The 63,661-nt window shown below is 34.5% G+C and overlaps 6 protein-coding genes, 1 long non-coding RNA gene and 2 other non-coding genes across 10 annotated transcripts; 4 read left to right on the top strand and 5 right to left on the bottom strand.

Annotated features, from left to right (window-relative positions):
- The first annotated feature begins 5,303 nt into the window (after positions 1–5,303).
- On the top strand, positions 5,304–9,254 carry LOC114179141. 2 transcript variants are annotated; one of them, XR_003603433.1, is made up of 4 exons: positions 5,304–5,529; positions 5,817–6,571; positions 7,062–7,229; positions 8,564–8,698. XR_003603433.1 is itself a non-coding variant. In XM_028065372.1 (3 exons), the coding sequence occupies exons 2-3, from the start codon at positions 5,853–5,855 to the stop codon at positions 8,781–8,783; spliced, it is 939 nt and encodes a 312-aa protein (XP_027921173.1). In that variant the 5' UTR covers positions 5,308–5,529; positions 5,817–5,852; the 3' UTR covers positions 8,784–9,254. The 2 variants fall into 2 exon arrangements, 1 of the variants encoding a protein (XP_027921173.1); XM_028065372.1 differs by lacking the exon at positions 7,062–7,229 and having other exon boundaries at positions 5,308–5,529; positions 8,564–9,254.
- Positions 9,255–9,787: 533 nt separating this feature from the next.
- Positions 9,788–9,857, top strand: TRNAE-CUC. The gene has a single exon. It is a non-coding gene; the product is annotated as a tRNA-Glu (tRNA).
- Positions 9,858–10,366: 509 nt separating this feature from the next.
- Positions 10,367–10,439, bottom strand: TRNAE-CUC. Its single transcript has one exon. It is a non-coding gene; the product is annotated as a tRNA-Glu (tRNA).
- A 157-nt stretch (positions 10,440–10,596) lies between these two features.
- Positions 10,597–13,600, top strand: LOC114176683 (pentatricopeptide repeat-containing protein DOT4, chloroplastic-like). The gene has a single exon (XM_028061795.1). It carries the CDS (start codon positions 10,714–10,716, stop codon positions 13,348–13,350), a length of 2,637 nt encoding a protein of 878 aa, XP_027917596.1. The 5' UTR covers positions 10,597–10,713; the 3' UTR covers positions 13,351–13,600.
- A 3,270-nt stretch (positions 13,601–16,870) lies between these two features.
- LOC114176491 lies at positions 16,871–18,647 on the bottom strand. Its single transcript, XR_003603007.1, has 3 exons — positions 18,556–18,647; positions 18,368–18,439; positions 16,871–17,078 (listed from the first exon to the last, which is right to left on the bottom strand). It is a non-coding gene; the product is annotated as an uncharacterized LOC114176491 (long non-coding RNA).
- A 2,151-nt stretch (positions 18,648–20,798) lies between these two features.
- Positions 20,799–22,523, bottom strand: LOC114179442 (receptor-like protein 51). The gene has a single exon (XM_028065784.1). The coding sequence runs from the start codon at positions 22,337–22,339 to the stop codon at positions 21,113–21,115; it is 1,227 nt and encodes a 408-aa protein (XP_027921585.1). The 5' UTR covers positions 22,340–22,523; the 3' UTR covers positions 20,799–21,112.
- Positions 22,524–25,628: 3,105 nt separating this feature from the next.
- LOC114178750 lies at positions 25,629–27,110 on the top strand. Its single transcript, XM_028064819.1, has one exon. The coding sequence runs from the start codon at positions 25,629–25,631 to the stop codon at positions 27,108–27,110; it is 1,482 nt and encodes a 493-aa protein (XP_027920620.1).
- Positions 27,111–34,856: 7,746 nt separating this feature from the next.
- LOC114178730 (cellulose synthase A catalytic subunit 8 [UDP-forming]-like) lies at positions 34,857–54,518 on the bottom strand. Its single transcript, XM_028064787.1, has 25 exons — positions 54,176–54,518; positions 53,865–53,964; positions 53,379–53,440; positions 52,997–53,056; positions 49,894–49,953; positions 48,570–48,626; positions 48,208–48,250; positions 46,388–46,465; positions 45,409–45,733; positions 45,171–45,327; positions 44,977–45,065; positions 40,479–40,497; positions 40,241–40,436; positions 39,683–39,774; positions 39,506–39,557; positions 39,273–39,420; positions 38,594–38,863; positions 37,985–38,330; positions 37,747–37,884; positions 37,420–37,545; positions 37,128–37,340; positions 36,747–36,972; positions 36,467–36,666; positions 36,027–36,380; positions 34,857–35,872 (listed from the first exon to the last, which is right to left on the bottom strand). The coding sequence occupies exons 1-25, from the start codon at positions 54,296–54,298 to the stop codon at positions 35,285–35,287; spliced, it is 4,122 nt and encodes a 1,373-aa protein (XP_027920588.1). The 5' UTR covers positions 54,299–54,518; the 3' UTR covers positions 34,857–35,284.
- Positions 54,519–55,415: 897 nt separating this feature from the next.
- On the bottom strand, positions 55,416–57,283 carry LOC114177791 (WAT1-related protein At3g30340-like). Its single transcript, XM_028063324.1, has 6 exons — positions 57,030–57,283; positions 56,832–56,894; positions 56,619–56,735; positions 56,074–56,500; positions 55,778–55,929; positions 55,416–55,674 (listed from the first exon to the last, which is right to left on the bottom strand). The coding sequence occupies exons 1-6, from the start codon at positions 57,209–57,211 to the stop codon at positions 55,539–55,541; spliced, it is 1,077 nt and encodes a 358-aa protein (XP_027919125.1). The 5' UTR covers positions 57,212–57,283; the 3' UTR covers positions 55,416–55,538.
- Between the last annotated feature and the right edge of the window lie 6,378 nt (positions 57,284–63,661).

The raw sequence follows: 63,661 nt of genomic DNA, 5'->3' as shown, positions 1-63,661 counted from the left end.
GTATTTATGATATAAGTTGATTTGAAAATATTGATGTGAAATAAATATGAATATCAAATCAAGAGACTAAAGAAAAGTTCACTTTTATTGATGCAGAGAACTCTATAAATAAAGATATTCAATAACAAGAGTTGACAGAGATTATTCAAATTAAATTTATAGTATAATTTTCATACATAAGAAAGTTTTATATGATTTTCCCGAAGACAAACTACTTTATTATTTAATTTAAAAACTAAATACAATTATTGTAACATCCCATTTATTTAATAAAGCTAAATAAACAATATGTCACATGGTATAGCATAAGAAGTGAGAATAAAAGAGTATACTGACGTAAGCAAATTCTCAGAGAAAGCAATACACGGGCCTTAGCCCTAAATGAGAAGCCCAAAAGTAGAGGTCAATCCCAAAGCTAAGCAGCGGAACCATCACCTCCCTGTTGACCACGGGTGTTCCTCGCATCTGCTCACATCAACAAGTTGATGATTATCGCAAAAGAGAGTACCACACAACAGAACACACAACAATAGCAGAAGGGTAAGCTAGAGCCAAAAGTGGTTTTATCATACAATCAGATATACTTCCACAGTCAATTATACACACGTCATCCAATCATGTTACGACTCCTCAAATCAATACACTAAGACTCGACTCGACTCATCTGGATACATATAATATGGTCGGATTCAACGGATGCTTGCACTTGTGGTGGATACCTCTGCTCACCCCCGAGCTATGTGTTACAAGTGTTACAAATGTTGCAATGAATCAATTCCCTCACACACAAGGTTAGCCCTTAATGAATTTCAGGCCTCCTACTACTCTCACCACATGAGTCAGTCCGCTCTAAGTGAGACTAACTGACTCCTTAGAGTGTCAGGATGCAATCCTTACCAAATTATATAGATGGGACACCACCATGGACACCCACTAACAGGGGCCATGGAATTATGTCCCGACCACTGAAGCACTACCCTGGATTCTCACCTAGAGATCCCAAGGATTTACGTACTGACCACATACTATACATATCCAATCAATCATGTAATATTCACCACACATGTCAATATCATATCAACCTTTGTAATCATCCCTCATTCGTATCTCATATTTAGTCAACCACAACTCATCCTTCCCAAAGCCATGAAAATAGAATCGTACATCATGCCAATACCATGCCAAGGAACATCATTCATTTTCCATGAATCCCTCCATATTTCATATCCACTCCATAACCAACTCATCATGTTAAATTCTGTGAACCAATCCCATACAAACATCATGCTCACATCATGCCAAAACTCGTGAATCATAATTTCCATCTCATTCATACATGGTCACTCAATTCATACAGTTTATACCCAAGGTAAAGCATAACAAGCCAAACATACAATTAAGGCCCCAACAACATAAAAGGTACAGTTGCATAAAGAAATCTCGTGCCAGTCTCGCTCAAGCCATAGGGTCTCGCTTAAGCGAGACTGTCATTAGGGAACCTTGCGAGGCTTGCGGATTCTCGCTTAAGCGAGTCGCTACTCGCTTGGGCGAGCATGTCCCTCGCCCAAAAGAAAGACTTCCTCGCCTGAGCTACGCCTACAACACAAACCTCAAACCCCCACTCGTCCTCGCTTAGGCGAGCCTCTCTCGCCTGAACGAGATGGTGTCTTGCCCAAACGAAAGCTCTCCGCCTGGGCGAGAGCTCGAGCGCGAGTCTGGGTCTGTCTCTGCAAGTCTCGCCTAAGCGAGGCCTGGTCGCCTGGGCGAGAGTGTCGGGTCTCGCCACTGTTCATCCTGCAACAGCCATATATTCACATCTAAACAATGATGCCAACCATACCATACATTCATAGCAACATATAAGCTCGAAAATCATGAAACACAAGCAAGATAACAACCATCACACCAAACAAGAGGGTTCTAGCTTCCCTTACCTGGACGAATGCTAGCGGAAGGTACAAGCACACATTAGAGGATTACTACAGATCCAAGAACTGATTTGCATGCTGGAATACTGACACTAGAACAAAAAACGAATTACTAAAAGAACTCTAGTTGGAACTGCAACAACAGAGCTAGAAAAGAGGAAGTATTAGTTGGGGATTGACTTATGTGTAATAAATGGAGTTCTCCTAGCTCAACGAAGAATGAGAGCCAAACCCTACCAGAACTCTATTGGAGGGAGAAGAGAGAGTGAGACTGTTGTTTTTCTGATAGGTGCAGAGAATGAAAGGAATAAGGCTGATTTAGGAGTTTTGGGTACCCTATGGACCAATCCTTAGACCCAAAAATTAAGACCCTGCCCTTTAACATAATACCAGAAAAGTGGATCTTACAATTATACAAAATCATTTCAAACATACGAATAAATATGTAAATATATATAGATATATAAAAGAAAATATTTATAAATAAAAAATACAGTTTATTATATTAGAAGGTCTAAACAATTAATTAAATCAAACATTAATGAAGGACAGTGTTGTCCGCGTATATCAGAATTTAAAAAAGAACTGATTATAAAAAATACTTCTACACCTTTTTCTAAGGTTGAAACATGCCGTCAATCAATATCATAAAGATGCGGACTTCTTGCATCAAAATGTAGTGAATCTCTCTCTTCTGGTAAACATATAAAATGATGAATCTTTAACTTAGTAAAGAAATATCCAAATTCTCTAAATTTGTGGAAGAGTATTGAGAATTCTTATAGAACACACTTTAACACGTCCATTTTGAAATTTGGTATTTCTTTTAAGATTTTTTTAGAATAAAAGATTAAGAAAGTAAATATATATATATATATATATATATATATATATCAGTTGTTTTTTTATTTCAATTTTTGACTGATATGAGACTATTTAATGATTTGAAACATATCATTATTTTTCCTAATAATTACAGTATGTAAGTATAAATGCTGCTAATTTTTTTCTTAAGATTCTGACTTATGGGAACTTGGTTAAGGTATTTTTGTTTAAATAGAGATACTTAATTTTCTCCATTTTCTCAGAAACGCATATCTTGAAACTAACTTGATTCTTGGCTTTACTAATATTCATTTGTTAATTCAAATATCGGTTTATGAAAATCATGTGAGAAGAAATAGCAAGCAAGAGGGGAATATGTTATTGTTTATTCTCTTCCCTTTTAACACTCAAATTGTGGTTAATTAAGCATACCTCACAAATTTTGACAAGAGTTCCATGTTAAAGAAACAGCATCCCATGAACAACACTTTAATCACTTTTCTACTTCTTTAATAATTGACTAAACGATGTTGTCAGTTATCACATGCTTTGTGGTGCTCTAGGACTTTTTTTAATAAGAAGCACACTTCTGGGTTCATAATAAAATAGACTCATACCTGCATCGTATCTTTTTCATTGTTCCAACTAATATGGTAAAATATATTCTCCATAATATATATATATATATATATATATATATATATATATATATATATATATATATATATATATATATATATATATATATTTAAGAATATTTTCTTAACTAACTAAATATAAATAAATGATAATTCCTTCCAGTTATTTAATATGAAACAAATTTACCTGTACTAAACGCTCTTTTTCCAGAGTTATCCTATCATTTTTTTTAACTCCCTAGTAGTTTAGCTTACGTTATTTACTTTTCATATATAATACTCATAATTACTTCTCAATTTTCTCTTCCAGTTTTATTGAAAAATAATAAAATGATATCAATACCCTCTAAATAAAAACAATTACAGTTTTACTTTATGAAATTTTACTAACGTGACTGCCGTTTTCAGTTTTTAATTAGATATTACTTTTTTATTTCTAGCACCTCTAAATAAATCATTATTATTTGTATTTACAACACAGGAATAATACGTTTATTGAGTGAATGAGGTATGAATAAAACTATATTGTGAAAAAAAAAAATCTTAAATTGTAGGATTTTACTGAAAAATATACTTAGCTTTTTATCTATTTGTGTAAATTATGCCGAGCTGTACCGCAAACTGAATATTATCATACATGTCATACTTTTGATGACATGACTAATAATGCAGTTTTTTTTTTCTTTTTGATCAGTATAATGGTTTTATGTGGATATTTTAAAAACAGATAAAAGTTTACTTTTTTTTTTCTATATGTAAAAGAAAAATTTGGTACAAAGTCATTATAGTTTTCCAAATTCCCCTGGTTAGTTACAAAAATACCAATTTCCTTGTGGTTTATAATTTATCTATTCATAGTTGGTTTGTTGACTGAAACGTCAAAATTTTAATGAATTAAAATTTAGTTACAAAGTCTCAGTTGCACTGACAAATCATTGGTATCATACAAACATTTAAAAATTTATTTATTTATTGATAAAGATAATATTCTATGTTATAATTTTTTAATAAGACAACTGATGTAATAGAGAAAATGAAAAAATAACTGTAAAAATATTATAAAAACAGAACAACTTGTCTGAAAGTGTGCACACCCTTCACTATCTTGCATAAAATTCCAAAACCAATAAAAAAATGAAAAAAACGAAAATTATTCCACTGGATTGCTAATTTAAATTATATTTTCATTAGTTATAACATTTTATGTTTTATATAATATCACATTGTTTTGTAGAATTTCAATATTAAAACGTAAAATGGGAAATCTTTAAAGGCATTTAATTCAAGATGTTTTTAATACTCCTTGTATTCCTTCTGTTTAAACTGACATTATATTAAAATCAATGTCATAAATTTGTAAATGATTTTTTTTTTCACTTTTTTAAGTGTATTTAGTTTAGATTAAGGAAATAAAGGGAATAAAAATGGAGAATGAATGAGGTAAAAAATTAACTTGTTCTTCGGTAAAATAGAAATGTGAGAGGAATAGATTTTTGTTTTTGGAAAGTTGCGTGATTTAATTAATTTGATAAAAAAGAAAAAAGAAAGAAAAGAAAGAAAAGAGTCAATTCTATTATGTTTTTTCCTTGTATTTTCTTTTCCTAAATCAAAGAATCCATAATCATTTCTCTCTCTCCATGCTTTCTATCCTCTGTAAAGAGTTTAAAAATTATTTTATCTTTCAAGTTTGATATTGTAAGTTTTCATAGTTAATTTCAAATAAATATTTAATGTTTAAAAAATGAAATTAATTAAATATTATAATGACAAAATCAATTATGATTATTTTTGCAAGTTTTTGAGTGTGCTGCTAATGCATGTCGCTAAAGTAAAAGGGTTTAGTGTAAAAGCAGGGAATAAAGACAAAAACCTCAATTTCTTATCCTTTGCTTTACACACTAATCCATTCCATCAAATGATTCAAACGCACTCAATCTATTTTCCAATTTCGATACCATTTTCCCAGTTACTTTCTTCACCTAACCCTGCTACTACTTTTCATACATATAAATAATCATAATTTTGTCCATTCTTCCAACTCCAGCCACAACCAGAGGCATAGCCTAGAGCTTTAACGCGCTGTGTCTGCATTCAAACATACCCAGTTTCTTTTTTTATTCTTAAATCCAATGTTTGAGGTAAACCCTCCTCTTTCTGTCTCATTTCGGTGAAACATCCTACTGCTGATGATCCAAGTTTCATTTTTTACCATTTCTTTTGCGTGTGTTTATGTTTTTGTAACGATGTTTGAAGGTTGTGTCTCACAACATTAAATGGTCGTTTAGATGTGTATTGTCCGTGTTTACTTTGGTCACATTGTTCATCCTCTGTAAATATCAGATATTTCTATTTACTTTTGCTTTTCCTGGTGGGGTTTATCACTGTGGGAGACATGCTTTTTATACTGTCACGAGTTTCTTTTCAGGTTTGGAAGTATTGAGTGGAAGAATTTGGTGTTGGGATGATGGATCTGGCCAAAAGCAAAGGCAGTGGTGAAGTTTTGGATCATAATGATGAAAGGGTGGGTGAGGATTTCAACCAATTGGTGGAAGGAAATGCAATTGATGCAGGAGGTGGGCATAACTTAGGTGAAAGCGTTAGTGTAAGTGGGGAAGATGTGACTACAGAAAATATGTGTAAGGGTCTTGGTTTGAATGTGGAGCTAAAGGATGGGCTGCAAGAAGATAATGATCAGAACCTGGGTGGCCCTCAAGAAATTAATGATACATTACATGGGGTTGATCAAGGAACCAGTTATAGTTCAAGAAATTTGATTAGTGGGGAAGTACCCGAGACTTGTGTTGTAATAGATCCTTCCGCTCAGATTGATTGTGTCAGTGGAGAAAATAGGACATTGGAAGCAAAACCTAATGATTCAGGTTTGAGCAAGGTATCCAAGAAAGTGACAAAAGGGGTTTCTGACATCGATAAAAATTCATGTGTGATTGATATAAACCGTGGCAGCTGCGACGGTTTTAGTGAGAATCTGGAAGGTGAATTGATTTGTAGGATTTGCCATCTGGCCTCTGGGCAACCATTAGAAGCAGAAGCTGTTGGCACTGTAAGTAGTGCTACTACTACTAATACAGATTTGATTCAGCTTGGTTGTGCTTGTAAAGATGAATTAGGCATTGCTCATAGTCATTGTGCTGAGGCATGGTTCAAGATTAAAGGAAACAGGTAACTACTGCTTTTGTTAGTACTTGTTTATTTCTATTGTGCATATCAACATCTTCGTTTTTTGTTTTGTTTTGTTTTGTTTTGTGTGTTAATGCCTGCAAAATGGAACATCTTCTGCTGTGTTACCCGTTTATTTTGAATTCAAAATGGCATAGGGATTCCTGAGAATTTCTACGTTTCTGATTATTTAGTATCTGTAACCTACTTGGTACAATTTCTCAAAAAGAAACCGACTTGGGATGTGCATTTCTTCAATAATTTGTAATTTTATTTCTTTTTTGTTGATTTTTTCTGTCACGTCTTGTCTTGTTAAATCTTTGAAACTCTGCGGCATACTTTTGCATATAGATTTAGTGTTACTGTTATCATTATTATTGCAATTCTATTTTCTTATTATATAAATTTAATTCGAAAGTTTTCTTAAATTTGAGTCTGAACTTTTGAAACCGGCTTCATTGCTTATCATTTGTCAGTTGGTTATTGCATGTAGCTCGTTGCTGTTTCACCTTTTTGCTGGTAACATCGCAAACTGGAGAACCATATCATCCTTATTATGCACCTTGACACATGGAGTTTTTAGTAGTAATTGACTTAGATGAAGGGTGAGTTGGGCTTGGGCAAATGCTTCCACAAACACTCAGTTGCTTTTCCTTCTGAGGTATTAGCTAATAGCTTGGCTTCTGTTGGTTGCGAGCTGTGGTTAATTGACATCCCAAATTCCAAATAATGGCACCAGGTCTTAGTTTGGTATAGTTGCATATATTTTTCATGTTGATGTCTGGTCCAGAAAATGCTTTTGTTCTCCATGAAGTTTCTTTGAATCCTCTGTTTCTGTTTTCAGCTATATGTGCGGAATGAACTAGGAAAAAATAAGCTTATACTTTCATCTCCTATAAAAGAATAATATATTGCAACGTACCTCCTATTCCTTTCTGTTTTCCTCCATGGTTCCACCCCTTCCTATAGAAAGAAAAAAAAATTGTATACATAGAAGATTGTAGGCCAGAAAGATTGTCTTTCGTCTGTAACGATTTCCATGATGAGTCAGAATGTTGCCATATTTCACATTTGAAATAATTGTTATTCTTCTTAGAGAAGAAACTCTGGGGGTATGGTACCAATGTGACTTTCACCATTTTCACTAATTAGTGACCTGTCCACTTATAAACCCTTCTCTTGCTTGCTTTTCTTTAGTTCCAGCATCAATCTGTAATTTATGCGTTTTTCCGGATCCACATCTAATTAGTGGAAAATTCAAGATAATTCCTTTGGTGCTGTTGCAAGTATAATAGTGAACCCAAGAGGCCATAGTGCAAGAACTGATTAGTGGAACCTAGATTCTTTTGGTGTTCTTTTTTTGGTCGAAGGTGGAGAAGGTTCTGCCCTTGCATATTAATCAGTCTAATCTAACAAAGTAATATGAGAAGCTCTCTCCACTTGCCTTCTATCTATAGGTTTGTCAAGGTTGCTATTACTGTTTCAAAATTGTTTACTTCAAAATTCAAATTATGAAATGTTTGTTCAGATGTAAGCTCAATTCAAATTTGTGCGGTTCTCGTTTCAACTGCTCCTGTTGAACGATCTGAAAATACCATTGGTTTGGGTAACATAACTTAAATGTGTTTGAAATTACTCGTGCATGTACCTCTGTCTTTTTAAGTCCTTAAGAATTTGAAAGCCATTGAACCCTAACTCATCCGAGTCAATACTTTTTTTCCCATTCACATCTTGTGTATATACTCGCAGCTTATTCTTTTTAAAGTCTGAAAATCTTTGTTGCTTATTGAACTGAGACAGAAGAGTTTACGCGTGCTTTTTGCAAACATTTACATTTTTTTTTATCTGAAAATTGCAAACATTTACATGGTTATAAGAATGTTATCATCGATCATGGTTAATCTTATTTAAATGCAAACTAGTCCGAGGTTCCTGAGGTTCCTATTGTTCTATGTTAGTTCTTTCACGATCTCTAATAACCTTTCGTGATCACAGGTTGTGTGAAATATGTGGTGAGACAGCAAAAAATGTATCGGACGTTGCTGATCATGTGTTGATGGAAGAATGGAATGATACTAGATTCATGGGCACTGATGATACCTCATCCAGAAGGTTTGGTGGATGCTGGCGTGGACAACCATTTTGTAACTTCTTAATGGCATGCCTGGTTATAGCTTTTGTTCTACCATGGTTCTTTCGTGTAAATATGTTCTAGTGGAGGAAGCCAACCCCACTCTTCTTGCCTATATGATGAGTGTATGTCATTGAAGTTCATGGCATATTCTTTCTCAGATGGGGTGGCAATGCATAACCATGACCAACTTCACATTTTCAGGGTATGTACCTTGAAATTTGTTGTAAAGAAACTTGCCAACTAGGCAAGTTATGGCCAAATTGTTTCCTTATTGCAGCATTCTTTGGATTGCAGTGCGTGTGGTGTACTGAAATATATATATATAACAGCGGCATCAATTTTATGAGGGAGAAAAGCAAAGAAGATATTTACTTGTGGCATAGATGTTATATGTTAGACACACTAAATTATTCGCTGTAAAACAAGCAAACAGAAGAAGCCTCTCCTTGATTTCTCTTCTCTTTTTTACCTTCGCACACTCTTTTCTTTCTTTACTATATCTGTTGGCTTGTCTGCTAATATAAAGTTCAAAGAATCCAATATCATCCGTCATCAGTGTGTTTATGTGTTCTTTTTGTTTGCAAGTGTTCTAGCTTCTAATCCAAGTAACTTTGCTTTTGTCAGCATTTTTTAAAGTTAATCAAAAGCAATATACTCGAACTCTTGCCTTAATTTTGAAGGTACATATGGTCATGATACATTTTTATGCCTAAGATTAAATCCTTGATAAAAATTATGTTTAGTGACAGATCTAGACTTTTTAAGCAATGGATTAAATTAATATACAAACATGTTTCGGGTGTTACATTCAAATGTACACGCATAATAATACGTATAATATTACAAAAAATAAAATGAAATCCTAGTAGGGTCAACTATATATTTGGAAGATCATAGGTTTGTCACGGGCTTGATCACGTGCTAAGGGAACTAAATAATGGACTATAGACCTCCTTTTAAATTAAAAAAGTGAAAATTGCAATATCTTGTGCGAGTGAGTTTTGTTTACCATGAAAATTACAACATCTTGTGTATTTATATTTTAATGGGTTGGATGGAAATAATTGAAATGTCTACATCAGTAATCCGTTGTAGTCTAGTTGGTTAGGATACTCGGCTCTCATCCGAGAGACCTGGGTTCAAGTCCCGGCGGAATTTTTTTTTATTTTTTATTTATATTTAAATTTGCATGCAGCAAACAAATCGAGAAAAAGCATATCCCTGAAAATATTCGGCACGGATTTTATTATCAGTAGAGTAGGCTATACAAAATCATGAGACTAAAGTGCATTTGATAAGATTAAAATTAAAGTGGAACTATATAGTAGTCATGTTCATCATTAATGTGTAAGTGAAGAAAAGAGTAAAAGCATGAAAAAATAATTGTGCCAAGATCCAAAAACAATTTTATTTTTTGTATATTTAAATTTGCATGCGTTCCAGCAAACTAATTGAGGAAAAGCATATCCCTGAAAATGTTCAGCACCAATTCTATTATTAGTAGAGTAGGCTACATCATTTGCAAACAAAATCATCAGACCAAAGTGCATTTGATAAGATTAAAGTGGAACAATATAGTAGAGTCATGTTGATCGTTAATGTGTAAGTGAAGAAAAGAGTAAAAGAATGAACAAATGAACTGTGCAATGATGCAAAAAACAAATTTCCGTTGCCGGGACTTGAACCCGGGTCTCTCGGGTGAGAGCCGAGTATCCTGACCAACTAGACTACAACGGAATGTTGGCACTTCAATAAATCCAAATTAATAGTTGTGTTAATATTTTAAAGTAGATTAAATGTGTTCTGGTTGATTTTATTTAAAAGAAAATTATATTTCTGATAAAATTTAAAGAAGTAAAAATTATCTAAGAAAAAAGGTTGTTCCGGCATAAGATGACAATAGGTGAGAAGATTGGAAGGAAAAGAAGGCGTAATTTGATGGTGTAGTGTAGGTATAAATAGTGGTATCAGTGTTGTTTGTTTGGAGGGGTGAGGAAGAGCAAAGCCAATCATGTCTAAAACTAAAAGCGTAGCACCGTTGAACACTTATCCAACTTATCATAATCCTAGAAACAAGTCGAACTATGCAAAATCTCCCAATTACTTCATCTTCTTCCGACAATCTTGGACAACATGTCTGCCACCTCCCAAATTTGTCCTTTCTTGCAGTAGCAGTGTCGTTGTCTCTGCAACTTTGTCCAAGCCCACCTACAACGTAGCCATGGATAAGAATGCACAAATTCGCAAATTCTGCCAAATGGGTGATCTCAGAAAAGCCATGGAATTGCTCAAAATTTCAAAAATGTCTGAACTTGAGCTGCAAACTTACTGTTCTGTGTTGCAGCTCTGTGCCGAGCTGAAGTCTTTGGAAGATGGAAAGAGGGTTCATTCCATTATCATCTCCAACGGCATGGAAATTGATGAGATTTTGGGGGCAAAGCTAGTCTTCATGTATTTGCATTGTGGTGATTTAGTGTCAGGGAGACAAATATTAGATGGGATTCTCAATGATAAGATTTATCTCTGGAATTTTTTGATGTCTAAATATGCAAAGATTGGAAATTACGAGGAAGCTGTGAGTCTTATCAGGAAAATGCAGAAGTTGGGTATGAGAGGGGATCCCTTTACTTTTACTTGTATATTGAAGTGTTATACGGCATTGGCAAAGATAAGGGCGTGTAAAAGCGTTCACGGGTATGCTTTTAAACTAGGTTTTGGTTCTGATAATACTGTTATTAACTCTCTAATTGCAGCTTATTTTAAATGTCGTGATGTTGAGAGTGCACATAATATGTTTGATGAATTGAGTGACCCAGATGTTGTTTCCTGGAATTCTATGATTAGTGGGTGTGTTTTAAATGGGTTTTCCTGGGATGGACTTGAGATTTTCATTCAGATGCTGAATTTCGGGTTTGGTATGGATTTGGTCACCTTGGTTAACGTTCTTGTGGCTTGTGCAAACGTTGGCAAGCTTTCATTCGGTAGAGCTCTTCATGCTTGCGGAGTGAAAACTGGCTGTAGCGGGGATGTCGTGTTTGACAACACATTACTAGACATGTATTCTAAATGTGGTTATTTAAAAGGTGCAACTGATGTTTTTGCCAAGATGAGTAAAACTTCTGTTGTTTCTTGGACTTCGATGATATCTGCTTATGTACGGAAAGGTCTGTATGATGAAGCCATTATATTATTTGAAGAAATGCAAAGCAAAGGTCTTAAGCCAGATGCTTATACTGTCTCAAGTGTGGTTCATGCTTGTGCTTGTAGCAACTCGTTGGATAAAGGAAGGAATATACACAATTTCATTAAAAAGAACAACATGGGACTGAATTTACCTGTTTTTAATGCTCTCATGTATATGTATGCAAAATGTGGAGTCATGGAAGAAGCTCGTTTAATTTTCTCTCAAATTCCTGTCAAAGATATTGTCTCATGGAACACGATGATTGGAGGTTATTCACAAAACTCACTTCCCTATGAAGCTCTGGAACTGTTTGTGGACATGCAAAAGCAATTGAAGCCTAATAGCATTACAATGGCTTGTGTCCTTCCAGCTTGTGCAGGCTTAGCAGCTGTAGAGAAAGGTAGAGAGTTGCATGGGCACATATTGAGAAAAGGGTACTTTTCAGATTTACAAGTTGCCTGTGCACTTGTTGATATGTACGTGAAGTGTGGGTTAGTAGTTCTTTCACAACAACTTTTTGATATGATTCCTAAAAAGGATATCATCTTGTGGACTGTTATGATTGCTGGCTATGGCATGCATGGGTTTGGAAAGGAGGCAGTTTCCACATTTGAAAAGATGAGGATAGCAGGTATTCAGCCTGAAGATTCCTGCTTCACTTCAATACTCTACGCTTGCAGTCACTCTGGATTACTGAAAGAGGGATGGAAATTCTTTAATTCAATGAGAAGTGAATTCAACATTGAGCCTAAGTTAGAACACTATGCATGTATGGTGGATCTCCTTGTTCGCTCTGGAAATCTATCCAAGGCATACAAGTTCATTGAAACTATGCCAATTAAACCAGATGCTGCAATTTGGGGTGCTTTGCTTTCTGGATGCGGGGTCCATCATGATGTGGAGCTAGCAGAAAAAGTAGCAGAGCATATTTTTGAGCTTGAGCCAGAGAACACAAAGTATTATGTTCTTCTAGCAAATGTCTATGCAGAGGCGGAAAAGTTGGAAGAAGTAAAAAAGTTACAAAGAAAGATAGGTAAGAGGGGATTTAAAAAGGATCAAGGTTGTAGTTGGATTGAGATTCAAGGAAAGTTTAACATTTTTGTTGCTGGGGATACTTCCCACCCTCAGGCCAAAAGGATAGACTCATTGCTGAGAAAACTGAGGATGAAAATGAATAGGGTAGACTACTCTAATAAGATGCGGTATGCATTAATTAATGCCGATGATATGAATAAGGAAGTGCTTCTCTGTGGACACAGTGAGAAATTAGCCATGGCTTTTGGTGTACTAAATTTGCCTCCTGGGAAGACTGTTAGGGTAACCAAGAATCTTAGAGTATGTAAGGACTGTCATGATATGGGGAAGTTGATGTCCAAGACAACTGGGAGGGATATTGTGTTGCGAGATTCAAACCGGTTTCACCATTTCAAGGATGGTGTATGCTCTTGCAGAGGTTTCTGGTAAATCGTTTGAAAATTTCTATAAAAGGGTTGTTCTCCAATGTCAATGTATCCTCCTCTTCACGTGAATTGATAGCTGCATATTTTGCAATCACAGTTCATTTACTGATGTAAGACTCGTTACAGATTAGAATACAAGGTCATTGCCAAAATGTAGGTAGAAGTGATGGTAATACTTGTGTAGAATCAGTGGTTGAGACTACGATTTTTTAGTTTATACGGTCATGCCAGAGGCAATTTTATTTCCTTAGCCAGAAAGGATGTTATTCATGGATGACTTATCTAAAGATCTATATTTAGTTGGAATAGCTTCGAGGCCGAATATCTGTAATTAGGAGTCAGATGTAACATATTTTTCTGAGATAGATCATTGGCACTGTGACATATTTATGATTTGTGCGAGTGATCTCATTTTGCTTTTAGATTCCAACTTTCTTTTTCTGAACTGATAATGTTGACCAATCTCGACTCGTGAGAAGGGAATGAAAATGAGAATGACAATAAAAATGCTGAGGAAATGAGAAATTCTGCTGTGAATGTCACGCCATACTGAATGGGTGACGTGTTTTTGAGGTATTCTAGATTCAAATTGCTCTCCATTACGCTTCTGATTTATCTGAAACATTACACATTCAAATTATCATATTCAATCTGTTTTTTTTTGTCCCCCTTTAAAATATTGTGAATCAAATTACTTTACTCCTCAAAAGTCACAATCAAGTCATTTTTATGGATTAAAATATTAATGGACTGCATCATGCATAAAATCTTTATATTTCGATATAGTCCGAAATAAAAAATCCATATACATGAATTAAAAGCAAAAAAATCTGTTGTTGAAACCTTGATAAAATATACATACATTTAACAAATCTATTACCTTGTAAATTTTTTGCATCAGGAGTTACAAGTTACAACTTTACATGATAGCCTGCATCAAGAGATATCAGTATTCAAATATAGATTTCACCAAAGCTGAGCCCTTTTATTTTTATGTTTTTTGAGTTTTATTTGATCTTCATCCTACACATTCGGTTTTTTCCCTTTTTCCTTCTCTTCTAAGAATGTAAGGATAAATTAGAAGAAACCACGTATGAAACAAGTGGCAATATACACTTTTTTTGTTCTAACGATAAAAAAGTAGACACTTTTCTTTAATACAAGTAAAAACAAAATTAAATGTCTGTAACTCGAAAGCAATAGCATGCCAAGTACACTCTTTTTAAGGCATGGCACAAAGAAAATAAGAAGTTTATATTTTTATCGCAGTCCTTCTTTTTTCTAACTATATTTTCATTTTATGAACTTTTTATGTTTGAATATTCAATTTCTGTGTAAAGATTCTTAAATTCTCTCTCAGACTGCAGAGAATCTGATTGCGTCCATGAAAAGCAGTTTTTCTATCTGCTGCCAGACTATAGAATAAGATTAAAAAAATGTAGTGAAATTCAATTTTTTATTAAAGAACTTTTATAACCCACAGTAATTAGTAGTAACCACGCGACTAAATAAATAAAAACTGCACTCATGGGCTCGATTTGTATACTTTCCATACATTCCATACATACATGAGATATGAAGAATATTGGAACGGATAGAGAATTGTTGTATCGGATTCCGGCTTTCCATTTAATAGATTTGGATTTGGTTATAAAGGGTTTAGTATTCATGTTAGTTGTATCCGATTTCATATTTGTATCCAGATTTTTTATTGTGTTACGATAAAATATATACTTTTTTCGATTAATATTTATTTATAATATTTGAATTTATGTATAAATTTTTTAAAATTAATTACAACTTATCATTTTATATTATATTTAACATCAAAGGTAATTTGGTAATTTAACTTTTTCATACATTAAATTTTATTTTTTATTAGTCACATCACTCAAATTCTACACAAATTTTTACAAAATTTATTCTTAAATCTACTCCACTATTATCTTCAAATCCCTTAAAAAAAACAAGACAAACTTTACCCTTAAATCTACTCAAATCAATTATCTCACTTTCCCTCAAATCAATCTTTTTTATAAGAACACAACCTTAGGGCCTGTTCGCTTGATGCGATTTCCTGTTTGAAAAGAAATAAAAGGATGGATTATCAGGTTAAAAGCATGTTCGTTTTAGATGAAATAAGAGTGAGTGATACGAGTGATTTGCATGATCAATGAAATTTTTTATCTCCCGTGTTTAGGATAGATTTGAAGGAATGTTGCAACAAAAGACACTTCTACTCCTTACCATGTTTTTTTCATGTGTAGAAGGAATTTGGATATTTCAGTGCATTGGATCAATCCCTGCAAGCTTGGAACCGATTCCAAATTGTATTTCAGTGTAGTGGATTGATCCATTAAAGCTTGGATCCGATCCCAAATGCATAGATCCGATTCCAAATAGTATTAAATAAAAATTTAAAAATAATTAAAACTCATACAAATACTAATTTATATTATTTATTATATAAAGGGCAAAATGGTAATATTTCTTTATATATATTAAAATATTTTTTTATTTATCACATCAATCAAATCATTCTCGAACTCTCACAAATTACACTTCTAAATTCACTCATAATCACCTTTAAATCTCTTAAAAAAATAACACACATTTCACTTTCAAATTCATCATTTTCCTCTCCTTCAAACCCATCTACCCAAATGAACAAAGCCTTAGTCTTTATATTTTCTCTCAAAAAAAAAAAACATTTATGGAGAAAACATTAAGAAATAATTCACACTATTCATTAAAAAAGTATAATCATTTTGTTAGCTATAATCAACAATATTTACTGTTTCATTTCTTCTCTTAAAATTATAAGTTTACTTTTATTTCTAATATATTTAAAATATCTAAATTAAAATTCATATATTTTATACATTATTTTTTTTCTCATATTCTATTCATTCAAAATTCATATATCACTTAGTAGTTTAAGAATTGAAATTAAGGATAATAATAAACTTATCTGATACAGTGAGTTATCAAACTCTCACGAACTTGAGGTTGATGATGTTGATATATTGATATTGTCCTTAATTTTAACGGGAGCTACTTCTTCCAAAAATTATATATATATATATATATATATATATATATATATATATATATATATATATATATATATATAAAAGTTTAAGAAGTTGTTTGGAAAGGCATTTTTCCTTAATATATTAATATATTTTTTGAAGACAAAATTACGACGGATCTATTAAGTTTCAAAACAATAGTACTTCAAACGTGATATCAAAAGATACCAATAAAGAGGTTTTAACATGTGCTTTTGGTAATGTTATTATAAATCTAACAAATAGTAGGTATTAGTTTGTAAACTATTTTTTATTTAATGATAGAAGAAGATTTAGTTCTTATAATTATATATGTTTTTTTCTGATACCATAAAAATGTGACATCCCATTTTTAATAGATTACACTACTAAATAAAGCATCACAAAGTTATAGTAACGAGAAACACTTAAATGAACATAAACATAGTAAAGGTAACTGTTACAGTCATCCAGAAGTGTACTGTGAAAATAAATTTGGGCATACCACTATGCCATAAACAACATAAGAGAAAGTTAAAAGTTTTACAAAAGACGATGTTCCTCTAGAGCATGAGATTACAAAAAGGCACTTAGGCCATAGACTGCTCCTGAGAGTCACACAAACAGATCCCCTAAGTTGCACCACTGCTACCACCGGGCCTACTCCCAGAATTTCCTACATCTGCTCTCACCAAGGGTGATCATCGCAAAAGAGAAAACACAACAGGAACATAAACAGAAATGCAAGGGTAAGCTAGTGCAATTTAATCTTATCATGATACAACGGACAAGTACTTAAACATTCCTTAACATGCAACACAACAGGCATAGAGCATCATGTTATAGCAAACAAGCAGGACACTATGACTCAATTATCTGGATAACTATACTAAGATCGGATTCACTAGATGCTTGCACTTGTGGTGGTCTCTACTGCTCTGCAGAGCCATTGCCAATGGGTTTCACCCTACCACTCACAAGGTTAGCCCTTAAGCGTCTAAGGCCATTATCCTGCCATAGACTAGGGCCTCCCGCTACTCTCACCACATGGGTCAGTTTGCTCTACATGAGACTCACTGACCCTTTAGAGTTTCGAGATGCGGTCCTTACTTGAATCCATATCTTAATATACACACTACACGCCACCATAAAGTCTCCCCACGAGACTCATGGAATTACGCCTATCTCACATCAATCTCATGTTTCGTATCTCATAATCACCACTTGTTATCTCAACATTAATTTCTCATGCACATTCTCAACCAACCAAAATAAAATTTCACATATTACTCATGCTAACATACAGATTTCAGTGCATACAACTCATACGACTCATACAACTCATGCAATCACACCATAATCTTGCATGTTCGAGATAAATAGCCACACCCAAGGTAAACAGGGATCCAAAACATAAATCTACACTATTCTCGCCTAGGCTAGAAGCCCTCGCCTAAGCTACAGCGACTGTCTCGCTTAAGCTAGGCCTTCTCGCCTAGGCGAGACCTGGAACAGTGGCACTCTGCGAGCATCTCGCTTGGGCGAGACCAGCTCGCCTGGGCAAGATCACCCTTCACCCAAAATCAAATCCTTCGCCTGGACGAGGACGCGAGCATAGCACATCAGGTTCTTCTTCGAGAACTCGCTTGGGCGAGTCACTCTCGCCTGAGCGAGACAGTATGTCGCTCAAAGCAAGAATCCTCCGCCTAGGCGAGTTGCTCGAGTAGAACCTGGGCGAGTCTCAGACACTCTCGCCTAGGCGAGACGAGCTCGCTTAGGCGAGATTGACAACACTCACCACTGTTCACACAAGCAGCAGGAACACACACAAATGAACATACCCAAAAGCAAACAAGACAGTCTCATACCACCAAAAACCTCATTCATCATTCCAAAAGTATTCAACAACCCAAAAACAACAGGAGAAAATATTTTAAACGGTAAAAAGAGGCAAAAACTAGCTTCCTTTACCTTTGTTTTGGGTACAGAAAGCAAAAGACCCTAACTAAGGGATATCACAGCTCCAGGAACTCGAGTAGTGAGCTGCAATCGTGCAAACCAAGACGAAACGGGTAAATAAATGGAACCCTAACTGACCAACATGCTCAAAACGCGAAAAGGGGTGAAGAAATAGACTAAAGCTCTAAAGTTCGACTTACCAGAAGGTACGAGATGTTTTTGTTAGCTTGGAAATAGGAGAAGACAGTGTGCCCTAACGGAGCTCTAGCTGGAGAATGTATGAGGAACAAAAGGTTGGTTTCTGCAAATGGGACATGCAACAAAGGTTTAGGGGCTAGCAAGGGTATTGGGTTCCCTAGAAGGGCTGGTCTTGGGCCTACGAAGAGGCTAGGCCCAACACGCATAAAACTGAAAAATGGAACTTACACCTATAAAAACATTATTAGTTATATATATATATATATATATATATATATATATATATATATATATATATATATATATATATATATATATATATATAATTATTTAAAGACTAAATTAAACTTTAAGTTTCTTATAAGTTTAAATATTTTTAATCGAGTTTTTATTATTTATTTTATTGAACATTCAATATTTTATATTTTTAAATTGAGTATTTATTTATATTTTTAATCTATTTAATGTTTTTGTTAATCGAGTGACTGACGTTGCCATGATTTTGTCTTAATACTTGTTTTTATATATTAAGAGAAGTGAAATTATATGATCTATATAAAAAAATATGTTGTGGCTAATGATAATATCATTTTATTACTTTCATTAAAAGGATGTTGGATAATGAGGTTGTCATGCTTATGGATAACTCTCACTTTATGATCTACATTGATCAAGAGATTGTTTTTGTCACCACCATTAATGACTTGTTATCCAATATGTCCTATGTCCTACAAGAAAATATATAATTAGTGTTCACTTTGGTCAACGCTAAATAGTTAATAGTATGAGATATTGTGACTTTAAAATGATAGCCATTAATTCGTTAATGTCAACTTTCGAAGGAAAACTCATTAATATCGACTAATTTATCATTAATTTTTAAATTATTTTTTTAATGAAGACAATTTGGCATCAATAGAGTTAATATTAATATGTTTTTATTTTAAAATGTATTTAATTTAGCATATATTTTTTATATTAGTTTAATTTACTTTGTTTGATCTGTACTAATAACAAAATCTTCAAAAAGACTTTTGTTTTTGGTACAACACTTTCATATTTGACAAAAACAAAAAATAAACAAAAAATAGAAAAGACCGTTATGTTGAAAGAAGAGATGAATGTAGACGAAAAAGATTAATTTTTTAAAATATTTATTAAAAATACTTATGTGTTTTGTAAACTCGATCTTTAAAGTTCACATTTTTTTTATTGCGTGAAAATAAGGAAGCAAAATCACAAAGTAAGATAACAAACTGAAAAATTAAATGAAAGGAACTTAACGAAAATATATAAAAACTTGAATACTCAATAGATAAAATAATATAATTAATATATATTCAATTAAAAATACCCAAATTTAGAAAGCGTTGAATCTTTAATTAAATTATATTCTAATATTATTTAGTCTTCAATATATATATATATATATATATATATATATATATATATATATATATATATATATATATATATATATATATATATTCAACTTTTGGAGATTAAACGAATAATTTTACATCAAATTTTGCTTAAGGTTAAAATGAAAAAAAAAAAATTAAATATACGAATCAAATTCACAATTGCACTTAATCATGATTATATGACCATATACAAAGTCTAACCATTTTCTAGAATATTAGTTATGTAAACAAAAATTGAACATTGTTAAGAATATTTTAAAATAACATTTTTTAAAATGATTAAAAATACAGCATGATATATTTAGTCCTCCTTAACAACACTCAATGATTAATAAAATACCATAATTTAAATTAGATAATATATTTGATCTTCACCATATACCAAATGTTAACAACAAATTTTTTAGGGTAGACGAGAATACAATTTGAACCCAAAAACTTGCAAGTTAGCCAAAACTACCACATTGACTTTAGTTTTTAAGGCACACGCACACAAAGCTGTCATTAATTTGGCAAACCAATGATAAGATTTTATAATTTTTATTTCTTATATATCCTTTTATCAAATTTAACCTATTTAACAAGAAAATGTTAAGAAAAGTAAGCTCCTCAATCAAGATTTAGGAAAATAACACTTTCACACAAAAAAAATTGTCAACTTATTTGGTCACTTTGTCAATTTTATCGATCAAATATTTGTCAAAAAATTATTTTCCCAAAAAAAAAGCTTGTTGAGTTAGTAGAGTGACGGAGGAACAAAGAAAAGTGGGAGAAATAAGTGCTTCTAGCACAAGTTAATAGCATCTTTCTGGATACCGCATGCACCTCTTTCTACTCATAAACGGCTAATTACAAAAGTGGCAAAGGCCATCATCGCTCCTCGTATGCAAATCATTGCACTGCACAAGAAATTGATTAAAATACCAAATTAAACAAAAGCTCAACATAAACAATTTTCCTCTCATGATTCTATGGGGTGCCACCTTTCATTTTCGCAATCTCTCTCGTTTCTCTTGCACTCTCCCTCTGCACCATCCACACGTCTCTTTGCATCATAAATAAATGAATCAAACAAAAACATTTCAAATAAATTACCAAAATTCCTACTCTTGCGTTCAGAAACCAAAACTTTTTTTCAGCGACAGCACTTGGAGCACAGGATTAGAAAAACAACGAGAAATACCATGGAAGAAAGCGCTATGGCCACACCAAGAACCACCTTGTTGGGTCCATGATGATGCTCCTTCTTGTGACTAACACTGGCGCCACCATCATCATAATCACCATCATAGTCTCCATCATCGCTGCTATCATCCGCAGAAGAACGCTTGGACGGTGGAGGAGACACTGGCCTTCCGAACTTATCGCAAGGAGCGATGTCCAGCTTCAACTTGGAAGGAAGCACCGAACGGTTATAACACAAGTTCCCGTTGCCACCGACCTTGAACACTTGCAAGCCGTGGATGAAAGTGGAGTTGAAAGGCAGAACCCCGTGAAGGAGGTTGTTTGCGAGGTTCAAATGTTTGAGGTTACTCATTTGGGAAATGAAGTCTGGGATGGTGCCATTGAGCTGGTTGGAACTGAGATCCAAGTGAACCAAACCGGGTATGGCGGAGAAGGAGTCGGGAAGAGAGCCGGAGAAGGAGTTGGAATCCAAGGAGAGGTTTTTGAGAGAAATGAGGTCCCCAATGGAAGAGGGTATCTCACCCTTGAGCTGATTAGAAGAAAGGATCAAGACTTGGAGGTTGTCCAACATGGTGATGGAGGAGGGTATGTTTCCTCGGAGGTTGTTGGAAGAGAGATCGATGTAGGTGAGGTTGGGGGAGTGGATGTGTTTAGGGAGAGAGCCGGCGAGGTTGGCGTGGGAGATGGTGAGGGACTGGAGGTTGGAGATATGGGAGAAGAGAACGTAGGGAGCGGAGGCTTTGATGGTGAGGTTGGAGAGGGTGAGGTGGGTGAGGTTCCGGAGATGTGAGAGGGAGACGGCGGAGATGTTGCGGAGGCTGTTGACGGAGGTGAGAGAGCGGAGAGTGGAGGCGAGTTGGAGAGGGAAGCGCGTGGGGGAGGGGGTGGAGGTGACGGGGCAGTTGAGGAGGAGGAGGGAGTCGAGGGTGGAGAGGGATTTGAGGGCTGCGAAGGAGAGAGAGAGGTGGGGAGAGGTGCAGTTCGAGAGTTGTAGGGTGGTGAGGTGTCGGAAGGGTGTGGAGGTGTCGCAGACTAAGGAGGGTTGGGAGCATGGGTCTTCTGTTGTAGGGATGTTGAGGGATTGAAGGGCCTTCACTTGCTTTGGATCAAGTGGTTCAGAAACTGAGATGGTTATGGTGGGAAGGAGGAAGAGGAGAATGGTGAGGGTTTGTTTCATGGCTCAACGATGAGTAAAAAACACAGACAAGTGAAGGAGAAGGATTTCAGAATAGCGCCAAAGTTGACTCAATTTTAAACTTATATACAAAAACACTGCTATGTCATTGCTTTTTTAACTATTAATTTTCTTTCTTACGTGTTATTTTGGGGTCAGAACTTTTCAACTGAATTAGAACAGTGCGAGTGGGATCCAGCTTTTTCTTGGGGGTTCCACATTTAATAACACTTTTATTTCTTTTAGCTGCAGCTTTCATAACTCTCCTTTAATCAATAGTTTTATTGTATTCCGATATGATAACTACTCTTCATTATCATGTCAACAACGATGGTTTTCACTTTTCAGTAAGATAACAGAGAGCAGAACATTGGGGTAAGGAAGCACCATCATTATTATATTTCTTCTTCTTTTTTTTGTCTGTTTCTTTCTTTTTTTCAAGATTATTTTGTCAATTTAGTTTCCTTATTCTTACGTGTCATATTATACTTATGTTCTATATTTCTTCCATCAAAAGAAAAAGTATGGTAATTATTTTAAGATACCCTTTGAAACTACGTCAATACTGTAAGACATCCTTTTATTTGACGTTTTTTTATGCATCTTTTTTGTCTTGGAAAGTCTAACGAGGGCATCACCTATGAGTGGTGAAAAACTTTTGCCATAAATCTTTGGTTTGAGAATCATAGTGCGTTTGGTTATAGGTATTTATTGTTTGAGAGAATGGACGATAATGGATGAACGTTTACACTTTTTATTTTAAAAAGTATTCATATGAATCTATAATCTATAACAATATATAAAAAAATTCTTTTTTTCGTGTCCAATTTTCAAAATATCAATTTTACTCTTTAAAATCTAATTATTTATTAAATTTTTGAAAATTGACCATTACTTTTACATGTTATTTATAAAATCGTTTATCTCTACTTTTTCTCTTTTTTCTTTATTTATCAAATATTATTCTCTTATCTTTTATACTATATTTCACTTTATTTTTAATAAATATAATTTTATTTTATATATTAACTTAATAACATTACAATATCATCATCTACTAATATAATATTACACATATTTAAAAAATGCGTACATACATATACTATCGCGCCTGGGTTTATGCTAGTAATATATAAAGGGGATTTCCCTTTTTGTGTGCACATTTCAATATACCAATTTTACCTTTTAAATATAATAATTTATTAAATTTTTAAAAATTAACCGTTACTTTTACAAGCTTTTTATAAAATTAGATGTCTTTGTTTTTTCTCTTCTTCTTTATTTATCAATGATTATTCTTTTGTCTGTTCTTATATATTATATAATTTTAATTTATATATTAACTTAATAACATTACAATATTATTATTTATTAATATAATATCATGCATATTTAAAAAATGGATACAGACACGATCCGATCGTCGTCTCGCGTCTGTGTTTACGCTAATATATAACAGTGAGAATATGTTTTCTCGTATATATTATGCTAGCATGAAACAATGAGAATATGTTTTCTCGTATATAATATAAGTACTAAAATTACATGTGGTTCAAACCAAAGAATCAAAACTATAAAAAAAAAAAAGCAAAAAAGAAAATTAGCAAGAGAGAATACATATTTTTCAACCAAAATTTATCACGCTGAATTTGAATAAACCATGTTGACAACAAAAAACATCATCTTGGAGTTAGAGACGAAGAGGTGGGAATCGTTTATATTTTATTTATATATTTTAAATTGAAGTTCGTTAGACGTCAAATAGATAAAGCAATAACCATTATATGTTTTATTTAGTGGAAAAAGAAAAGAAAAGAGAGAATTCAGTAGATTTTAAAGGTAGATATTATGAATAATACTTTCGTAATATTGAATGCTCTTAATGAAAGTTTACCCTGGATTTTTAAATAATAGTAATTTAAGAAAAAAAAAGAAATTGGAGTTGACTACAAGAAATTAAAAATTTAATGACAAGTTTTATTTTGTTATCATTTTTTAGCACACGTGGTATTAATGCAGTAGATTATCATGTTTTTGAACTTTTAATTTCTTTAGTTGTTGAAGACTTTTGTGGATATTTTGATATCTATTAGATCTTTAATGTTGATTGGTTGTTCTCGAGGAGAACTTAATTAGTGGCAGGGTATACTCACTTATTAATGATTTCATATTTTTTATGAGTATTTTTTGTTCAAATGTCTTAATAAGTATATGAATGAAAAAAAAAAAAAGTGAAGCAAGAAAGTTATAGAAGAATTACAAGAAACATGTACTTTCCTTTTGATTGCATTTTATTTTCATTGGTTTAAGACTTCATGTTGGACCTCACTTGTACATATTCAATGAAGGTCCAAACTAGTGACATTCTTTGCCAAAGCAAGCAAGAAGAGAAACAAGGAAAATATTATGAATCTTTGTGAAAGAAAGTAAGGAGACTACACGAGGAAGTGAGCATAGTAAGACCAATTTTTTACTTTTCAATTTTTGTGATAAAATTAGAAAGAGAAACTTGAATTAGTGATGAAATGGAGACAAGCCTTTAGATAATGTTTTAAACTCAATAGTGGTGTTTAAAAGCACAAATTTTATAAATGTTTTGACCTTTGGACATGTAAATACACAATTCACTTATGGATATACCATTTTAAGCCTATGAGATTAAAACTACTAAACAAAAAATAATAATGCTCTCTCAAATATAACACAACTTAAACTCATTGAGTATTGTACTGGGATAATTAGATCCTCGGACTCCGACCTAGTTTCACAGTAAGTTAAGATAAGGCTAGCTCGGACAGCGACCTAGCTCCGCCACCTACCAGAGTGGGCCGAGCTCGGATTCCGAGCTAACTTTGAGTATGGTCGCCAGCTCGCAGGACGAAGTTAGATATTTCCCTCAGCCATATGTCAGAGTAACCATTGTTAGGCCCAACAGGCCCACTATATAGTAACTCCCTAAATTATCGGAAGTGGTTTCCCAAACCTAGGCTTGAATCCAGGGACCATCGAGATACGTGGTTAGTTACTTGGACGGTTCCCTAAAAGACGCTGAAAGAAAGGGGGCAGTTTCGGATCAGTAGGGATGGGAGGTTACTGGAAAGAGTCTTTAAAGAGCCATAAGGGAGTAAATGAGGGACATGGAATCAATTCAGAACAGTGAGAGAGAGACTAGAATTGTTCTGGTAGCTAACAAAACCTGAATTTGCACACCGGAACATTGGCGCCCACCGTGGGGCCTGGTAAAACTTGAAACCGGCACCACAAAACATAAACAAAACGAAAGCGGGTAACAATGGTGATCACGGCAACAGAGAGCAACAACAACGAACGAGTTTCTTTAGAACAGGTCATGCGGCAAATTGAAACCTTGAGGCAAGAAAATGAAATTGTACGAAGAGAATCAGAAGAAGCTAGGCAAAGATTGGAGGAGTCTATGCGTCAACAAGAACAACTGCAAAAAAGCAACGACGAATTGCGAACTTGGATGAGAGATCGTAGCCATTTTCGAGACACCAACCTTCCGGGGAGAGTAACGGACGAGCAGGACGAGAACCATCCACTGGCTAGGGCGATCGTAGAGGAGATCATCCCGCCCCATTTCATCATCCCAAAAATGATACCCTTCACTGGTGAAGGCGACCCGGAAGCACATTTAAAGGCTTTCCGAGCACAAATGTTAATATCAGGAGGAAGCGACGCGGTGCGGTGCAAGATGTTCGTAGGCACTCTATCAAACACGGCGTTAAAATGGTTTGGCAAGATCCCCCACGCCACCATCACTTCTTTCAACGTTTTCGCTCGCCTATTTATGGAAAGATTTGCAGTAAATCGTCCCAAGCAGCTACAGATAGCAGATATGTTCGATATCAAGCAACGTCAGGAGGAGACTTTGAAACAATTTCTCAACAGATTTTGTGATGTCAGCATGGGGCTCGCAAACCCTAGCGAGGATATGCTAATCGGGGCTTTCGTGAAAGGATTGCGAGCTAATTCTTTTAGCGAATCTCTCATTCGAGCACCAGCTATAACGCTAGCGGAAATAAGGAGTAGGGCAACCGTTTACATCGAGACAGAAGAAGCCATGCAGAGGAAAAGGTCAGAAGAAAGACGGCCTCAGTCCGAGCATAAAAGTAGGGAAGTCCGACGTCAAATTATGGAGACCTCCTCCCCGTATAAAAAAGCTAGCCGCAAATTCACTCCCTACAGTCCGCATCATCATTCAGATAAAAGGGCCTTCAAATCTTCGTGTCCTTCCTTTTCTGAATCCAAAGCTCGAATCTTACAAGACGAAGGAGTTAGCAGATACTTGCGTTTCCCCATGGAAACCGGACGACTCCTCGGAAAAGAAACCTCAGCCTGGTGCGAATTTCACAAGACCCACGGTCACAATACTAAAGATTGCTTTCCTCTAACAGGGCACTTAGCAAGTTTAGCCCGGAGAGGCCTCGTGGACAAATATATTAAAGGCAATAACACAAAGACAAAACCTGTCGAACAGTTCTCCAAAGCTACTGCGGGACCTCACGAAATTCCCGTACTTGGAGATTTCAACACTATAGTAGGAGGATTCGCAGGAGGGGGTCCGACCAAGTCAGCCAGGAAGCGATACGCGCAGAATATCATGACGGCAACGGTCCTAGAACTTTCAACGCCCATACCCAGTATCATCTTTTCGACAGAGGACACCAAGGATATAGTCCCTCATGAGGACGATCCTGTGGTACTCTCAGTAATCATGATGGGTCGAAATGTGCATCGGGTACTGATCGACTAGGGCAGCTCGGTAGATGTCATGTTCTATGACGCTCTCGTTGGCCTTCAGATTCCCAGAGACCAGCTTCTACCTTTCGATGGAGTCCTAGTGGGTTTTTCAAGCGAGCAAGTTGAGGTCCGAGGGTACGTTAACCTAAGGACAACATTCTCTGACGAGCACGCAGCAAAGACCATAGTAGTTAAATACATTGTGGTCAATGCCCCCTCGTCTTATAACATGCTGCTCGGGAGACCATCCCTCAACAAACTCGGTGCGGTCGTCTCCACTACACATTTGAAGATGAAATTCCCGGCTGAAGGAAAGGTAGTCACGATGAAGGTCGACCAAGAAGTGGCACGAAAATGTTATGAAAAAAGCTTGCGAACTCGACGAGATACCTACAACCTAACCCAGATCCCTGGCTCTGTAGATAGGTCAGATTCTGAACTTGATCCACGACCACCAACTGATCAGGGCCCTCAACCTATTGGCGAACTCAAAGAGTTGGAAATACTCCCTGGGAAGAAAATAAGGATCGGAGCCGACCTCGATCAGACCACGGAGGCAGCGATACGACGAGTCTTACAAGCGAATATTACCACATTCGCATGGTCGGCCCGGGATAAGCCTGGGATTGACCCAGACATACTTTGTCATCGCTTGAACATCAACCCACAGGTAAAACCACGAGTTCAAAGGCGTAGGAGACTAAATGAAGAAAAGGAGAAGGCCGCGACGGAGGAAATAAAAAAACTGATGGAGGCTGGGCGCATTAAAGAAATACAGTATCCGGAATGGCTCGCCAATGTAGTCATGGTTAAGAAAGCAAATGGAAAATGGAGGATGTGTGTCGACTTCACTGACCTAAACCTGGCATGTTCCAAAGACTCTTATCCCTTGTCGAATATAGATGTTTTGGTAGATCGCGTCTCCGGCTGTGGTCTGCTGAGCTTCATGGATGCGTACTCAGGGTACAACCAAATCCGCATGCATCCGGCAGACGAAGACAAAACTGCCTTCATGGGAGTAAGGGCCAATTTTTGCTATCGAGTGATGCCTTTTGGTCTAAAAAATGTTGGGGCCACTTATCAGAGAATGATGGACAGGATACTCCAACCTCTACTAGGTCGAAATGTAGAATCTTACGTAGACGACATGGTAGTCACTTCCTCAGGAAACGACGTTCATGCCCTTGACATACAAGAACTTTTTGACACCATCAACAAGTACCAACTGAAGCTAAACCCAGAGAAATGTGTGTTCGGGGTTAAGGCAGGAAAATTCCTAGGTTTTATGTTGACAGAATGAGGTATTGAAGCTAACCCAGATAAATGTCAGGCAATCATCAACATGAAGAGTCCGAGTTGCATGAAGGAAGTTCAACAACTAACTAGAAGGATGGTTGCCCTGTCCAGGTTCCTTGCCCGGAGCGGGGACAAAGGCCACCCCTATTTTCAGTGCCTAAAGAAGAGCGAAAGATTCCAGTGGACGTCAGAGTGTGAAGATTCCTTTCTCCGACTCAAGGAATACCTAAGCCAACCACCGGTGCTCAGCCGACCACAGAAAGGGTATCCTTTACAATTATACATTACAGTAACTGAACATGCCATAAGTTCTGTGTTAGTACAGGACCGAGAAGATAGACAATACCCGGTCTACTTTGTTAGTCGATTGCTACACGGCGCAGAGAAACGGTATCCAACCCTCGAAAAAGCGGCCCTAGCTGTCGTCACTTCTGCCAGGAAACTCAGACATTACTTCCAGAGTTTCAGTATCCAAATAAAAACTGATCTCCCCGTGAAGCAAATTCTCAAGCGGCCAGACATGATGGGGCGTTTGGTGAAATGGGCCATAGAACTAGCAGAGTACGACATAAACTACGAGCCGCAAGGACCGATCAAAGCCCAAGCATTGGTCGACTTCTTGGCTGAACTCACCTTGCCTACACCACTAAACTCGGACCAGGCTCCCATCAACTCAACCCCACCTGAATGGATCCTATCCGTCGACGGTGCATCAAATCAAAAGGGAAGCGGAGCAGGAGTCGTCCTCGAGGGACCAGGAGGAATCCTAATTGAGCAATCCCTGAGATTTTCGTTCAAAGCCAGTAATAACCAGGCCGAGTACGAAGCTCTGATTGCAGGCATGCTACTAGCTAAGGAGATCAGAGCGAAGAAATTGTCAGCTCGGAGTGACTCGCTATTAGTCACAGGTCAATTCAACGGTGAATTCTCAGCAAAGGATCCTCAATTAGCAAAGTACTTAGAGTATGTAAAGTTGTTAGCAAAGACTTTCAGGGTTTTTCGCCTAGATCATGTTCCCTGACAAGACAATAGTAGAGCAGACCTTTTATCCAAACTCGCCAGTTTCACCAAACCTGGCCAGCACAGGTCGGTGATCAAAGAAACACTCACTTCGCCCAGAGTGGATTCATCCAGCGAAATCAGAATAATGAGCTTGAATAGGATCTCTCAATCTGAATCATGGATAAATCCTATTAGATCCTACATAGCTGATGGAACCCTGCCTGATAATGCGGATGAAGCGCAACGTGTGAAGAGAAGCTCATCCTGTTACACCCTCGTGGATGGGCACCTCTTTCGCTCAAGACCAATACTAACATGTGTGGAGAACGCAGAAGCTCGAAGGATCATGTCTGAGCTACACGAAGGGATCTGCGGCAGCCATATTGGAGGACGAGCCCTGCTGCTAAGAATCCTCCGAGCTGGTTATTTTTGGCCCACTATGAGGAAAGATTGCATAGAACATGTTAAGCATTGCGATCCTTGCCAAAGACAGAGCGATGTCCACCGGGCTCCCCCAGAAATACTACACTCCATACATGCCCCCTGGCCTTTTCATACATGGGGGATAGATATCCTTGGACCTTTCCCCCTAGCAAAATGCCAGTTAAAATACCTTATTGTAGCAGTGGAATACCTAACGAAATGGATAGAGGCAGAGCCAGTAGCCACCATCACTGCATCAGGAGTAGAGAAGTTTATATGGAAGAACCTTGTATGTCGATTTGGTGTACCTCATCGTCTCATATCCGACAATGGAACTCAATTCTCCAGCTCTCAAGTGTGACGCACATGCCAGAAATTGGGAATTACCCAACGTTTTTCTTCCATAGAACATCCACAAACTAATGGTCAAGCGGAGGCAGCTAATAAGGTAATACTCAAAGCTCTCAAGAGAAGGGTTTTAGCAAGTAAATCGCCCTGGCCCGAGGAAATCCCTAGAATCCTATGGGCCTACCACACGACACCACAGTCAACCACACATGAAACCCCATTTAGCCTGGTGTATGGAACGGATGCACTACTGCCAATTGAAATCGGGAGCCCAGCAGAAGGCAGAAGAGAAATAACGCCGGAGTCAAATGAACAAGGAATACGAGCAAACTTGGACACTTTAGAAGAGGTTTGAGAGCTAGCAAGGATTACTGGAGAAGCTATGAAACAACGCGTAGAACGGAAATATCGGACCAAGGTAATTCCCCGGGACTTCAAAGTTAATGACCTAGTCTTGAGAAGAGCACATCTGACCGAGGTCGAACACAAATTGTCGCCTAAGTGGATCAGACCTTTTCGGATAAAAGAAGTCCTGCATGGGGGAGCATACAGAGTAGAAACATTGGATGGAGCCGCCATTCCTAGGACATGGAACGCTTCAAACCTGCGTTTTTACTTTATTTACTCTTTATTTTTATTTTTTCGTCATGTAATTCTTTCTTCAAATAAACCCCACACTCTTTTTCCCTACCTTATTGGAGGGTTTTTTAACAAGGTGGGCGTCAAACTTATATATAAACCTTCTTCTTCTTTAGAATTTCGTTAACTCAGACCGAACTAGCCACGAGCTGGACATAAAACCTCAGCACGCTGAGGGCTAACTCGGTCCGACCTAGCCACGAGTTAGACATAAAACCTCAGCACGCTGAGGGTTTACTCGGACCGACCTAGCCACGAGCTAGACATAAAACCTCAGCACGCTGAGGGCTAACTCGGTCCGACCTAGCCACGAGCTAAACATAAAACCTCAGCACGCTGAGGGCTTACTCGGACCGACCTGGCCACGAGCTAGACATAAAACCTCAGCACGCTGAGGGCTAACTCAGACCGACCTAGCCACGAGCTAGACATAAAACCTCAACACGCTGAGGGCTAACTCGGTCCGACCTAGCCACGAGCTAGACATAAAACCTCAGCACGCTGAGGGCTTACTTGGATCGACCTAGCCACGAGCTAGACATAAAACCTCAGCACGCTGAGGGCTTACTCGGACCGACCTAGCCACGAGCTAGGCATAAAACCTCAAAACACGCTGAACGGTTTTAACAAATCCAACTCGATTCCAACCTAAGTTCGTATTATTACACAACGATTCACGCGATTCAATTCTTAAAATAAAATAAAAATCTCAAAATTTGAGTCGAGATATACCATAAAAGTTACTTTCTTTAGGCGAGTATTATGATAAAGTTTGTCAAAATATAGGAAAATACTAGTCAAAAAAGATACATCATTTGTCAACACTCCTCAGAAATCTAACTTAACTCAACCAATTGACCATCTACTATTTCTTTAGTAATGTCAGCTGCAGATACGTCAATATCAGGATGGAGGATCTTCACTTGGTCTAAGGCGAGCTGGAAACCTTCCTTCAAAGTCGAGCACAACTGATCGACGAGCTCTTCCTTCTCATCCTCTAACACTTGGCACCGAGCAGATGAACTCTCAGCCTTTGATTTCAACTCATCCACCTCAGCTTCCAAGACACTTAGCTCAGCCTCTTTATCTTCAAGGGTCTTCTTCAGCTTCGCAAAATCCACCAAATCAACCCGAAGTTGCTCAATCTCTTTATTTGCAGCGGCTAAGTCAGATACAACTTTCGACTCTTTCCGCTCAGATGCCTCGAGGCGACCCACAAGGAACAACGAGGAGGCCTCAACTTGATGGATGTTATGGAGAAGTCCTTCTTGGACCAAGGAAAGCTGACGACCTGAAAGCAGTTTATCATCAATCGGAAAATAGTTATTCGCTCGACCATAGGCCAAGTGAGTAAATTTCTCATCCTAAAAACTCTTTTTTAAACTCAAAGCACTGAGCGGAACGTTATCCGTGGAGTCTGAGGCCTCCAAGTTCAGTGGTTCGGCTCTCTTCCTTTTTAACTTGGGGTCACTCTGTGTGGTTTCTTGCTCGCTTTCTAAAATTATGGCTTTTGGAGAAGAACCCTTCGTCCTCAAACTCGTCCCGACCTTGTTTGATTCCTGCTGTTTAATCCTGCGAAGCAGCTCCTTCTGTGATAGAGCCATCTGGCGTTCTGATAAATCAGATAAAGTAAACGTCAGTATTAAGCATAAGAGACAATTTGAAACTTTGAGTGCATGGTTGGGCGTATACCGATGAACAACTTTAAGTCTACTTTGCGATATTCGAGGTCTAGTATTTTATGAATATCAAAAACGACCTCTAAACCCTCCAGTCTAGCGCAGCCCTCTCTTTCAGTCAATGTTAGCTCCTCCATCTGGCGAGCACCTTGTGGAGTAGGAAGCCTAGTCCAGTACAAGGGAAATCCCTCCAGTAAGGCAGTATTATGCTCAGGAGCGAGAATTTTCAGGAAAGCACCCTTACCACCCTTATACGAGGACTGAAACAGGGTGAGGAGACCCCGACCACTGACGCTATTCAAAGAAGTCCAGAATTGCTTAGGGGAGCTCTGTTTCAACTCAAAAAAATACAGAAACATAGGAGTCGTGGGGATGATATCTAAGCCAGCGCAGAGAATCTGAAAAGCTCGGACAAAACCCCAGCTGTTCGGGTGTAGTTGGGCAGGAGCGACATTTAACATGGTTAGTAAATCCTTCTCAAAATCACTAAAGGGTAATCGAAATCCAAGCCTCTCGAAAAGTGTAGCATAAATGAAGGTGAATCTTTGGATAGGGGGAAGGGTGCCATCTCTACACACCGGCTCGTCCAGTTCACAAAGCCCTACCATCACATCTTTTTCGTCGTCCTTACACAATGTTTGTCCATCCCTAAAAGCCTTAATCCTTTTCGCAGTACACAAACTGGTACATTCCCTCTTTAAACTCAAAGAGGCCCAAGGATATTGCGAATCATAGGAAGTCATCTCAAACCCTAAAACCCTAAACACTTTCACCCAGAAAATAAACGCGAGCAAACACGAGGAGAAAGCAGAGGGCCAAATCTGAAACAGGAAAAACAGGCCAAAACAAGCAGGGCAGTGAATTTGGGGGAAGCAAAACTCAACTACGTTTCTTTGGGGTAAAGGCTACGAAAAGAAAAACCCTAATCCCTAAAGAAGATCCAGGACCAAAGATGTAATACAACTTACAAGATGTTTTCGCCTATCAAGCACAATATCCTAGAACGATCAAGGGTAAAGACGATGCAACCTATGCTGATGAACAAAAGAAAAATGGGAAATGGAAGAAGTACCTGGAAGAAGGTTGAGAATGCGCAAAGACTGGTTAGAAGAGGCAAAATCCCGCCAGAAGAACACCCACGAAAAGTGAATATGTTCGAAGATAAAAGGTCTGAAAACGGTTACTTTTTGGATTTAAGGGGAGCCACGAGATCTAAAAACCTCTGCCTAGCCGATGATTGACACGTGTAGAGGTTAGGTACAGGATAATAAATGCTGTTAGGAATGTCTAATCAAAGTACAGGATGCGACCCTTAGCCTAACAAGTTCGACGAAGGGTCGGAGGGCTGTGTACTGGGATAATTAGATCCTCGGACTCCGACCTAGTTTCACAGTAAGTTAAGATAAGGCTAGCTCGGACACCGACCTAGCTCCGCCACCTACCAGAGTGGGCCGAGCTCGGATTCCGAGCTAACTTTGAGTATGGTCGCCAGCTCGCAGGACGAAGTTAGATATTTCCCTCAGCCATATGTCAGAGTAACCATTGTTAGGCCCAGCAGGCCCACTATATAGTAACTCCCTAAATTATCGGAAGTGGTTTCCCAAACCTAGGCTTGAATCCAGGGACCATCGAGATACGTGGTTAGTTACTTGGACGGTTCCCTAAAAGACGCTGAAAGAAAGGGGGCAGTTTCGGATCAGTAGGGATGGGAGGTTACTGGAAAGAGTCTTTAAAGAGCCATAAGGGAGTAAATGAGGGACATGGAATCAATTCAGAACAGTGAGAGAGAGAGAGACTAGAATTGTTCTGGTAGCTAACAAAACCTGAATTCACTTATGGATATACCATTTTAAGCCTATGAGATTAAAACTACTAAACAAAAAAAAAATAATGCTCTCTCAAATATAACACAACTTAAACTCATTGAGTATATTTCACAAAGTGAAAAAATTAAAAAAAGTTATCATTCACCCACAAAATACACTATATGATCACTATAAGATTGAAAGAATTATGGAAGGTATATGTTTTTATCTTCTAGTTCGTCTTGAATGTTAATACAGACTTAAAAATTATCATTACAACTTTGATTTGGTTGACTTGATCTTTGCTAGAAAAAAAAATATTAAATATTCAAAATAAATTAAGAATAAAAATATTGAGTTCTCAAACTAAGAAGTAATCATATATTAAAGATATGAAATTTATGTAAGTCGTTTAAGAAGAATGATCACACATTTTTATAAGATTTTACCATTTCTAATTTCTTGGGAATAGAAAATAATTGCAGGAAAAAAATAATATCCAAACAGTGACAAAACCTTCTAACATTAATTGAGAATAAAATTTATTTTTATAATATACGTTTACCATGTGCATAGACATGGGAGTATAATTCATGACCACAGTGTTAAGGGATACCAATCCCTTCTAATCATATACAGTAAACTTTAGGGATTGGGCAAGGTCCTGGCCCCAAAAGTTAGGTTCCAACAAGTCCTCATAAACGGTTGCATAGGTTTTGTAGGACCTGAAGGGCTAGGGAGGATGAGTGGTACTATTAAAAGAAAGTTTTGAAATGCTAGTGAGTTATAGGCAAAGAAAATAGGTGAAATTGTTACACAGTATATATGCGGAAAAAATGGTAATCTTCTCATGGTGATGGAAACAGTGACTATAAATTGGACAAACAACTTGAATATCAACTTTTCAAGGCACATAGAAAAATCCCTATTTTTCACGTTCATAGATAATATAAAATACTTAGGCCACCCTTGTACATATTTTCAAAACCTCTCGGTTAACAATCTATGGCAACGCAGGTTTCGGAGATGGCTTCACTGTCAACTTTGTTCACAAATGGGTTTACCTTGACCCAAATAAGAGAGAAAACAGAGGCCAACAACACTGACCAGAGAACAACAATGGTTGGCGTGCGGTTTTGGCGACCCATGAGACCTTTGAGGAATGGGTAGAGATGAAAAATGACCCAGAATGCAAAGAACACTTTCCCAAAAAGGGGTCCCCAAGACTCGTACCCCCCATTAAGTGCGTCAGAGAATCCAGCAACAACACCAACCATGTTAACAACGATAAGGGTTGTTGGAGGAATCAAGAGAGTTGTCCACTTCACAAGGTAAAGTTCACCAAACTCGCCGTCTTCTGCAGCCTTAGCAGTGACAGTGAAGTTGGTGTCAACACCAGCCAGCATCTTTAGAAATCCTTGGAACACAGCAAATAGATGCGCTGAAACACCTCCAATCACCCAGAACTGCTCATTACGCCACAAATCTTCAATACTAACACCACTCCACCGCAGCTCAAGCACACTGGTTATTATGATTGAGAGGAAAAGTCCAAGAAAGAGAACACTTGCAACGTTGGAAAGCTGTCACAAAATTGTATACAACAACGTGATGTAAGGCATTGGTGATTAATTAGTAATGAAAACTTTTCTTGGGTTGTGTAATAAATAGTTTATTTTTCATAGGACAATTTACAGATGAACCATGCTAGAACAGAAGTAAAGATGAGGAAATTACCGTTGGTATGATAAATTTTCCTGTGAGGAGACAAATGGCTGGCAAACAGCAATAAGCAATAAGAGGAAGGGATGTAAAAGGGTAAACAATGGTGTTTATATAAGCCATTCTCTGCAGCCATTTGAGACGGCCTCCAGCAAATCCATACCAGAGGGGGCAATGTCTACTTAGGAAAATTTCAACTGATCCAAGTGCCCATCGAAGAACTTGGTGCAATCTATCAGAAAGGTTGATAGGTGCAGACCCTTTGAATGCAGGCCTCAAAGGCATGCAGTAAATTGATTTCCATCCTCGACATTGCATCTTGAACCCCGTTAAGATATCCTCAGTTACTGAACCATAAATCCAACCAATCTGAAAGGACAAGATGTTTTTAATTCATCAATGAAGCAACTACAGGTCAAAAAGTGAAGGTAATGAATCTAATACTTAAGCCAAACCTCTTTTCCCCATTCAGACTTTTCTTCATATCCACAGCTAATTACATGAATGGCCTCCTTGATCAGCATTGACGGATCTGCAGATTCAGGCACTCCTCCATTCTCCATCAGTGTAGATTCAATGAAAACAGTAGACAAGCCAAAAGTTTTTTCAAAGCTCATTTGAGAAATCAGCATTGACCTCTCATTGTCATCATAATCTGCAAGAAGAAAAGAAATTTCACAGAAGATTCTGCTATGTGCTTCTTTAAAACTGATAGAAAAAATTAACTAAGCTTACTGTCAATCTCCTTGAGATTATGAATAGCAGCTTCAAGTTCTTCTCGCTTTGCGTTTCTATAAACGCCATCTGCGGTGGACTTCTTCGAGGGGCAGCAACAGCATGATGATCTTGGTATGCTGGGCATAGAAGGAGGGTTATACCCGTAAAGTGCTTGTCTATTGAAAACACATCCAGTTCCCACATATACTGGTCCTTGAATGCCATCAAGTCCTTTCATGTTAACCTGAAATCAACAATTAAACACCATCAAATGGGGATTAGGGTTGGGAAGTATAGAGTTGTGTTCATGTATTTAAATAATTGTTTGAAGTTTCTGCCACATAAGGAGATACCACTTCTCTATTGACCCTATTAAAATTTTCATCGATATTTACTCACATCAAAGAAAACTGTATTGCGATTGGCATATCGATCACTACGATCAATACCGTCAAATCTTTGGGGGAACTGCACATAGCACACATCTCTACCAACTTCTGGATCCATGAGAAAACACATTGCTTCCCGAACGGCTTTGCTGTTGTTAACATAATGATCACAGTCAAGATTGAGAATGAAGGGAGCATTTGTGAGAACTGCAGACACTCTCACCTGCATAAATACATACAAGCATCTGCATTATAAAATCTTATTAGCCTATAAGAAACATTAACGAATTATCTGCACATACCAGTGCATTTTCCGCACCAGCTTTCTTGTGATGTTGGTAACCTGGTCTTTTCTCTCTGGAAACATAAACCAGCCTGGGAAGTTCCTTTCCTTCTGTGTCACGGGCACCGGTGTGTCCAAGAAAAACCTGAAAATGGTAAACATAAATTTTGCTTAAAGAATTACGTCAATATGTAACCTAACTTGCTAATCTTATGATCATAAAAGTTTTCCGCTATAAAAGAAAAAAAAAATTCTCGCAGAATGAGTCGGTACTTAAAACAGTGTAATTTTCTTTATGCCTCATTATCAACATTGAGATTTGATTACATAGAAATAATGGATATACCTGAATCATGCCAGGGTGATCACGTGAGTTATTTCCCGGCCAAGGGGTACCATCTTTCATAGTCCATCCTTCTTCTGGTGTTTTCTGAGCCTTAGCTACCAAAGCATTAACTCGTACTTTATACTCTTCATAGTCTCTCTGGCAGAATTGAAAGGTGTTGAATACAAGTAAATCAGATATATCTGACTATCAAAGCTGTTGTTTGGCTGAAATCATAAGTAGGAAGCATTACACATACCTTCATTGCTCTACGCTCCTTCACAAAAGAAGGTTGCACCTTGTCCTTCAGGTAGTCAATCTTCTGAGAAAAGTAAAACTCGGGTGCTCTTGGTTCAATTGAGAACTTCTTGCAAAATGGCACCCACTTCCTTGCAAAGTCAGCAGTCTCCACAAGAGATTCGAATGTGAGCATTGCAGCACCATCATCTGAGACATAACACGATACTTTATCCACTGGATAGTCAACAGCAAGGATAGAGAGCACTGTATTGGCAGTGATCAATGGTGGCTCTTTCAAAGGATCCACTGTACTGACAAAGAAATCAACAGCGGAAAGTTCATTGGTTTCACCCTCTCTTTCAAACCTGGCACAGCATTATAGAAGTTTGCATCAGCAATCTAAAATTACTCAATGATGTGATTGCAAATGATCACATTCATCATATAAAACTTTTTTACATATGGAGTAGCTGATAAATTGGATTATATATTTCATTAGTTGACTTTTGCAATTCCTAGAAGAGAAAGAAACAGAAACAAAAACATTCTCATTCTACAACATGAATTTTAGAGCAACCTTAAAGAACAAGGCATTAGACATCTTAATATGTGTGTTTTATGCATTTACCTTGCAGATAGATTGTCAATAAAAGTTTGTCTATTGACAGGGCACCATTTAGGGAACTGATCTAGCACCCAGGAAAATGCAAACCAGATCTCACAGATGATAGATGTCAACCACAGAGGAAAAGCACTCTCAACGGGGTTGGTAACTCGATAGTGAAAGAAAAGACCCAATATTATCAATCGCATTATAATCACAGTTCTGTATGGTGCTATTTTGGATTTTGACATTGGAATAATCACTGAAAGTGGAGCAGCAGCAGCTGCATTGGGCCTGCAAAATATATCGCCATGTGAATTATAACGAACTTTATTACAGAAATATTCATATCAAATCAATAGTCTTGCTCTTGCAAGTGCAATCAGATGGCTAATAACAGTTTGGCGAATGATCATCAGCAATTATTATACAGTGGAAAAAAAATGAAATTGTAATTTGATAAAAGAGCTGTTAAATTAATCTTTCAATTTCTCACATGACTTGAAAATTAATCAAATTTTTTTGCCTAATTCCATCTTCAAATTAAACATCTCTAACCATTAGCGTAATGCACAAGGCCTGTATCTATTTTATAGCTTCCCTTTGTTAACCTAATTAAAGTCTGAATTTTTGTTGACTTTTAAAAACTGCAATATTAAAATTTCCATCTCAAGAAATTTGTGTCATTTCTCATAGAACTCACCGTGCTTCTTCCATCTTCTGCTCAGGTGGAACTGAAGTCTCGTTTTCTACCTTTGGTGCAGCCTTTTTCTTCTTGTTCTTTTTATCCTTTCCCTTCCAGCTTTCAACTCTATTTTTCCAAAATGATTTTCCAGATTCTTCTTTTACTTCTACAAGAAGAACCATATTATGATGATCAATGCTTACTTCTAAAAAATTTGTAAGAAAATATATTCTGAAGTTTCTCTTATATACCACTATCAACCGAGGATACTGAACTGACATGTCTAGCGTGGAGTCCAACATCCTACAAAATAAAATGTGTGACCGTAAGTGGGAAATGCAAACAATTAAAACAATATTCCAAAAGTTGCTGTTTTTCATAAAAGCTAAGGCCTGCAACTAATAATTCCAAGTAAAGTAAAGCATCACCTGAGAGTTACTGATTTCGGAAGCCATCGTGGATTGATTTTCATGAACTTCTATCTCATGGAAATCCTCCTCCTCCTCCTCCTTTGTTCTCTCTATAAAACATACAAAGGGGACAACATAGGATGTTTCAAAATGTAAACCACTCTATGAAATAATTTTACTCAAGTGAGTGAGAAAGAATTCAGAAAACAGAAAATAAAACAGTTCTCCAATAACAGCTTCGTAGATTAATTAAACAACACTAAATACTTTTCTTTGCCTCTTTCTCACACATTAAAACTAATATACTCTATTACTTTAATGAATGATTCTTAAATGTAATATGCCTCCTAAGGTCATCTGTTTCTGATAAAAATGCAAAGTCACTTGACTGACAGACGTTAGAAAGTGAATTTTAAATCTATCTCAGTTTCATAAAACTAATTTATTAAATGAGATTTATCTTTATTTATATATTTAAAATTTATCTTATCTTTATCTCTAATTGACGTGAGACTTCTAACTCAGAAACTAACATAAATTTTTTTTACTTGAACTTAGAAATTAGGAAGGGTTTACCTTCATAGGGAGTGCCACACTTCATGCAGACCCTATGGTCTTCATTGAGCTCATGCTCAAAACAATCCTTGCAAATTGGGAAATTGCATTCATGACAAGCCACAAACACCTCCCCATTATCATTTAGTCCCACTTGTTCCCCACAAGTATTGCAGAGGGGAACACCAGACTGCACCATTTTTGGGTTTTGCAATACCTTCTATCCAAGAGCCAAAATGGCAGTATATCTCTCCCTGACCTTTGGCTCTGAATCAGAGCTATGCGTTTTATATGAAACACCATAAACCTTTTGGAAGGGTGGAGAAAGCAACCGTTTAGAAATGCAAAGGATGTGCACGGTGGAGGTGAAGGTGGTGGTGGAGGGTTCCTTTTGTGGGGTTGGAAAGTTGGTGTCATGGTTTAACTGCTACACAACATAACACTGTGTAAGCATGAGAGAAGAGAAGCAACGTCTATTGTTTTGGGTGAAGTGAGCAATGTATCAAATTATTGCAGGAAGTGTAAACGAGGCTTCAGTTCACAGCTGAGTAGGTTACATCAGGTGATGAAATTGAAATGAACAATATGTTAACTTTGGAAGTTCAAGGAATTGCCTTTTCACCATAATTGCTTCTTTTACCTATCATTGTAAAAAGAAACCTTTCAAGATAATGTTATCGAGAGACTTTCACATTGATTATGCACTCGGAAAACATTTTCAAGACATTGATTCTGAAATAGAAATCAAGAATAGTTGTGAAATATATCATCTAAAATTGTAGATTATTCATTCCATCTTTTCATTATAGTTGAGCTCCTTCTAATTCTTGTTACGTGATGAATTTGGTGGTTTGATATTTTCGGAAAATATAATCATAGAACTATGTAGTGCAGACTCTGATTAACTATTTCAGAACAAAGTTTTTAAATTTTATCGTTCCAGAAAATTAAAATAACTTTCTTTCCAAAATAGCATTCCGAATAGACTTTAAATATTCTTCCCAAAACTTTATTCGTAAAGATGAAGTTATTTATATATTACACCTTTCGAAATATATTTTGGAATTCTCATCCTAATTTTTTTTTCTTTCTAAAATGTCTTGAAAGATATGTAATATAAAACCTTTTTCATACATTCCATATAGTATTTTTGGGAATGTAATGAACATGTCCACGAAACAATAATGGAAATAAAATAAGCCAAGAAATATCTCATGCAACTTTTTTAATATACAGAAAAGGTTATTTTTAGTTGGTTGAAATTTATTAAAACATTAAAAAAACTGTAATTTTTGTAACTTGTTGAATGAAAAATATAATCTAATTTTATGACTTATGATAAATTTTAATCATAAAAGTATATTAGAGAATATACAGAAATAATAAACTTCAATTCTTTTATATTTCTCTTTTCTCTCGTTTACTTTCATGCCAAAATAAATTCACTTATTTTATTTTTCTTGGTTGTGCTTCTCCTCTCCCTCCTGTCGCAATTAGGGATGGCAACGGGGCGGGGCGGGGACGGGTTTCGCTATCCCATACCCATTCCCGCATAAAAAATTTATCCCCATCCCCATACCCAAACCCAACGGGTATCAAACTTTTTTCCCATCCCCATCCCCACCGGGTAACGGGTATAATCTCGTACCCATACCCGTACCCGTGTTCTAACTACTTCAATATTAATTTTTATAAAAGAAAAAAAATTACGGTAAAGAAAACATAATATTATGAAATATTCAATATTAGGAGGATTTTCTTCGATGCCAAATACCTTAAAATAAATTATAATTGTTTACATTTTATATTAGATTACCAAATAAAATTTCATGTGAACCAAAACATTTGTTAAATTTGCAAACTACAACATTGATGAACTTAGTTGATAAAATTAAAAAATATTTCAAAAAAATATAAAAGGAAAACAAATATTTAAATTAAAATATATTTTAAATGTTTGTTTACTTCAATTTTTTAAATTCTAATGAATATCTTTTTTATACACTAATAAAAGTTATAATATATCACTTGATCAAAATGACACAAAGAATAAATAATAAACATAATAATAAAAGGAAAACAAATATTCAAATTAAAATATATTTTAAATGTTTGTTTACTTCAATTTTTTAAATTATAATGAATCTCTTTTTTATACACTAATAAAAGTTATAATACATCACTTGATTAAAATGACACAAAGAACAAATAATAAACATAATAATAAAATTTTGACATAGATTTTGTATCTTTTGAACTTCAATATATGTTGGATAGTGACAAAAAAATATTCATAGCAATTACATTAAATTTTTATATTGTAGTAAATAAAAGTTATTTATACAATTAAAGTAGAAAAAATTACAGTATGATTAATAGTGAGTTATAAAATAACAAATAATTAGATAGAATATATCGAAATATTATTCTACATGATGAAAATAAACAATAAATAAAAATATTAAAAGACTAACAAATGTGTGTTTTAGAAATAATTTGAGAGACTATCGAAAGAAATCGCACAAAGGAAATCAAATGTATAATTAAGGTATGATAAAATGAAAAATACCTTACAAAACTAATTATTAAATTATGTTTGAAGTGGTTAAAATTAAATAGAAATATCATTAGTGACCAAAAAATTTGTCATTAAATTACATATAAATTAGTAATTAAATTGGTCACTAAATCAAGTACAGATTCGATCATTGAATCGGTCATTAATTTAGTCATTGATTCAGACAATAAATCAACTACTACCACCAATGACGAAAAATAGTGACTGATATGGGTTACTGACTAAATCAGTCACCATTTCATGTTTTTCTTGTAGTGAATTATCATATACTATTCCTAAATATCATTATATATATATATATATATATATATATATATATATATATAAAATTTTAACCACTTCAAACAGAATTTAAAGTGAAAAAATTACATTATGATTAATAATGAGTTATAAAATAAAAAATAATTAGATAGAATATATCGAAATATTATTCTACATGATGAAAATTAAAAAAATAAATAAAAATATTAAAAAACTAACAAATGTGTGTTTTAGAAATAATTTGAGAGACTATCGAAAAAAATCACACAAAGGAAATCAAATGTATAACTAAGGTATGATAAGACGAAAAATATCTTAGAGAATTAAGAAAACTTTTCAAATATTAACATATAATTAATGGTTGAAAAATAACGAAAATTATTTTAATGAAACAAAAGAGTTCTTCAAATTAAACAAAAATTAATAATAATAATAATAAGTAAAGAATTTTTTTTATATTATCTTAAATTGAGAGTATAAACATTCTCATGTGAAAGAAAAATTTATAATAAATAAAAATATTAAAAAATAATATAAATATTCAAATGTGAGGCATAATTTTTTTTTAATTAACATACATCATTTTAACATAATTACATAAAGGTTATGATAAGATAAAAAATATATTGGAGATGAGAATGAGTTTCATGACAAATGAAATAATTAAAAGAAATAAAAAATAGAAAAAAAAAAAAAATATATATATATATATAGGGGTTACTTGATTAATTGTGAATATTTTAATAATTTAAACGAGAATGGAGATATGGCGGGGACGGGTATTATGGCGGGTATATGTACATCCCCATACCCATCCCCATACCCAACTGAAAAAGTCGGGGATTCCCCGTACCCATACCCATACCCAGTCAATGCGGGGATTCCCCGTCAAAACGGGGACGGGTTCGGGCAATACCCACGGGGACGAGTTTATTTGCCATCTCTAGTCGCAATGATGTTAATAAAGTTCAATGTTTTCATCTAAGTGTTTTAGATGAAAAATAGGTTTTTTTTATATATAAAATAACCAGCATTATATAATTTTTAATTTATTATTAATTACTTTAAAATTTATTGACATATAAGTTTTAAAGTAGTGTAAAAATCTGAGTTTATACAGGCAATGATTATTTTCATATTAATGGTCAAACATAAATTTTCAAGCAAACATATTATAATTTATTTATAGGTTAATTTATAAGTTTAAATACTATTTTAGTTTATTTATTTAATTTAATTATTTTCTTTATGCATTTAATTTAATCTTTATTTTGCTAAATTATATTCTAGTTTTTTTTTTTTACACCGTTTAAATTGATAACAAAATACTGTACAATATGATATTATTTTTTATTACATGAGCTCAAACCCTGTAATAAATATAGTCATTGCAATATTTATTGTATTTTGAAATGAAACTGGGAATAGCATGAGAATTAGAGTTTGAAAGATAAACTAGTATGGATTTTGTAATTCCGTGATGACACTCAAGTTGTTGGCTTCATGGAATAAGTCACTTTAATAAGATTTCACTAACAAAAAGCACTTGAACGCGGTCGACTTAAATGTAATGAGAGAAAAAAGATTGCAGTAAGACCTAGCAAGACTAGCTTCACTTCTGATAGACATTACATATTTACAAATAACAGTTTTGGCACCCGAAATTAGAAGTAAAGAATATATGAAAGAGGTAGGCAAAATAACAAAGGATGAAAAGGTGCATGTAAACATGGCATGAATCACACCATTCAAATTAATATAAAATCAGGCACCTAGGTTAACAGCTTTCTGCTTTTAGAACGTTTCCTGTAAAAAGCATGATCTTCAGAGTAAGTGCAACATAATAATGAGTCATTTTACGTTTTCATTGCTCTCCAGGAATACACGTTCCAAGAATCAGTGTCATCTAGTTTTAAACTATGCTATGGAGTAGACCTTTACTACTTTAGACGTATCACACACAACAAGGTTGTCTGTATCAGCTGAGGTGGTACACAGCCAATTGACCTGCCAAATAAAGTGTACAAATGAATTCATTATAGACATTTGGCATAAGCAAAGCACGTAACCAACATCGAAAAGTTCCAATGAAATCCCATAACAAAAACTCACTTTTCGAGGTACTTCAATGTTCAAATGTAGGATATCATTGTTGCCATCCTCACTTAATCCAGCATCTAGACAAAGGGACCAATTCCATACCTTCACCAACTTATCATTTCCTCCGGATATCAAGAATTTCCCTCTTTCCCCGAACATTGAAAATGCCCTGTCACCCACGAGTTAGGAGACAAGTCATTCATGAATTTGGCATTACAGATGCTATATTGCAGATAAATAATTGACTTACAGGCTGGAAATAGCCGCAGTGTGACCACCTAAAGAGTAATCCAAATGCAACCTCTTTTTTTCATTTTGATCTGCATCTGTATTGCTAGATGAACTACCATCTTTTGATCTTGAGTGTGATACTTTTCGAGAATTTGAAGAGCTTTTTGATTTTGTAGAAGCCATTTCTGTTTCGACATTAATCACATTAATAGCTCCATCACCCCTAGCAACAGCACATATTTTGTCTAATTTATCAAGCATATCAACTTCTGGAACAGCTATTGCATGAACAAAAGCAGGATTGACACACCGGCCTGCAGCGCTACTACTCACATCAAAAGTAGCTGCAACAGAGAAAGGGCAGGAATAACAAATTAGTTGTTCTATCACTTTTTCATTGAATTATGTTTTCCCCTCATTCCATGTTAATCATTTAATACTCTTATCATTTTTAAGAGCGTGCATTTTTGCAAAAGTAAATAAAAGAAAACGGCTCCATCTCAAATATAGTTCCAAGTTTCAATTCTAAAACTAAAAGGACAAAATAGCAAAAGGATCATTTTGCAGTAAGTGGTAGCCTGTGCAGTTATTATCGAAGCACATACATGCAATATATCCAAAACTTCCAGGCTTTAACGTTTCCTGTTTCTTCAAAAGCCTACTTGCTTGTGACTTGCAGTCACGAGTCACTAAACATCATTTTCATGTTTTATTTCATTTGTAAAATACTTTTAAGTGGCCTAATATTTTTTTATCTGCGGTAGAATCATGGTCAAGGGTGATTATGGTTGCAAAAGCCTTTGAACATAATTAAAAGAATCATTCTCCTAGTAGTTTCCTTTTGCTAAAGATTTTAAAAAGAGTAGAGATAAGAGATGCGAGGACTTACTGACATTGTAAATGTCAAATGAAAAAAAAAAAAAAGACTAAAGACTTTAATTTAGATAATCAAGTCATCTCATGCAAAACTTTGTAAAGATAAAGTAAGATATTTATACCAAAGTCCACTACTTTGTAGGGGCGCCCTTTGGAGAAGTCCCACAACATGAGCATTGAATCAAGACCTCCACTAATGACTGGGAAAAAAAATTAATAAAAATAGAGTCAAGTTTCTATGCATATGGATGCAAATTTCTTAATACTAGCATGAAACTTACACAAACAAATGGGGCTGTTATTGTAAAACCTTATAGACTTTAACCCCAAGGTTTCCAAAATTTCACCTTAAATACAATCTTGCACTTGTACAAATTCTTTTGATCAATCTTACAAACTCCCAAGTCTTAGGACTCTAAATATTTTTGTTATAACTTTCCTAAATATAATTTTCATACATTCTTCAATCACCAGTAGTTTACATCTATTGAGAAAACATGAGTAATATATCGGTACAATAATTGAGTTCACAAAAGGAGTTGTTAGGGGTGAAACAAGACCACAAAGTTAAACTACTATCAGAAATGAGAAAATTAATACCCTTTCCATCTAAAAAAGACCGAAGTTTAGAATACTTAAAATAAATAAAGAAATATCTGAAGATATTACTTTAGAATATTTTAGAGTACCTTAGACAGCCTCTTACATTTATTTTTCTTTTATATTTTTATTTGTTTCCTAATTAATTAGCATCTTTATAATTATAGAAATATCTTATAAGAATCCAAATTATTAGAATATGATTTATAAACATATTATATCATGTATACATAAATAAAATATCCTATAACTATTTGTATTTATTGAATCAACTTATGTAAAAAGGACTTTGGGGTATAGTCCGTACACAGTTTTTCAGTATATCTTCCAAGTACTTTTCTCTCCTTCAACATAGACTTAAATCCAAATTTACTTGTGTTCTCACTTTTCAATCAAGAAGCATCACATTTTTTTCTATTCCTAATTTGTCTGTCACTTCATTACTCTCTTAGTCTCAATAAAAGTAATGTAATTATTGAGTAGGTTTCTTTTAAGTACAAATGTTTCAAAAAGTGGTATATTTACGTTATTTTTAATCAATAAAATAACTTTGAACTGCAGTCGTTGTAAGACGAAGACGGTAATGTTTACAGAGGAATCCAAATCAAATAAAACTTCATTTCAACATGTAACAGTTTTGTTGAATAAACTGATGTTACAGATCCGTGAAGAAAAATGTCACGCTGTGTCTAAATAGAAACAAGAATCATAGCAGCCTAACTCTAGAATTAGTAGTACTTCACATTCCCTCTTAGAAGGAATGATTATGTTGTTTCCTAGTTGTCTTTGATAAAATGGTAATTTGTTTTAATGATAGGAAGACATGTTTGGTTCGTGTCCAGTGCAATGTGATACACATGCACACAAGCAATGTCACGAGCCATGATTTAGACCCTCCCAACAATTGCATTCTTCGTGGTTAGTTGGATGCAGAATTTGTCACAAACTTCTGCATTCCTTGGTATTCTAACACGACAAAAAGCTACAAGGACAACTCACATCTATTTTAGACAACCATATCTCATGTCTGTTGAAATAAACTTCCCCAGAACTACTTTTAGAAGAAAAATGAAAAAAACTTCTCCAGAAGCTAGAATTAACCTCTAGCTAAGCTAATTTAGAAGTTCTTCATTAACTTTCTACAAGTTTATTTTCTAACCTAAGCATAAACTAATTTTAACCTTTTTCCACTTTTTTCTTATTTTCTTCTATTATAAATGTTTTTGAATAAGTTTATCTAAGCAAACCCTTATTCTCACTGGAAACCATGAATTATACTGTGAGGGAGAGGGGAGAAAGAGAGATTTATGCATAGAAAATAAGCAAGACTATATCTAAATACCTTCCCAAGATCTCCAAGGAAGGAACTCCACAGTGCTACATATCTAAAACTCAAGGTCAAGGTAAACAACAATATCAAATTACTTACTAATTATTGAAGGAGAGAGAGCATGAGACAAAAAAACTGCATTCTGTTATTAAAGGATAGAGATACAGAGTATATATATACAAGTCTACACTACAGGAAGTTGTATCCAACATTCCCTTAAACAGTATATTCACGTAGTTATAAAACAATAATATGGAAAAATATTGAGTAAGGAAGGGGTCCTGGAGAGATGAGATATTAGTGGGCTGAGATAAAACTCCCGATTTACATCATTAGAAGCCATGTACTGAAGCATAGCTAAAAACCAAGGATACACTTGTATGACCAGCTCGTAGTGTTTTATACAGGCACTGCTGGCGAATGTCAATTATCTGTAAAAGAAAATTTAATTAATAAGAAAGAAAATGAAAATTGATTGATATTAAATGCTAAATTGTATGACTTGGTATGCTTGCCAAGGAGTTAACAAAAATCAGCTAGGAATTTGTGGAGCAATACAAAATCTGTGAAGATTATGCACATGAAGAACATGCTTCATTTGTTGGAGACAAACAAGATAATGATCAAAGATATGGTGGACAACAAAAATTTGGATTGAAAACTATCAAAGATTGTTTAAGCTTTGTTTATCATGTAGATAACCTAGAATCTAACAAGAGAGAATTTTTGTAAAGCTTCCATATATTATTGATATGCTGATCTCAAACAATACAATCAGCTCAAATAGAGCACAGCAGTTCCAAGTGTAACTAACTAATGCTGAGTTGGCAACAACCAATCAGCTTATAAATATAACTATTTCATGTGGCAGAGAGCAAATCAGCTAACATAACAGAGGAGAACTTTAATACCCAGACAAAATCCCGTCAAAGTAAAGATATGGTAAATACATTTTCAGCAAGCACAATACCAAAGACTAATTATCCCCAAGTCTTAAGATATTAGGAGGAGGCCCACAAATGGCTTTATATCAGCAAATGTAGTATTGCCAATATGGATTATAGAAACAGAGAAAAGGAAGGAGACAAATGGGATTAACATCCAATATGAGCAGAGAAAAGAATGTAGCAACCACCTGCACCCATGGCAAAGTAGTTGGAGGAAAGAAATTGAATATGCTTGGGGCAACAAGGATAATATGGCTGAAGGAGGAAAATGCAGGAAGGAAATGATTGAAGGAATCGAAGGGAGAGAAAAGGCAATGACTCTCATATAATAATGCATTACAAGTGGAAAGGTGATAAGAACTGAAATTTACTACTAATATTTGTTGGAAGTCATGGAACTAGCCTTTATTACGGTTCAATTAGCAGGAGAAAGAAGCAAATAGAAACTGCAGAAAAGGAAAATAGTAAGAGAATGATCTCTTCCCAGTAACAACAATCACCCCACACTGGTACCCTTCACTTCCCCTCACCCTTCTCCACCCCCTAATAACAACATCCTGTTCATGATTCCCTAGATCTGCCTCTTCAATTACCTCATGACAGCTTTTCATTCTGTTACGTCCCTCCACTTCTCTAATAGAATTATCCTCCTCAATTGTACTCCTAACCCCTTTCTTCTTTTTCTTCTAACCACTACCACAGGCCGATGGAATGGATATATTCATTAAGAGCTGATAGAAAGAAGGCATACCTTAACCTCACCATTATCATCCGCTGCAGCAAGAAAAGAGGACTTTGAGTTACATACAACCTGCAATACCAGATAGATAATCGTATGATAACAGCATTTTAAGCAAAAGAGCTCGCCTTTAAGCTCAAATATAGTGTTGTAATCTAGTTTAATAATTTCAATATCATGTGTGGGTCAAGAAAGTCATAGAAAACAATTGTTGGAAAGTCACCTTAATTGTTGATACCTTGACCTGCTTCAATGGCAGCTTCCTTGGGCTGCCATAATTGCAGTGTTGAAGGGGTATGTTTAGTACTAAATCGACTATAGACATGGATTGAATAAAGCTTATGAAGTTTGAGCAATCGCTACCATATAAGTAGGTATTATTGGGTTGAGTTAGATCCTAAACTCAAAATTATAACATAGCATTAGCAATTATCATATACCTAGTGTTGGTTCACCTGCATTGGCCATGCTCCAAGAAAGAATTATGGATTCCTAAACTTTGAGAATAATGTAAAGGGAGGATAGCTATGCTTAACACAACCAGCTCAAAAATGAGCCATTAAAGTATCTGACTGCACATATTAGCCAATGTGTCTGAGCCATCTCCTTTGATTGTATGACACCTTCTAGTTGACCACACTTCCAGAGATTACGGTAAAGTTGGATAGATTGAGTCGTTTAGTACTCTTATTCTTAGGATTAGGACACTCAACAATGATGACTATTGAAAAATGCCTCCCTACAAAAAGAGAAGAATAAATCAAGAAAATAGGGTAACTCTCAACAGAAAGGTGTTTAGGGTTATCATGATTGTACATAATTTGAATACAATAATAGAGATATGACATGATTTTATTGGAAAATATCTTACCAAATGTTTCTCATTATTAGATGTTAACATTGTTCCCTATTAATGTATCTCTTCTTTGTTATAAATAAAAATACTCATGACAGCTCGAAGCCTAACTCCACAACACCATGGAAGATCAACGCAAGATCGATGCAGTGAACGGTCCTCCGACAAGCAAACTTGGAAGATCGTTTCGATCCGGACAACTTTCGATCCAACTTCCGTGACAGCTCGCTTGGGGTGAAAACTCGCAGGATAGTGCGAGTTTGTGATCTTACTCGCAATTTTGACAACATTGCTTGCAACGAATATTGTTTACCACCGATGCTTTTTAGCAAATGGTGTTTACCACTGTCTTTCCCATGGGTACTATTTACAGACAATGTTTTTCTAGAGAGTAATGTTCACCAACAAAATTTTCCTAGAGTTTCTTTTTTCATCGAGCTTTTTCCAGTCAGCATTATTGTTCACTGCTACTTCATTTTTGCAAGTATTGTGTACCACTAACTTTTTTTGCAAGCATTGTCACCACTAGCATCACCTTGTTGTGAGAGAATCACTTTTGCTTTCTGAAAGTCATCAAGCACTATGACCATTATTTTTGCTTCCCAGCAGCCGCTATGCCCTCTCAGGCTTAGCATTTTTTCTTTTCAGCCATCATCATGTCCTCTAAGCATTTTTTTGCTTTTGACAATTTGTGCCCTCTAACCATATTTGTTCTATAGCAGCTACTCAGCTCTCCAAGCAGTTTTTCCTCAAAAGGGCCCTTCGCCATTTTTAAGAAGCATAACTCATTATATACATGCTTCTTCTTGACGGGGAAGTATTAAATATATCCTTTTTCACTATTTACTATATTATCTCCAACAACAAACTAGCTGACATGATTGTCTCAAGGAGTCTTATCTTAATGGCATTTGTAACACATTTATCTCATGATACACATATGCTTCAACGTGAGAAGGAATGTTAACAATATGATTTGATTATGTGAGAGACGTAATTTGATTCCCTTAAATAAGGAGATATGATACAATTTGATAGGGATATATCTTACTAAATATTTTTTTAATATTGATTTTGTTCCTTATTATTGTATCTCTTCTTTATTATAAATAACAATACTCATGAGTGTACACACAACATATGGAATTCACTATATTCCTTCTCAGATTCTTTCTTCTCAACATAGTACCAAAGTGGTATTATTCTCCATGACCTATTTTGTCACCATTGCTTTCTACACTGATAGTTAGGTGGTACCATTCTCAAGAACTTGTATTACTATTTTCTGAAGGCTAAAAAAATGGAAACCCTTTATTTACTGTCTGTTTTCACTCTGTGGGAAATACCAGTGGCTGTCTTAAATTTCAAGGCATGCATTCTCCTTCCATCTCCACTTCTCCCTAGTTCAGATCTGCCACAGGTTACCTTACCAGGTCATGAGAAATACTCTCCACTTTCTAATTGATATAAGTTTGTTGTGTTTCATCCAATAGTGCTCTTGGACTTTTTTAAAGTCCTTTGTTTATCCTCAATAATTGTGTTTCATAACATCTAAAACTGGAGACTGTTCTGAGAGAGGGTGACCTCAAGTTAGAGCAGAAATATCTGTTTGGCCGACCACCGAGACCCAAACCCATCTGCCTGCCATACAGTACCACATTCGGACGCAGCCACCAGCTTCTGCGAACACCGTCACTCCTACAGCACTACTCTGACCTCATTCATGTCTATTGGGACAAAAACATCAATTAATTTTACCTCCCTTCTCCGGCCAACTCCCATGCCCTCCATCAAGCATGTCTATGTTAGGCCTCTTACTAAGTAAATATATAAGAGAGACAGGATTTATGCTTTTTAATAGGACTGAATTGTTTTAACCACTCCTAATTATTTCCTTGGTCACTCCATTTATAGATTGTAACCAATTTGTAAATAATAGACCCAGCATGCAGCTGGAACACAATTTCTCTAACCCACTCTCTTGCAACATAATTCACTAATGTCTCTTATCATTTAAATCCATGTGGACAAGAAACTCCCAATTTGCTTGAGCTAATACAGTAGTACAAGTGAAGTGACCATTGGAAAAATTATGAGTAGATAAAAGAAATGAGGAACAAAACAGTAACTTGAGTTATGGTAGCCTTTATTGAAAGTAACTAAACGATAAAAGAAACACCTTCAGTAAATGTAATAAAACTTTGTTTCATTTTTATATACCAAAAATGGGTAAGGACATAAGATCCGGTAAGTGCCTACCTTGTTTATCTCCTCTTTGTTGTAATTATAACTCTCTAATGGCTTCCATTGGGCAGCAGCCTTCAGCACACAACAGAACACAGAGGATCAGTATAATTGATAGATAATCAACACACACACATACACACGTGTGCGTGTGCGTGTGTGTGTGTGTGTGTATATATATATATATATATATATATATATATATATATATATATATATATATATATATATATATATATATATATATATATATATATATATATATATATATATATATATATATATATATATATATATATATATATATATATCAGTAATAAAGCAAATAAGGGCATACTGTAAAAGGAGATAGAAAGGACAGAAAACTCATACATCTTGGACACCATATAATGCTTACCAATCGCACATCAAAACCTTTGATTTCCTTTCCAGAGGAGGCATAAATCGTATCTTCCATTCCTGATTCAAATGTCAATTGTTTTTTAAGAGATGTAACTAATTAAACTCATATGGTGGATGTATCGATGGCAAATTTTACTGTACTTTAGATGTATTTGATTTCTCCACAAAAGAAAAGGACCGGTGGACGTGCAAAACCCTTGTCCCATGTATGATAGAAAAATGGTTTTAAGACAGCAAATAAAAAAGGATGAAGTACAAGACAAGAATCTGAAATTCTTTTGCTAAATAAACCATGGTACAACCTTCTGTCCGAGCACAATCTCACCAAAATGTCAAACTATCCCACTCTCTTTCTCACTATAAAACCCTCCCTCCCTAAAACTGGTATGCACGAAAAATAGCTCAACTGCATTTTAAAAATAATAACAAGTTGAAAACAAAGATGAAAAAGTAAAATAAAAAACCAATAAGTAAAACAGACCTGACTTGAAACAAATAGACGAAACTGGCTCCACACTAACATCCATAACTAGTTGCGGCACATCAGGGCATCGCAAGTCAAACCAGCAAACACGACCATCCTGTGTTAAAAACATGCACAGAAGTGCTGATTAAAATTAAGAAATAGTAAAATAATAATGATAATGATAAAAGATTAAAGTAAATGATAAAAGATTAAAGTAAAGTAAAAGATTGATGAATCCTGAACCCTGGTGATTAGTAATGAAGCAATAGAAGATTATAAGAGAATAGCACACGGAAATTTGAGAGAGCGAGAGAGAAGGAGCTGACATCGCCGGAAGTGACTAAGAAATGAGAGCGTTCGCGTGAGGAAATGCAGCAGGTTGTGCTATCGTCGTGGCCTTTGAGTCGCCGAGGCTTCAGCTTGAGCTTCGCCACCGCTTTCTCCGCCATGGATGCCCTTTCTGCTTCTCGAAAGAGTAGACTTTAAACCTAAATTGGGTTTGGGATTATATATAAGACGAAATTAATTTATTGCAGAAGGGGATGGAGAAAAACAAAAATGTAGTATTTGGATACGGTGAGAGGTTTGAACAGAGTCACCAACTTGCTGCGGTGAAATGAAACCGCGCGAAGCCTCACTTCACTTACAACCGGTTGCCAGAATCATTATTTTTCTCATGCTATTTATATGTTCGTCGATTCTCAATACAATTAAACCGCTCTTGGGACACTTATTTTTCAAGGCATTTCTTCCTGTACTCCCCTTTTTTATTCCTGCACCTCATAAAACCTACAATTCCTAACTTACTCCTTATTAAAAATTTAATAAAAAATCATGCACCTTTTTTTTTAAATTTTGTTCATATTAGATGAACTGAAAAGTATTTCTGAATTCATAAATACTTTCCAAAATATTTAATTTGAAATAGATTTTTAACACATTGCAGAATGTGTATTTCAAAAAATGTTTTCGGATCTAAAATTACTTCCTGCACCTATAGTGCTTTCCTCCATCTTATCAGTGTGTTAAAAGTAAAAAATGTTTATATTATAATATATAAATTTAAGCATACATTTCGTTCTTTTCTTACATCGCCATATCACAATTTGTAAGGCCACATAGCATTTGTATACAACTGTCGTTGTGTCGTCATCTCTGTTAATAGTCGCTATGCAATTGAAAATCATTTTTTTTATGTCATCACCATCACTTACTCTTTAGAGCGGACTTTTTTTATTATCAATAGTAATTTAACATTTCCTATGAATTATTTTTTTAAATAATCACTCACATTTTAATTGAATGACAATTTTAACCCATAATATTTTACAATCATTTTAATTCACATTTTATTTTATCAAAATCTCATTTCAACGTTTTCATTCATTTTTTAACAAATCACTCACATTTTAATTTAAAATATTTTCATCAATTTTTTTTCATTCAAATTAATCTCTCACATTTTATTTTAACTCAATTTCAAACAATTATCTTTTATTTTAAATTAATAAAATACTGATTTTTTTCCATCTGTATGAGTGGCAACAATTAGTATCCTAGTCAAAATAAGAAAAGAGATGCAGGACAGAAACATGGTTGAAATTATCCAAAGTGATAAACATAAAGTAGTGCCACTTGATTCATTGCGTGGCACCATACGTGAGAGATTACAGCAACAATATATATACGTTATACTTGTGGTTCTTGTTCCTTGGTTTGCTCAGGTTGTTGGAGGAACTTAGGGTCAGTATTCTGCATCATGTCCTTGCTTTTGCCCCAAAGAAGAATGTACAAGCCCATCATCACCAACACGGAGCCCACCACACTAAAGAAGAAGAAAAAGAAGTGAGATTTAGCTTAAGGATTAAAAAGTGGTTTTTTGTGGAAGAAGATGATGGCGAAGTTATAGAACAGGTGGAAGAATTTACCTTCCAAGATGAAGCTGCTCGTGCAAGTATGGTATATCAATCATGCCCGACATTATCTGTACCAGAGGGCTGAATGCTGCTGTAAAGACTGGACCCCTCTTCTTCACGCACCATGACATCCCCACGTAGCACACACTTGACCCAACTATCCCCTACAAACATTTGAAAATAATATCTTTATAAGTTATGTAATGTCATAAAATGTAAAAAATGTTTAACATGTGGTAGTTTTGGTTTTAAAAGTAAAAGTTCTACCTAATTATGTTTTACGCGTAACTTAAAAGATAGTGGCTTACAGAATAAAGAACAGTGATTATTTGCATCTTATCCTTGAGAATCCAAGAGGACAAGTTGGTGCCAGTGGACAAACCAAGAATAGCTGCTTGCATGGCTCCAAAGAAGGTCATGATGGCTGTGCTAGAGTACTGGCAAGGATACCTCTTCCCTATTTTTGACTGTAGAATAAACCAGAAAGACCAGAACAGGGTTCCCATCATCAAAGCTATTACACCAATGCTCCATTTCTGTGCTGTTCTACCACTAGAACTACCTTCGTCAACTGCGGATTTCATGGCTACCGGAGGAACTCTTGTTTCATAGTGAGACACATCAAACAAGGGTTTTCCTCTGTAAAGTGTCAACACTAATGCCCCTCCTACACACACAAATGTACCCAGAATCTTCGCTTTCCCACCTCTGCATTTAATGTTCACTGTTTCTAGCCTGTGGTAGAATCAGAAGAGAAGGAAAAAGATGATGCATTTATCCTCCATTTAAAAGATTTAATGAAGATATTTGTCAAAACATGTTCTAAAATAGCTACATATTCAAAGTTTCATACCCAAATGGCAATGCCATGATGAAGGTTATCACCGGCACCATATTGACAAAGGCACAGGCAAATGTGGCTGAGGTATATTGGATCCCCAAAAGGAAGAAGTACTGTGTCACGGATGCCCTACAAGAAAGGTTTTTACGTATTTTTTTCTCTATCATGTTAACCATAATGCATAAACAACCAGGAATCACAAGGAAGTATTTTCGTGAGACTAACCCAATAATGGCACTGAAGAAAAGGTAGCATAAAATTTGAAATGTGAGCCGTGGTCTTCTATTTCTGCAACAAAATACAGTAATTAAGATCTCTCAAGTTCTCTTCTTGCTTAAATATGGCTCCATATTTGAGCATTAACATTGATGAGATTAGCTTGTTAATGTGGGTTGGGGAATAAAAGGAATTGAGTGTGCCTACCTTTCCTTAAAGTAGCTGATGGGGGCTAAAAATATAGTAGAAACTGAAAGACGATATGTGACAAAAACCAAATGGTTCATTCCCTTTTGAAGGACTTGCTTGAGAAGGATGTTCACCATGGTTAAACAAAAATCAATAGCTATCATTACTAGGAAAGGTTTCCATTCATCGAAATTCTTCATTTCAGCAATGCAGTTTCTGGGGCAGGTCGAGTGGGGCCTCTCCCTTTTGTATATATTTTTCGGAAAATATTGAAATGGTTGCAATGCAATTATGCAACAGAGGGGTACCTGTGGGTTTATATATATATTATTCCAGAACAAGTGGCAAGAGAGCACGATTACTGTTTCAAAATCAGACACTTTATACCTTTGATGGTAGTTTAACGTTTATGTGGAATATGCTCTTTTCACATGTTATCTTTCGACTGATATCTGATCCTGTTATCAGAAGGGAGTCTGAGAATCGTTTAAAAATATTTTAGGTTGGTTCATGAATCATGACCCTGATAGAAAAATTATTGGTTAATTTAGGCCACAGATTTTATGTTTACAATTCATCTAGACCCGGAACAAGTAATGTTCTTCATGTTTTGTTCACTTGAGCTTTTTGTTTTTGTGAGTGACAGGCATCTTTTGGGTGGAACTGCAGCAGAAACATGGCATCTAATACTTCTTTTTTCTCTATCTTCCGTATCAAAAACATTGAAATCTTGAACAAAATGTCACGTCTCAAAGTTATTTAGTCACTTCAAAATCTTGGAGGAAGAAAAGGCACGCAACGATCGATAGATCACAGTGACGCAAACCACGGGAAACTTTAATTTTGTGAGTGTGGTCAGCATATGCACTGGAACTTGGACTTCACACACATTCGGATTCAAAATGTCATGTTTTGTTGTTAATCATGGGTGCTTTCGGTACTTGATTTCAATATGAAAAGCCATTAGATAACCTTAACTCCAATTACAACTTCAAATTCTTTAAATTATTAGGATTCAACTTTGATACCTTATAAAACTTTTTATTTTACAGTTAACGGGAAAATCAATTTAAATTTCTAATGTTATATTTCAAATTTTGGGAGATGAATCTTTGACCAATTGGAACTCTGCATTCATTTTTAGAAAAGGGAGATAGGGATTTTGAAAAGGTGTTAGAGATGTCTTATATAATTAACTAGCTTGTTTATTGTTTAAAGAATTTTGGCTCCCGCTAATTTTTTTTTTTCAGATGTCTACCATTATTATTATTCTATCTACTTTAAGAATATAGTAAAAACTAAATTGAGATCAAGAGAACTTGTTACATGATTCTAATAATGTCACGTGTCACATAAAAAAAAAAACATGAAAAGTGGTAAAAATGTTATTTTTTAAAAAAATAATTAAAAAATTAAAACAATACATATGGATATGTAATACATGTTGTTAGAATTTTTTTAAAAGAATTTGATTGACAAGATTGAAACGTTTTTAAAAATAGAAATCGAATTCACACATTATCATTAAAATAAGTATCATCCAACTAATTTAATCTTTTAACAGTATAAATATTTTATATGGAAAACAACGATTACACCATAAGAAAATCATTTTGAAGTGTTTAGTATATGAATGTTATCATTTTGTTTAGAGATTTTCGTAAATATGTTTTATCATTATTTTATATCATAATTTTATTATGATTTAATTAATAATTTGATTTTTAATAAGTTTATAATTTATTTTGGTTTATATGTTTTTTAACTTAATTAAATTTTAATATCTTTTTTTACTCAATTAAATTTTAATATTTTTTAAATATAATTAATTTAGTTTCTTTCCTTAATTAAATTGAAGTTTGGAATATATTACGTATTAAAATCTGAAAGACGTTATATATGGAAAGTGTTACGCGTTAAAATTTGACGTCAAATATTATCACTAATTTAATATAAGAGATAAATTAATATAATTTAAAACAAACTAAGACTCAATCCAATATAAAAAATAGAGAAACCAATATAAATTATATGTCTAAGTGTAAAAACCATATTACTAATTAAAAGCTTTTATCATTATTATTTTTTGATACATAAGCATTATACATCATTTTTTATTCGTCTATTCTTTTTTCCGTCAATAAATATGTTTAAGTAATTTAACTTCTTAAGATATCTCTAATTACAGTAATTCAATTATGCTAATAATTATCCAAAAAAATAGGTTATACAATAAATATGGTTCAATTAAGGCAGTTCCAACACGTTCGTAAGAAGATTAAAAAAATAAATAAAAAGATATAAAAAAAAAACAAAGCCTAAAATATACTAATCTAAAAAGAATTGAGTCATTGAGTTGAGTCTAACTGAAAATAAAATAATTATAAATGAAAACAACCAAATATTTAGTTCAGTTATTAGATTTATCTTTTTATAGCTCAACATATGATGATTTGATTTTCTTTTTTACTTCTAGATTTGTATATTTTAAATTGATTTAAATATGTTTTTAATTTCTTAAAATTTAGGATAAATGTTTACATCACCAAATTTAAATTAATATTTTTAGTCATTGTCATTTTGAATTGTTTTTAATATCTGTACTCAGATGTATTATATCTAAATATGATCAAAATAAATAAAATAAAAGAAAATAAACATATGGGTAGATGTTTAATGGTAATAAAAAAAACAGGATAAGTTATTAAATCAAAAACTTACAATTATTAGTCAAATAAATAAAATATATAACTGAGTTTGAAAATTGAACTAAAACAAGTTTTTTTCATATTATAGAAAAAAAAAGGTCTTTTATAAATTTAAAATACAAAAATAAAAAACAAACATATTGATATTCTGGAAGTAAAAATATATTTATGCTTTTAGTATTTCACTTTTTTTTTCGAGTGTTATCAAGTGTCTTAAAATATATATATATATATATATATATATATATATATATATATATATATATATATATATATATATATATATATGAAAAAAAATATTATATAAAAATAACAATTCATAGTTAATGAACCGAATACGTTTTTACCATAAAATTAACCTCCTTTTGATTAGACTAATTAATTAGATTTTTTCTCAAACTCAAACCACGCCATTCAAGTAAATGTTAATAATTGACATTAATTTAACCCATTATCATCTTGGAGGCAAGTTTAAACAATATAAGAGGAGCCAATGATAGAAAACATCATATTTGTAACCTTATTTTGAAAGTAATGGAACAATATTATATATTATAAAATATATTCACACAAAGTATATACAAGATATTTTAAGACTCACTCCTCCACTCATTGGCGAAAGATATAGATTTATATTTAGTTGTCGTTTTGTACATACAAAATAAGAGACATGAAATATCTTTTTCTAGGTTCAAGATTGCAATTATTATTTCTGATGCTACCAAGGCTTTTTATTGAATTTGTTTTTTCAAGATTTACATAATAACACAACGAGATTGTGTGCTGAAGATCGGAAACCTATTGGAGTTTTCCTAAACACTGAAAATAGAAAAAAAAATGAAATGAAGATTAGAAACATGATTGTGTGTGCAAAAACTATAAACGATGATTAAATATTTGATAGGAACAAAAAACTGTAGAAGACTATTCGCAGAATAAAAGTCGGAAACAAAATGATGATGATGATTTAAAAGAAAAAAAAGATAGGGGCCTGATAAACATCCCATCAGACCGTGGTCTAAGCATAGCATAGCATGTGCATGCTTTCCTTTGAAGGTAAATGATGGGATGCAGCTTGGATTCTCATCAGAAACACAAATTTAGAATCAAACATGCAAAATCTGTTCTCCATTACCCAGATTTTATATCAACCTTGTCCTACAAAATGCCCATCCTTATCCTATTTCCATTTTCCTACCAGATCTTATCGTATCTCATCAATGCCATGCCACTCAAACAGTTAAACATACATATAACAACGTCTTAAAAATTCAAGTTTGAAAAATTCATTCTTCTAAAGTTTTAGGTCGAAAACGATGTTAATGTTTTATATAATTGATTCATGTTTCATTGATATTGTATCTACGTATCTGTTTAACTTTTTTCATTGATAATTTAGAGATGTAAAATGAACCTGCGACTAACGTTGTCTAAAAAAAACTGAGAGTGAAGCTGCTAGCTTCATGACTTAAATGACTTTAAGAATATTTGTTTGGAGAATTTTGATGATTTACTGTGCAGGAGGGTCTAGTGAGCCAAATGAGTTGACAAAGATGAAGTTTGTGCAAAACTAGGAATTTGAGCTTTGGAATATCTAAAGGTGTGGCAGGGCATCTAGGCATTTCATCACTACAAAAATTCCTTCAGTTTAGATCATATCCACTGCATCACATATCTATCTTACTGTTTCAGAATGTTTGCATTTCACCATTATTTATTCTCCATCCATATTTTTAAAATTAGATCATGATGCTGCTTTTATAACACCCAACAGGAGATCCTTAAAAATCATTCAGTAATTTTAAATAAACTTTAAACATAATAAATAATTTATTCCTCTAATTCCTTCCCGGTATATTCATGAACATAATATATTTATAGCAGATAACACACATATAACATGTATTAAGTTATTTATATAAAAAAATAGGGAAATGATATTTTGACAACTTTTTCTTACAACTTTAAGTGATATTTTCTAAGTAGTTTTTCATTTTTTTCATTTTCTCATTCTCAATATTTAAAAACCATTTAGAAGATGACACATCATATTGTAAGGAAAAATTGTCAAAATTTAATAGTCAAAATATCATTGTTAAAAAAGTATTATAATAAAATAACTATATCGATCCTTGGTAAGGTGATTTTTATCGGAGTACAGATGAATGGATCCTATTAATTAAAAAAACAGAAATAAAAAACAGTAAGAGAAGTTTTAACAATGACAATAACTACTACGTGAATAACTTTATTATTGGGTTAGCAAAAGGGCTTTGTTCACTAATACATTTGTAAAATTGAAAATATGACAAAGAATGAGTTACATGAATCAATGATCTAACTATCTTTAGGCAAAGGGTTAATAGAATTTACCAAAAAACTAAACCATTAAAAAAAATATTAGTCCCAGAGAGTAGATATAATCATACCATTAGGAGTGTTGATTGTCGCATTTGATTGAAAGAACATGATTTATTTTTGTGTCCTTTACTTTTTTATTGAAAGAACAAGAGTTAGTGTAACATAATTTATTTTTATTCTTATACAAATTTTGTATAAGTTTATGTATAGGTATCTTGTTAATAATATGGATACAGAGATTAAATATCCAATACCGGATAATATGTTTTTCGAATTTTTTTTTATTCCTTTTCATTTTCTCTTTAAATATCTTTTCTTTTCGTGATATCATGAATTTTTCCAAAATCTAATAATGTTTTAGTATCTACAAAGTTTGTCTCTTAAAACTTTTTCTTTTTTGATTTTTGACAAATTGATCAAAGATAGGTAAAATCATGAGACCTCACCCAACCTCATAAGGTATTGACATCACTCTCAACCCAAAACTTTAAGACAATGAGTTTATGAATTTTTATTCTTATATAGTGTTCTACTTTCTCATTTTTAGTCAATGTGAGACTTAAACTTATATTTAGATTCCTAACAAAAAAATCTCTCTTGAATATGAATGATCAAATATGTGAATGATCAAATATGATAGATTCTCAAAACCTATCTTACGAGTCAAAGCAAAACCAGCTAAACAAGTCAAACTTCAATTATAAGAAATATTAAAAAAGGTAATTTATTTCTTAATATCTTCTTCAAAATAATCAATTGATGTAAAAACCTTGCTCCAATAGATTATCCTTTATCTGCTAAGAAACACATCAATATAATTTACAATCATCACTTAATTGATTTTTATTTTTATACAAATTTATGCATAATTTTTTTGATAGCACTCTATATTAAGGGTTAAATATTCAGTAACCAACAAGATAAAACTTGTCAATTTCTCTCTTCTCTTATGTGAACATAGTCTTCCCTTTGTTTACTCTTATAGGCATGTTTAAATAAATCTGATCATGTAGACTCACCCAATTAATCCAATTAATAAGTTAAACTAACTTTAAATATTTAAATTCAAAGTTGATTTTGGCCCGTCCAACTTTGCTTTTAAATTGGACTAACTTGTGATAGATTAAACATAGGTTAATGTATTTATGTCTAATGGGTAAAGTTATGAGCAATAAACTTCATAGTACCCGTTAAGAAGGTAATAATTTATCTAAAATTGAGTTTTTATTCGTACTTGTAGTATCTATAATAATGGTTTATTGTTATAATTGATAGACTTCATTTTATTTCTACCAATATGAATTTTAGTGTTGTTTTATTGTCTAAATGAAATATATTTTTTTATTTTAGTCTTATAATAATTAAGCAGATATGTATTTCAAAATAAATTACTTTATATATTTTTAATTTTTATATTTTTCACTTATGACGGTGAGGAGAGTGGGCTAGTATAGACTTGTAACATGATAAAAAAAATAATTTTGACTTAAAAATTTACTTGTGTATGTGAGTCACTATCGTAATAGATGGACTAGTCCAAATTCACGGATTTTGTACTATTTTTTGTCACATGTTGTTTTA

Source organism: Vigna unguiculata, chromosome 3 (genome assembly GCF_004118075.2).
Source record: "Vigna unguiculata cultivar IT97K-499-35 chromosome 3, ASM411807v1, whole genome shotgun sequence".
NCBI classification, from domain to species: domain Eukaryota; kingdom Viridiplantae; phylum Streptophyta; class Magnoliopsida; order Fabales; family Fabaceae; genus Vigna; species Vigna unguiculata.
This window is presented reverse-complemented; position numbering and strand designations above follow the sequence as displayed.

Coding starts and splice junctions, on each gene's coding strand:
- LOC114179141 (XM_028065372.1), top strand. CDS start 5,853: ATGATGGATCTGGCCAAAAGCAAAGGCAGTGGTGAAGTTTTGGATCAT. Junction 6,572..8,563: donor TTCAAGATTAAAGGAAACAG/GTAACTACTGCT, acceptor TCGTGATCACAG/GTTGTGTGAAATATGTGGTG.
- LOC114176683 (XM_028061795.1), top strand. CDS start 10,714: ATGTCTAAAACTAAAAGCGTAGCACCGTTGAACACTTATCCAACTTAT.
- LOC114179442 (XM_028065784.1), bottom strand. CDS start 22,339: ATGAAACAAACCCTCACCATTCTCCTCTTCCTCCTTCCCACCATAACC.
- LOC114178750 (XM_028064819.1), top strand. CDS start 25,629: ATGGTGATCACGGCAACAGAGAGCAACAACAACGAACGAGTTTCTTTA.
- LOC114178730 (XM_028064787.1), bottom strand. CDS start 54,298: ATGGCGGAGAAAGCGGTGGCGAAGCTCAAGCTGAAGCCTCGGCGACTC. Junction 46,466..48,207: donor TCCTTGGAGATCTTGGGAAG/GTATTTAGATAT, acceptor TTTTTTTCCCAG/TCATTAGTGGAGGTCTTGAT. Junction 36,381..36,466: donor AGTCTGAATGGGGAAAAGAG/GTTTGGCTTAAG, acceptor TTGTCCTTTCAG/ATTGGTTGGATTTATGGTTC.
- LOC114177791 (XM_028063324.1), bottom strand. CDS start 57,211: ATGAAGAATTTCGATGAATGGAAACCTTTCCTAGTAATGATAGCTATT. Junction 56,501..56,618: donor ATCATGGCATTGCCATTTGG/GTATGAAACTTT, acceptor ATTCTACCACAG/GCTAGAAACAGTGAACATTA. Junction 55,675..55,777: donor GAGCAGCTTCATCTTGGAAG/GTAAATTCTTCC, acceptor CTTCTTCTTTAG/TGTGGTGGGCTCCGTGTTGG.